Source organism: Gossypium raimondii, chromosome 12 (genome assembly GCF_025698545.1).
Source record: "Gossypium raimondii isolate GPD5lz chromosome 12, ASM2569854v1, whole genome shotgun sequence".
In the NCBI taxonomy this organism is placed as follows: Eukaryota; Viridiplantae; Streptophyta; class Magnoliopsida; order Malvales; family Malvaceae; genus Gossypium; species Gossypium raimondii.
Genome location: NC_068576.1, coordinates 33,816,088 through 33,888,176, shown reverse-complemented (window position 1 = coordinate 33,888,176; position 72,089 = coordinate 33,816,088). Strand labels below are relative to the sequence as shown.

The window sequence follows — 72,089 nt, the reverse complement described above, 5'->3', positions numbered from 1 at the left end:
GGATTGAATTTATTTATTATTTTCTTTGTTTTTTGATTTGATTTCCTTTTTTCTCTTTTTTTATTCAGAATGGGCCCCGGGCAAATTGGGCCTATTACAGCTGCCCCTCTTTGCTCATTGTCGTGTAACGAGAATAGAGCAAAGACTAAAGATGACCAATTTTGCCCAGTCGTGCTTGGACCTCGGTGCTCTTTTTCTTCAAGTAGCTTCACTCCATCCTACTGCATCTTCAGAGGTATTGGAATTGGTGCTTCGATCCACTCCACTGCAACGTCGGGGAGATAGGATTTGTAACTCGTAAGAACAAAACTTGCTATCTCTAATCGGCAAGACTTGATGCGATCTGCTCTACTGCAACTTCAGAGAGATAAGATCCATTACGTTAACCCGCTCCAATACAACCTCAGGGAGATAGGATTATCGACTTCAATCTGCTCCACTACAACCTCAGAGAGATAAGATTTGGTTCCTCAGTCTGCCCCATTGTGACTTCAGGGGGGAGACTTGTTTTCTCATTCTGCTCCCCTGCAACTTCAGGGAGATAAGACCTGCTTACTCAATCTGCTCCGCTGCAACTTCAGGGAGATAAGATTATCGGTTTCAATCCGCTCCACTGCAACCTCATGGAGATGAGATTCGCCATCTTCGATTTGTCCCACTGCAACTTCAGGGGAATAAGATCTGCTTACTCGCTGATTTGTTCTCTAGGGAATATAACCTTTTGATAAACTTAATTATGCCTAAAGCTTAGGATGGAATGATCAAAATGAATCAAATGCTCCTAACTAGACATGTAAATGATGTTTGCATGAATGCAAGATGCTGCCGTATTACTCAAAATATATTAAGGCCTTTGTGACGACCGTGCTTTAACACATTCCTTCCTGGCTAGTACCTTCAATGAAACACTTGATTAAATTGCCCCCACTGTAAACTTTTAAGTTTAATCCTCCGGGATGCAAAAGTTGTATCTTCATTCTTCAGATGTGACTCAAAAATGAGGAGATCTGGCTTTTCAACTCTTTCCCGTCGCCATTTGAAGGATACCAAACGTGTAAATCTTGGTTTTCTTTGTACCACTCTCTAAATGCCATATCAAATGCTTGTGCACGAAGAATTTTCCTCCAAGGAGATCTCTATTGTCTAACTCATGATTATTGTTGACACTTCGTTCAATTGATGCTTCTGTCAACGAAATCTGAAGGGATTGTTTAAAATCAGACTTTTTCTTAGATTTCTGACCTTTAAACCTGGTTCATTCTAAACAATAGTCCTGTTTCAAATTACTGTATTGTTTAGAAATTTTTCAGAGTAATGTGCAAAACTTACTTTGTGAAAGTTTTAGTAGTCCATTAATCATTATTCCAATGCAACATGTTTGCTGAAAGATTATGATTATGGATAAATGTTGGTTCTGAGCATAGCTCGAAAGAGATAAAATATCGACAATAGCAAAAGAAGAATAACAAAGAAGTTGATTGAGAATGTGTATATTAACAAGAAAGGAAAAAGGTATTAACACAATCAACACAATAAGAACTAGGTGCCCCAGTTATCGTAGCCTGAATTTCTCTGTACAAACTTCTGAAAACTATTCTGAGTTTGGCATGTGTTTAGGGGATTTGCAGTACTCTGTCGATGCTCCAAGATGTCGTATGCCCTTTCTCGTTGGTTCAGGTATAGCAAGATCATCGTATGTCCCTATCAAAATTTGAACAGTTCCAATCTTCACATGCCCCACTCTGACCAATATTTGAACCGCCCTTTTCAGGTTTTCGACTCAAATCTCCTTCGATCTCAAGGCGCCCTTTGCGGGTTTTCACCTTGGCCTCTCCAAATTTTTTTTAAGAAGCAAAGCGCCCATTGCGGGTTTTCACTTTGGTCCCCTTCTTTCAAGTGAAATATTTCTTGACAGAATCTGCGTTTACGGGGTTTGGCAAACTTTTACCATCCATCTCACTTAGGATCAAAGCTCCACCAGAAAAGGCCTTCTTTACAACATAAGGACCCTCCCAATTTGGCATCCATTTTCCTCTAAAGTCCTTTAACATAGGAAGAATCTTTTTTAGCACCAAGTCTCCTTCGCGAAATTCTCTAGGGCGAACCTTTTTATCATAGGCTCGCATAATTCATTTATGGTACATTTGCCCATGGTGAATTGCTCTTAACCTCTTCTCTTCTATTAGGTTCAGCTGGTCATATCGAGATTGGACCCATTCGGCTTCGTCCAACTGGAGTTCAGATAATACTCGTAGAGAGGGGATCTCAACTTCAATGGGTAATACTACCTCCATTCTATAAACTAGAGCAAAATGTGTTGCCCCGGTAGAAGTTCTAACAGATGTTCAATAGGCAAGAAGAGCAAATGATAACTTCTCATGCCAATCTTTGTAAGTCTCAGTCATTTTCCCCACAATTCTTTTAATATTCTTATTGGCCGCCTATACTGCACCATTCATTTTTGGACGATACGGTGATGAGTTATGATGTTTGATCTTAAATTGGCTGCAAACCTCAACTATTGTGCTATTTTTCAAATTCAGCGCATTGTCAAATATGATTCTCTCAAGCATTCCATATCGACAAATGATCTCCTTTTTCAAGAATTTACTGACTGCTGACTTCGTGACATTTGCGTATAAAGCGACTTCTACCCACTTGGTGAAATAATCAATGACTATGAAGATGAAACGATGCCCATTAGAAGCTTTTGGCGATATCGGCCTAATGACATCCATACCCCATATGGAAAACGGCCATGGAGAGGTCATGACGTGAAGTGGCGAAGGGGATACATGCATCTTGTCTCCATAAATCTGACATTTATGGCATTTCTTAGCATAATTAATGCAATCCCCTTCCATAGTGGACCAATAGTATCCAAATCTCATGATCTGTCTGGCCATGGTGAAACCGTTGGCGTGCGTCCCACAGATACTCTTATGGACTTCCTCTAAAATTTTCTTAGCTTCCACAGCATCCACACATCTTAACAGTACTTGATCTTTCCTTTTTTTGTATAGCACTTCCCCGTCTAAGACATATTCGATGGCTATTCTTCTCAGAGTTCTCTTGTCGTTCTCCGTTGCTTGACTAGGGTACTTCCGATTCTTTATATACTGTAGGATACTCTGATACCAAGGGTGATCGTCTGTTCCCTCCTCCTCAATACTGTAGTAATGAGCTGGGGTTTCATATATACTCATCTGAATAGGCCTCATTACTTCAAGCCTGTTCACCTGAATCATCGAAGCTAGAGTAGCCAATGCATCAGCCATTTGGTTTTCCTCTCGTGGGAGATAACAGAAGGTGATATCGTCAAACTCATCGACCAACTCGAGGACCAGCCTTCTATAACTGATTAACTTAGGGTCTCTAGTTTCTCATTCCCCTTTAAGTTGGTATATCACCAATGTGGAGTCTCCATATACTCTTAGCACTTTGATGTTCCACTCGATGGCTGCATGAATGCCCATAATACATGCTTCGTATTCTGCCATATTATTTGTGCAATCAAAGTCCAACTTACTAGCCACAGGGTAATGATCTCCACTCGGGGATACCAAGAGTGCCCCAATTCCATTACCTATAGCATTCGATGCTCCGTCGAAATTTAACCTCCACTCATGATCCCTTTGAGGATTTTCTTCAGTGCTTGCCACACACATCAAGTCTTCGTTTGGAAAATCGAATTTTAAGGGCTCATAATCCTCCAAGGCTCTACTAGCCAGGAAATCAGCTATTGCACTCCCTTTTATGGCCTTCTGACTTACATATACTACGTCAAATTCAGAGAGCAGGATCTATCATCTAGCCATTCTCCCTTTTAAAGCAGTTGATTCCATCATGTATTTTAAAGGATCCAACTTTGAAATCAGCCAAGTCGTATGATACAACATATACTGCCTTAGTCTTCGTGTTGCCCAGAGTAAAGCACAACACAATTTCTCGATTGACGAGTATCTCATTTCACAGCCAGTGAATTTCTTGCTAAGATAATCTATTGCCCTTTCTTTCTTTACCGTTTCATCGTGTTGGCCCAATACACATCCTATAGAATTCTCAAACACCGTTAGATACAATATCAATGGCCTATCCGGACTTGGCGGTGATAGTACGGGAGTATTAGCCAAATATTGCTTTATCCTGTCAAAAGCCTGCTGACATTGCTCATCACAATCACCCGGATTATGCTTCTTTAAAAGACGGAATACTGGATCACATTTATCAGTCAATTGTGAAATGAATTGAACAATGTAATTCAATATTCCTAGGAAACTTCGGACTTCCTTTTGAGTGCGCGGAGGAGGCAGGTCTCGGATTGCCTTTACTTTGTCCGGGTCCACCTCAAGCCCCTTCTTACTAACTATGAAGCCTAACAACTTTCCTGATCTGGCTCCAAACGTGCATTTTGCGGGATTACGCTTGAGCTGAAATTTCCTCAATCTCAAAAATAATCTTTTCAAGGCTTGAACATGCTCTTCTTCAGTTCTAGATTTTGCAATCATATCATCAACATAGACTTTGACCTCCTTGTGCATTATGTCATGAAACAAGGTCACCATAGCCCTTTGATATGTTGCTCTCGCATTCTTCAATCCGAAAGGCATTACTTTGTAACAAAATGTTCCCCATAAGGTAATGAATGTTGTTTTTCCCATATCTTTAGGGTGCATCTTTATTTGATTGTATCCAGAAAAGCCATCCATGAAAGAGAATAATGAGTAGCCCGCCGTATTGTCTACCAAAGTATCAATGTGAGGCAACGAAAAATTGTCCTTTGGACTAGCCTTATTGAAGTCCCTGTAATCTACGCACATTCGTACCTTTCCATCTTTCTTGGGAACGGGGACGATGTTAGCTACCCAATTCGAATATTTGATCTCCTGTAAGAACCCAGCATTGAACTGCCTTTTGACCTCTTCTTTTATTTTTAGCACCACATCAGGTCTCATCCTCCTAAGCTTCTGCTGAACTGGTTTACAATCTTCTTTTATAGGTAGACGATGTACCACAATGCTAGTACTTAGCCCGGGCATATCTTGGTATGACCACACGAAAACATCTTTGAATTCTCGGAGTAATTCAATGAGGTCTTGTTTTGTCTTTGCGGCGATTTCAGTTCCAATTTTCACCTCCTTTCCTTCCTTTAGGCTCACGATTTCTAATGATTCCCTATAAGGTAGGATCTGCTCATCCTCTTGTTCTACCATTCTCGACAAGTCTGGAGATATACCACAGTCTTCGTCATTTTCAAAGTCGTGAGATCCCTCTAAACACATGTCTTGCTCAAAAAGAAGCTCCGTGTCTGAAACAGCGTCGCTCGTGTCATTGATATCTGAGGACCTATGAGGGCATATCAAATAAGATACCAAGAATATATAAATTTATGAATAATTATTTGTATAATAAGGTTACAAATGAAAAAAAAATATTTGCAGGACAATCAATTAACTAGAAAATATTTACTTGTATGAAAAGAAATAGAATAATTGCTCGAAATGAATGTAAAGATGTATTTCATTAGAATAATGATATTCAGGCTCAAGCCTTTTTCACAAAGGATTTTCCTATCATTTCTAGGATAAAACAACAAGAATGTTCTGAGCATTACTCTGAAAAAGCCCTAAAGACTACAGGGATTTCTTCCGCAGTCCAGTTGTTTAGCTCGCTTCCAGGTTCGTAAGGGCAGATCTCCAACAAGGCCCTTTTCTCAGATGTTTCTATAACATTGATATGAATATTTTCTAACATTTCTTCAATGTCTTCGCTTCTGGACACCCCACGCTCAGGATGAATAAATCCACCCGATACAAAAGATGTAAATATGTGGGGAAAGGACATAGGCTCCCACTTGTCCTCTTTTCCACTCAAACGTGCCCTTCTTCTCTCTTATCTTTTCTCTACTTCTTTCTTTTTCTGCTTCATGTCTGGCTTGTATCCTAAGCCATAACTGTCAAACTTTTCCTTCGGCATCGGTGCTTCAATCTTTCCTTGAAGATACTTTTCCAATCCTTTCTCGGGTGAAGCTCATCTTCCAATCATCAATTGCATTTCCATCTCTGCTCTCGGATATTTTGATCAAATTCGCTTCCTTCAAAGAATAAACATCGCGTTCACAAATTCTAATGATCAAAAAGAGCATTCCACAGCCTCATCATTAATCTCCACATAAGGTGCATCACCAATTACTGTTGTGATGATATCTTCCTCCGCATTTATTGTTATCACCCGAACCTCTGATACTATCTTCACCTTCTGGTGTAGCGATGAAGGTACTGCTCCGGCTGAGTGTATCCATGGTCTTCCCAGTAGACAATTGTAGGAAGGCTTAATATCCATCACCAAGAAGTCCACCTCATAAGAAATTGGGTCAATCCTTAATGGTACCTCAATTCTTCCCATAGCCCTCTTTTCCGTTCCATCAAATGCCCTTACTATGCTCTAGCACGCTTTCATGTGTGAGCTGTCCACCGGTAACCGACTAAGAGTAGATAAAGGCAATACGTTCAGTACAGATCCGTTATCAACCAGGACCTCCGGGAGTGTGTACCCTTTGCATCGGGCAGTAACGTGCAGTGCTTTAGTAGAACCCCTTCCTCTAGATGGTATTTCGTCATCACTGAAGAAGATAAAATTTTCAGCACTTATATTGTTGGTCAATTGATCCAGCTTGTTCACCGAAATATCATCCACCATATATGTTTCATTTAGTACTTTCAATAGTGCATTTCATGTGCTTTTGAACTTAAAAGCAAAGCTAATATAGAAATGCGGGCCGACTGTTTGTGTAGTTGTTCCACAATCCTATATTCGCTGTGTTTCAAAAACTTCAAAAATTCCCTTGCCTTCTCCTCTTTTACTGGTTTATTAACCAATGGCTCAACTTCCACGGCCTTCCCTTTCTTCTGCTCTTTCTCCTAATTTTTTTCTCTTGACGATTCTGCCTGAGCGTCATATCGGTTCCCATTGCGTGTGTAAGAATCTATTTCCTGATTTATCTCTGCTTCTTTTCCCAAAATTGTCACGTTACATCCATAATTTCACGGCACCATTTTGTTATCCTTGTATGGGAAATTTGATGGTTTCTGGATTACAATTTTTGGTGTTATCTAGACCCTAGACTCATTGCTCCGAGGTCATGAAATGATGGCCATAGGATGATTCGTTTCTGTAGTCTTCATTGCCAACTCTGATGTGCAAATATTTCTTTTATCCTCTACCTCTTCATAAAACCTCATCTCCTTATTATCCATCATGCTTTGGACCAGAGCTTTAAATCCCTCACATTCTTGAATCTCATGTCCTACCTCACGGTGGAATTCACAATAGCTTTCAGCCTCATACCTTTATTCAAAACCTGAAATAATTAGTCCCCTCTTCGCCATCTCTCTCTAAACCTATTTCAACAGGGTTTTTACTTCAGCAATGTTGTTCTTGACTTCTTCTCCTCTACTTTCGCTCATCATATTCACCCCCTTATCAGCATGATTAGGCAACAAATTTTCTATGTTAGGTGAGTCGTCAAATTTGACAACACCCATGCTGATGAGCCTCTCAACTACCTTCTTGAAAGCCGTGTAATTCTCTATTGAATGCCTTGTAATTCCCACATGGTAATCACATTGTGCATTCGTATCATACCATTTGGGATACGGGGGTTGCAAAGGGCTTAAGTAAAAGGGAGAGACAACGTGTGCATTGAACAACTTCTGATACAGCTCAGTGTATGACATTGGAATTGATGTGAACTGGGGCTTCTCAATACCCTGTCTTGCGCCAGATTCTTGTCTTGCTGAACCTTGTTGATTAGCAGCCACCTTTCTTGGCTGATTCATTGTAATTGACTTGTTGTATGCATTCACGTTGTTTACTTTATTTTCCTTTCTTCTCGGGGCCGACCTTTTGTTACCCTCTTCTGCTTCTATTTTCCTGTTTCTTATGGCATTCTCAATCATTTCGCCATTCATTACTATATCTGAGAAAATTTTTGTTGCACTTCCCATCATGTGTGTGATGAACGGGGCTTTTACGGTATTGATAAAGAGCATCGTAGTTTCTCTTTCTAGAAGCGGTGGTTGGACTTGAATAGCAACTTCCCTCCATCTTTGTGCGTACTGCCTGAAACTCTCACTTGGTTTCTTGTCCATGTTTTGTAACGTAATTCTATCGGGGGTCATATCCATTACATGGCTGTACTGCTTCATGAATGCCTGTGCTAGGTCCCTCCACGAACCAATTTTGGTGCGACTCAATTGATTGTACCATTTAGATGCTGCCCCTACCAAACTGTTTTAGAAACAGTGGATTAACAACTGATCGTTATTAACATAGCCAGTTATCCTTCTACAGAACATAGTGATGTGGGCTTCGGGGCAGCTAGTTCCATTATATTTCTCGAATTCAGGCATCTTGAATTTGGGAGGGAGTACTAAATCTGGGACTAAGCTTAGATCTTTTGCGTCGATTCCCTGATTACCATCAGCACTTTCCAATTCTTTGAATTTTTCCTCCAACCACTTATACCTGTCTTCCCATTGTTTCGGCAATTCACGTTTGTCTTTCCTTCTTTAGTTGCTTCATCAAAATCAGGAATGATGGGGTTAATTGGGTTTCTCCCGAGTTTAAACTCGATCGTCCTTGAAAAATTGTGGCACCAGTTTGTAATTGTTGCGGCCTAATTGTGACAGACGGTCCTCTTGGGTACATTTCAGTTTGGGTTCGTACATTTGGTGGCGTGAAACCCGGAAGATATAATGGATCCTCACTACCCTCTCCATGATCAGCCATAGGGCCCTTTCCTTTATCTACTCATCCCATCAATAGATGGGTCAATTCAGCCATGGCATCCTTTTGAGCTTTGATCAATTTTTCCATCATGTCCTCTTGAATTTTATCTAGTCGCTCTTGCATTTGTGCTTGTAACCATTCTTGCATATCCTTTTGCATTTGCTTTAGTTTTTCTAATCTTTGGTCCATTTCCTTAGTGTTCCGTCGAGTACCATATTGATGCTTAATTGGTGAGCTTTTGTTGGTTTCCAGGTTAACTGTAATAATTTTAACCAATTAGGGTCTTTTTGTGGACTTTAATGCATATGATGCAGTGTAATGCAATGCATGAATGCAAAAAGGCGTCGATTCTAATTCAATTTCATTTAGGAAACTTTACTAGAAAACAAAATTCTTTACATAAAGCAGGTTACATATATGCTCTTGTCCTAATGCTCAGAACTTTAATTTTCCTAAGTAATGAGGCTAATTCCTCTCCCCGACTTGATTCCAGCTCATATTTTATGCTCAGTGCATCGGCTTGTACCGCCAAAGTCTGCAGGTGATCAGCTACCCACCGAATTTGAACCACGGCTTCTCCCATGATACGATCTCTATTTTCAACTTGACTCTGAAGATGATAAAGCTGCTCACTCTGACGACTTTCGTTGGTTTCCAAGTACTCAGTCCGGATCTCACAACTTCGCAATGCCGATTCCAACTCTTCTATTCTTCCTTTCATTTTTTCGATCTTGCTTAAGCTCGCCCTCAATTCCATTGCCGAATTTTGACTTTGATACTGATGAAGAGATCTTTCTAACTCAACCACCCTATCTTTTAGTTCGCATTTTTCCTTTTGGTTTTCTGATAAACTCTTTTCTAAAGCTCCGTTTCATATTTGGACCTCTCGGAATTTCTTTTCCCATCCATCAGCCTTGACCTTTTCTTCCCGAATCTCTTGACGCCATTGTTCTGAAGTTTTCCCTAACCCAGCAGTTCTTATTGACAACCTCAACTTCTTATAGTCCGTCTTCAAACTGTCCAGGTCCTCCCCAGCCTTGTTCTTACCTTTTCTTAATTTCTCAGTCTCTAACTTTTGAACATCCACGTCTAATCCCAAGTGCATCTTTTCTTCTTCCAACTGTTCAATCTTCTTTTCAAGCTCTGTATTCCTCTTTTCAAAATCTTGTTTCATAATTTCCAATTCGGAGGGAACAACCCGCAAATGTTCCTCTATCGATTGACTATCTCATTGACTTGACTTTGGGATGTTATCATTGATCCTTCTAACCCACCATTCATTATATTCAGGAGTCGTGGTCGGGCCTACGACTAATCTCTTCATCTGTCGAGTTTGGTCTCATGCCCTAGTTATCTCTCGAATCTTCTTTTTATAGCCATCGTCTTTATATGAGAATTCAAACTCAGCTAGGCCTTGGGTTACAGGTAAAAACTGCCTTGACCTGTACTACCTTAACACCATCAATGGAGCATAACCAACAGCTCCCCAGATTCCAAGTAATGGGACCCAATCAAAATTACCACATCGATACAAGATCTGATCCGGAAGCAACCACCGGGCCCTCCACTCAATGTCCTCCTCCTGAAGATTCTGAAGAATGGCCAACCATTTCTCTTCCGAGATGTCATCTCTCATTGGTGTAGCTGCTATCTCTTTTAATGGCGAATAGTTTTCAGAGAAGACTCGATACGAAACCTTATCAACCTTCCAAAAATGGCTGTGGAACCATGCAAGCAGAAGCTGCACACATCCGATGAATTGGCCTTCACCTGTCCTTCTACACATATTTAGTGACCTGAAGGTTTCTGCCAGAATGGTCGGGACTGGTGTAACCATCTTTTCAAGTCGGTCAAAGAGATCTGAGGCGGCTTCATCTACGTGCCCTAGTGCCTTAGGAAAAATTACTAGCCCATAAATGCTTAGAGCAAAAACGTAGACCTTTTTCCTTGTATCAGGGTGTGCCAAAATCAGTTCTTGCAGGCTTTTCTAAGGGATGCATCTACTTTCTCCCTTCTACTTGATACGTGCCGTGACCCACTGCTCACCCATTCCGATGATGTTCATTAACTTCTTCACAAAGGTTGGGATATTAACGGCTCTAGAGTAGACTTTATCAACTTGGATCTTCGGGCAACGAAGCAAAGCTGTATATTCTTCTATAGTGAGTACTAAATCAACCCTTCCAAAGGTAAAGAAACTATATGCGGGGTTCCAATACTGAGTGAAAGCCCGAAACAAATACTCATCTACCTTAATGTCGAGTAGATACGGCAAATCCCCGTAACTAGAGTTGAACAGCTGCTTAGTTTCGTCACTCCAATAATCTCATATTGCCTTTAATTCCTGAAGGCCATTTTGTGTTACGCTGATACGGGTGTAGTCCCACAATTTCGATGTGTATCCCCCGGCTAGACTATCTCCTCTCTCTAATTGTGTTTTTACGGACAGCAGCATTGTCCTCTACTTTATTAAGAAATCCGTTCCCCATGCCAAGCTTTCTAATTTAGTAATCGAATTTGAATCGATGCTCTTTTGAACATGAAATGAAATGTAAACAAAGCAAAAAAAACCATACGTTAGCGCAACATAGAAACACAACTTCGAGTAAAAAGCATTAAACACCTATCTGGGTAACCGCTAGGGTTTCTGCAATATAATCAAAGGTGGGCTCCTAAGGTCTTCTATATGCGGTTTGGTTCTAGAGTTGAGTTACCCGAACCAGTAGATTCCTCGATCTTCACCCATTATAGGCTCATACGAACCGAGTTCGGTTCAGGGGAACACATTTCCCTATGGTTGCATGGAGATGAAAATCTCACGAAGACATAGGTACGGATGTATCCCGGAAGCGATCCACTATCCTGCACGGAGGTGAAAACCTCACGAAGGACTAGTTTCTCACTCTCACTTAAGAGGGCAAGACTAACAGTCTTATGCAATATGATGCCAGGATATAAAACTTAATTTACAGTAATCGTACCACACACAAATGCAATGAGAGGATCGTAATTTTTCAAATCAAATTTTCAGTTTTCGACAATAAGACAGAAAACAATCAATTTTATGGCTTGACTCTCTACGTGTCCCCAGTGGAGTCGCCAAACTATCGAAACCACTTTTTTGAAAAAAATCAAAAACTTAGTTATCGACTTATTAAAAACGAAAATTTAGGAGTCGCCACTTATCTTTTATTGAGGTGGGATCGGATCACCTTGAAAATAATTTTAGGTCTGCAAATTTTGAGAAGACAGGTTCAGGAATCGGTTACACACGAGGAAGGGTTAGCACCCTCGTGGCGTCCAAAATTGGTACCGACTTGATTGTTGATGTCTTAGTGTCGAGAATTTTGGAGAGATATTGAAATGTGATTCCCCTTTTTTAATGTTAACTTTATAAAAGATGCGTGGATAAGTCGATGGGAATACCAAAGACCTCCTTGTCTCAGAGTAATGAAATGACACACCCAATACGTTAGGGTACGACATTTTAGTCCTCGAGAATAAGTTTGTCTTTTGATTTTCAAAATTCGTGTGGTGAAGTTTAAAAAGAATATTCAATTGCCTTAAGTCAGATGAAAAATCGAAGCCTAATACGTTAGGGAACGATTCCTCAAAATTCCTAGCATTGAATACGACCCCTATTTTTTTTAATGTTCATTTTGGGGAAAACGGCATGTCACATCCAATACATTAGGACGTGACGTGTCGAATTCCCGAGAATGAATTTTAACTTACGTGTTTTGGTTTACAAAAATTTTTGATCAATTAGATTCAATGAGGAAAATTGGAACCCAATACATTAGGGCTCCAATTTCTCGATGATTCCAAATTTCGAGTATGGCGCTAATCCGAAAATATTTTGCATGAAATAACTTTGACTTTTTGTAAACTTTTGAATGAATAAAATGATGGAATAATAAACAACATAAAGAGTGATACACTAAAGAAATACAAATAATCAATAGGCAAACACAAACAAAGCATAGTAACAATGATCTCAATCATACATTATATCAATACCAATAATATCGACATTCAAAGAATAGATGAATTATCAATTCCAAAATATATGTAACATTTTAGAATAAACAACAAACATATAAGTTTAAAATAAGCAATCTTGAAGAAAAAAATATCAAAATAGCATTTTAAGTGAATATTACATATGAAGATAACCCAAAATACATGAAATAATATATACAAAAAAATATTACACATGGATTGGAAAATTCTTTTGATACGTATGTATAGCAAGATGTATAAAAGGTAGATATGAATGAAGTATAATAAAATAAAGTTTTAAATGAAATAAGTCATGTATATAATGAGTAGAGAAACGTAAATATGAAATCAATGACACACTCGGTATATTCGTATAATAACACTTAATACAAGTTATATATACAAAGTAATATGATATAAAGATGTTATTGATTTTTTTTGCCCAAAAGTGTATATGAAAAGAAAAATTTAAGAAAAATGTATTATTATTTTTTAAAACAGACTCATTAAAACGTATAAATAATAATTAACACAAAATATGTACTAATGTATTAGAAATAAAAAATTAAAGCAACTGTATATTACAATATAAAGTCATGTATAGATATATATATGAATAAATGAATATATAAACTAAGGTGATAGTAATACCAATAACAACCATGGTAAAGGTAATAAACAAGCCCAGCAATAATAAAACGGAGGACGAAATCGGAGTCAAAACAGTATTTTAGGGACAAAATGTAACATAAATGAAAAGAAAGGCCCAAATTATAAGGTGCGAACGACATGGGGGACTGAAAGCGGAATATTCCCCACCCTCCAAAACGCGGCACTTCAAAAATGGACCAAACCGAAACAAAAACAGAATGCAAGGTTAAAATCTAAAGAAATGAAAAGGATCAATTTGCATCACCCCATAAAGTTACGAGGGTCATTTGTGTAATTTCCCCAAGCTAAATGAAATGCGCAGATCCTTCCCCGGGTCGGGTCACCGCTAGGTTCGGCCATCAAACGACGCCGTTTTAAATCCAGCAGTCAAAAGTTAAAAAAAAAAACTTCAACCTACCACTTTGCCTTTTCCCCTTTTTTAAAAAAAAAAGCTCTCTCACTCTTTCAGCACCGCTCGACAGTTCATCGCCTCCTTCCGAGGCTCTCCGAACCACCCCAGTCTCCCACGACAACGGAGAAGGAGCAACAGGTCCGGTCGAGAGGTACGCCTTCCTTTCCTTTTACTTTTCTTTACTTCGTTAGTAAAGACGTAACAAAAGAAATAAAAATAACATGAACTGGGAGGAAGAAAAATGAGAGGGTGGACCCAGAAATCACCTTTTTTTGGTGTTTTTGTATTTTGATTGCTAAAAAAGGTAAAGGTTACAGCCTATTCCTGTCTTTTATAGCCTCTATTTACAAAATATAATGACAAAATAAAAAATATCACCCCGTTCTGTCCCTTTTCATTTTCTCTCTCTGCTCCTTTTTGTATCTTTGTTGGAGTCTCATTGCGTTCTTTGGTTTGTGCGTCTTTTGCAGGTACGGAGTACAGGGTCTGGGCCATGGCATGTACGGATGGGCGCGGCCGCGTGCGAGTGGTGCTACGTGCGTAGGGAGTGGCTCGGGGAAAGCGGCGGCTGAAGACCCCAGAAACCCTAGGGTTTCTACTTGTTTCAATTCTGGGCTAGGGGTATCAGGCCACTGTAATTAGGCCACTTGGATTTAGGCCGGTTGGGCTATCAGGCGTTTAGACTAGGATTTGGGCTTGTACTGGGCCATTTATTTTTTTGGTAAACTGATATTGGCCAATTGTAAATGGACTGTTTTTTTTGGACTGAATTTATTTATTATTTTCTTTGTTTTTTGATTTGATTTCCTTTTTTCTCCTTTTTTATTCAGAATGGGCCCCGGGCAAATTGGGCCTATTACAGTAAACACGAGTGAACCTATAGCATGAACATTTGCTATGAAGAATTAGAAAAAAAAAAGGTAATAGAATTTAGAAGTTCCATTTTTGAATGGTTAAAATATGCTTCAAGTCGCTATACTCTTCGCACATTTGTAACTTAGTCTCATACTTTTATTTTTAAAAATTTAGTCCCTCTACTTTTCTGATTTGAAAATGCAAATCCCTTTTTAATTCCATTAAAACTCTTTTGTTTTATTCAAGTCCATTACAATGTCATTTTTTAGTTACATTGCTGCCAAGTGAGGTTTATTTTTTTTTCATTTCAAAATTTCACATTAACAAATTTAACAGAATAATTTTAATGATGATAACAAATAGACCTAAATTTTAAAATCTAAAAAGTAAAGGTTCTGAATTCCTAGAAATAAAAATAGAGGGATATATTTCTAAATGTGCAAAGAGTATACTGGCTTCACGAATATTTTTAATCTTGTGTAATACATCAAAATCCAAGTTGTCCATACAATACGTGTACAGTAGAGGCATAGCCAAGGTAGGCAGAGAAATTTAGCTTTCCAAAATTGGTAAATTTGCGGTTAGATGTCTTTAGAAATTGTGAATTGTTAGCTAATGTAATATTAAAATTGCACTTTGGCCCCTTCCAAAAAATTATAAATAAATTTTGATCCCTCTAAAATTTTTCGCTTCACCTCTATGTCGAAGTATTTACAATTTGATCCATATGTTTTAAATATGTTAAATCAACGAGATTGAGCCTTAGCTCAATTAGAACCGTTATTACAACAACTAGAAGGATGTGGATTCACATGCGCTTAAATGTGTTTTATCCTCTAATTATTTAAGAAAAATGCTTAATCACTGATGGTCACAAAACTAACTATAAATACAACAAAGGCAAACGCACCTATTGAACAATAGTATAGCTATGGTGAGTAGGGAATATCGTATCCACGAGGACTAAAAGTACTAGTAATTACTGTCTTCTTATTATCTACCCGACAAATTGGGGTGATGTGTTTGAATCTAAAATTACTAAACTAATTTATCTAAGAACGCAACAGAGAATGAATCGAGGAAATAATCGAATATGAACCAACGAGATAGACAATACCCAAGAAAGAATCCACCTAGACTTCACCTTTTATTATGAATCTGAATTAAACGATTTATTCACTTGTGTCTTAATCTGTAGAAATCCCTAAATTATGTTTATATCTCTTTCGAAAGTAAGAATAACTGACTCTAGGTTGATTAATTGAAATCTCTTTCTAATTAAAACCGCTATCGTCGAATTAACTCGATCTATGGATTCCCTTATTAGATTTGACTCTAATCCAGTAGATTTATGTTGTCCTATTTCTAGGATTGCATGCAACTCCACTCAATTATGCTAGATCTATTCTTAAACATGGACTTTTCCTCCACTGAAACAAGCACATTAAACATGAATTAATATCCTGGAAATATTAAAACAATGAATAAGCATACATAATTGAGAACAAGAATCAAGTATTTACCGCGTAAAAACAGAAATTAGATAAAAGGATTCACCATAGATTTCATCTTCCCTAGGTATCTAGGGAATTTAGTTCATAATCTTAAATAGAAACATCTCAAAGTCAGAATAACCACAAGACATAAAGAAACTCAATAAAACTTCGAAAGAAATTAAAAGGAGATCTTCGATCTTGATGGAGATCTACTTCCGAGTTTATTCTGATGGTGTTCTTCGAGTGTTTTCTTCGATCTTCTCTAGTTGCTCCATTATGGCTTCTTCTAATGGATATTTATAAACTTTAAAATGACCAAAAACCCTAAAAATTGGGTTTTTCGCGTATTTGGGAAGTAGGGTGTGAAATCGACACGGGCTGGCACATGGGCGTGTGGCCAGCCCATGTGGCTCACACGGGCATATGTCCAGCCCGTGTTGTAACGATCCTATAGTCAAGAGTGTCGGAAAGTGCATTCCCAAGACTCCGTTCCTGTAAATCGGACTCGTAAATATTTTTAATAAATATTTACGAAACTAGTTGTGTAGTTAATTAGGTTTCAGTTAAGTGAATTTGCATGAATTAAGAGTTATTATAGTATAAGGACTAAATCACGTATAGGATAAAATTTGAATTATAGATTAAAAATCAATTGAGGGTTTAAAGTAGTAATTTAACAATTTCTTAATATGGTGGACGACATATGTTATATATATGTGTGTGTTATAATGTTAAGTAAATTTAAAAGAAACTAAATATATATGTATTATATAATAATGATAATAGTTATATAATATAATAATTAATGTATAATAAAATGAGATAATAAGAGAAAGTGGATGCATGCAATTAAAAAGAAAGAAAGAAAAAATAAGAGAGAAAAGGGAGAAGAAGTTGCGGCAACCTAAGGGTTTTAAGGTTCAAAATCAAAATTGATTAGTCATTTTAGTCCATTTTCTTGTATTTTTTATATTTTTGGAATCCCGGTGTTAAGTACTACCCGACCCTTGTTGAAATTTTAGCAATTATTAAGATTTTAAATGTTGTTAATGTTGAATAGTTTTAGTATTAGGGATTAAATTGATAGATTTTAAGCTAGAAATGAAAATGATTAAATTGTAGAACAAATTGTGAATTTTGAGTAATAGGAACTAATTTGTGAAAAATTTGAAATTTAGGGTTTAATTAAAAATAGGGAGTTAAATTTAGCTTAAAGTGAAATTAATATAAAAATATATGATTAAACGTGAAGAATAAAAATAGGGACATTTGTTAAACAAATGAAATATGACAGCATGTGTAAATTGAATATAGTATGAAATAATATGCTATTATGTATGAATTCAAAAGGTTGGCATATGGTAGTTGTGATCTTAGACATTAATATGTGTTTATAATTCAATTGTGAATTTTGTATTCTCTTGTCTTTAAATGTTCGGATTATAGAAATATCATTGAGTTTTACTCAGCGTACGGTTTTGTTTTTCCCGTGCGCAGGTTAGGTACTTCTCTTTTGACCGTCGATTCAGCATCCAGCAACGACCCCGATCTCAAATGTGGTGATGTTTATCTTTTTGTGTTGGCATGTACCTAGGATGTCTAGTTGATAGTTATTTTGTGGATGGATTGTAAATGACGTTATAAGTTTAATGTTGGTTGGAGTATATACATGTATGTTTGTGTTTAGCCATAATTTGGCATGTTGTTCTAAACCAATGCTTGTTATGTGTATGTAAAAATAAGTTGATGTTTTAGGTAGATATGAGCTAGGCCAAATTGATGGATTTTGGCATGTTTAAAATTTTGATTTGAATGATGCATTGATGATATGTTTTGATGATATAAATGTGGTACCAATGAGGGTACCTTGGTTAGGCACCTAGGATAATTGTTTTGGCATGTTGTGAGTGTATTTGATTGTGTTTTGAATATATTAAATGAATGGTTTTTGAGTTGCTTAATGCCCAAGCAAGTAGGAAATTGTAATCTTGTGGTTTAAGGCACATTTTAGGTCCACACGGCCAAACACACAGCTAGACACAGTCGTGTGAGGCCATTTCGAGGGTTACACGGCCTGGCACATGGGCGTGTGGCTTGGCCGTGTGACCCAAGTTAGTGAGTTACACGGGTACAGACAAAGGTTGGGACATGGCCGTGTGTCCCTACTTCCAATGCCCGCACGGCCAAGTGACCTCTGCAGTTGAATTTTTTTAACTTTTTCCTAAATTTTTCAAATGTTTTCAATTCAGTCTAAAATCATTTCTAAAGTGATTTTTAGGCCTCGAAGGCTTGAATAAAAGACACTATGCATGTTAATGATGAATTATATTATGATTTTTGGAAATGTTTTGAAATCAATGATTTAGATTATGTTTACTCAGTAATGCTCCGAATCCCTATTCTGATGACGGATACGGGTTAAGGGTGTTACACGTGTGGATCTTGAAAACAGCTCTTTTTGGCTGATTTTAGCTCGTTTTTTGCTCCTTTCACTTCCAAATTCTCTCCTAAGTATAGAAACATAAATTTAAAGGATTAGGAGCATCAAATTTACTAATTTGCATAATTAATCATCCAAAAACGCATTAAGAATAAGATTAAAATATGTTACTTTTATAATTTATCAAATATCCCCACACTTAAGCATTTGCTTGTCCTTAAGCAAAATCCTCAACTCACATTAAAATTAATCTTTCTCAACTTATAATTCTCATCAATAATGTTTCGAAATAATTCGCAAATAATCAGACATTGACAATTCAACTAAAAAAGCACTAAAGATTCAAACAATCCAAGTCGAAGATTTTTAAAGCACAGAAACATAGGTATTTCCCCTTATCTAAGGAATTACCTTTAATTCAAAAGCGACAAGAATCAATATCCTCACTAAAGATTCACTCAAATGACTCAAAGTGTTTAAGGTTCAAGAATAAGCACTTAATAGTCAAACAAGAAAAGTCATTACCATAGGCTTGCATGAAAATCAAATCTCCACCACTATAAAATGATATGATACACAAATCAAAAGGTCTTTAAGAGGTTGTAATGGGGCTTAGGTTAAGGGTGTGGAGAAATGCCAGAAAATTTAGTTATAATCAAAATTTAATTGATAAATTACCAAACTAGAAAAAATAAACAAGTGTTTAATTAAAAACAATTACGTCAATCGAGAACTATTCAAGAATAAAAACGAGCTTCTTCTCAAAATATGAATTTAACTGTTCAAGCCCAATCAACATAGAACTAAATAATAATCAATATATTTTTTTCAATTTTTTTATTTTCTTTCTCACTTTTTTTTTCTAGAATAATAAGAAATAATTCAGCAAATCAAACAGAAGAACATAGTTAAGCAACTAACCTAATCAAATCTCGACAAAAAGGGAGTCAATAAAACGGGAAGAATTCTCAATGAACAAAAAATGAGTTATGGGTTAACATTAATGGGTAAATTAAGAAATGGTGTGTTAGGCTCAACGAGGTTCACTAAGGGTTAATTACGAAGGTAGGTTTTTTTATGGGATAAGTGGGTTAAAACCTAAGTGTCTTTATTATCTCAGTATATCAAATCAAAGGTGTGGTCTCGATATGTATCGAAGCAAGTTCTAGAATAACAAATCACATTGACACACTCATAGCCAATAATCAAATGAGTAAGAAAAATGTATACTCTAAAGGCTCAAAATCTCACAAAAAAATCATGGTTTTTGATGTCAATCTTGCAAATCTCAAACTTTAAGATAATACTTCAATTTAGGGAAACAACCTAAAATTTTTAATTTCTGGAAAAATAACTTATCATACTTGATTCTCTCACGTCTTAAAGTTTAAATCGATCAATACATAAATAGCTACAAATTAATCCAAAACACATCAACAAAAATCTCAAATCGATAAAAATTCATTCTAACGAAAATATGAGAAAATTACTTAAACACAAGACATAATTCGAGATTTTCTAATAATTATATAAATAACCTCCCACACTTAAGATGTATATTGTTCTCAATGTACAAACATATATAATCACAGTATAAGTAGAATATCATAAGAGAGGGAAAAAACTGAAACTGCCTTGAATATTGGATGAAATCGCCAGAATGGTAAAAAGCATAATTGTAGGCAATTGAAAGTGAAGTGCATGATTCTGTGCAAACTAAGAAGAAAATAAACAAAAATAATGAAGAAGATTAAAAGGTTACAACTCAATTAGAAACAACCATAAAAATAAAAACATAGTTCAAAAGATAATAAATAAAATAAGTCTAAGAAAATAAAAATAAAGCAACTACAAACAAAAATAAAGATGAAAATAAAAATAAAACGAAAAAGAAAAGAAATAAACTTAATGATACTAATAAAATTAAAGGTAATTGTAAGAATAATAGTAAAAAACAATACTAAAAATAATAGAAATAACAGAAATATTAAATTTAAAATCTAAGTATAAGAGTAATAAAATAATAAAAAAATATATTAGTAAAATAAAAATAAATAATATAACAAATAATAAATAAAATAAAGAAAAGGGTAAAAGGGGAAGACCGACGGAAGAATGGAGAGGAGCTGGGTGATTGGGGGAAGGGGGAAAGCAGTTGGCTTGTTTGGGGAAGAAGAAAAAGACAAGTTGAAGAAGAAATTTTACGGTTTGGGCCACACGGCCATGTGGGGTGTTTTCAGCCCATGTGTAATTAAAAATTAAGTTCAGTCTTCACAAAGCCTCGGACATGCCCGTGTGTCCAGGCTATGTGTGTTTTCCTTCGCTTTTCTCCGACGCCTATGTGACTACATCTAAGTTGAAAATACTGGTTGTTTTCACTAGCTTCGTCCTCATGACTTGCCACTAATAATTATTTAGTGTCATCTCCTCAATAAATTCATAAGCCGCTTTGGGTGTTTTATTATTCAGAGTACCATCAGCTGTTGCATCGATCAATTGTCTAGTTGAGGGATTCAAACCATTGTAGAAGGTTTGAACTTTTAGCCACAGAGGTAACCCATGGTGAGGGCACCTTCTTAATAAATCCTTGTACATCTCCCATGCATCATATAAAGTCTCTAAATTGATCTGCACAAAGGAAGAGATGTCATTCCTCAACTTGGTTGTCTTAGCCGGTGGGAAGTACTTTAGCAAAAACTGTTAGGTCATTTAAGCCCATGTGGTGATGGAACCTCGTGGTAAAGAGTTTAACCACTACTTAGCTTTGTTCCTCAACGAGAAAGGGAATAACAGTAAGCGAATGGCGTCGTCAATGACGCAATTAATCTTGAAAGTATCGTAGATTTTCAAGAAATTAGCCAAATGAGTATTTGGATCTTCGTCTTGCAAACTATCGAACTAAACAAACTGTTGTATCATCTGAATAGTGTTCGGCTTCAGTTTAAAATTATTTGCAGCAATAGTGGGTCACACAATACTCGATTCAGCACCAATTAGAGTGGGTTTGGCATAAGCGTACATAGTACGAGGAACATGATCTAAATTTGCAATAATTGCAGGAGGTAGCTGATTATTTTGATTATCACCCATTTCCTCAGTAATAATAATGTCATCTTGTTCGCCTACTATATTCTGTCGACTTTGCCTTGCTTCCCTACGGTTTCTACGAGCAGTACTTTCAATTTCACTGTCAAATAACAATGGTCCCGACGAGTGTCTTCTTGTCATAAATTAAAAGAAGCAAATAAAATAAAATAAACTAGAATGTAAAAATTAAAGTAAAAAAAAAGATGTAATAAAAATAAATGACTAAATTAATAAAAATCAAATGTTCCTAATATTTTAGTCCCCGGCAACAGCGCCAAAAACTTTATGGTCACAAAATTAACTATAAATACAACAAAGGCAAGCACAACTATCGAATAATAGTATAGTTATGGTGAGTAGGGAATATCGTATCCACGAGGACTAAAAGTACTAGTAATTACCGTCTGCTTATTATCTACCCGATAAATTGGGATTATGTGTTTTAGCCTAAAATTACTAAACTAATTTATTTAAGAACGCAACAGAGAATGAATCGAGGAAATAATCGAATATTAACCAACGAGATAGACAATACCCTAGAAAGAATTCACCTAGACTTCACCTTTTATTATGAATTTGAATTAAACGATTTATTCACTTGTGTCTTGATTCGTAGAAATCCCTAAATTATGTTAATATTCTTTCTAATTAAAACCCCTATCATCACATTAACTCGATCTATAGATTCTCTTATCAGATTTGACTCTAATCCGGTAGATTTATGTCATCTTATTTCTAGGATTGTATGAACTCCACTCAATTATGCTAGATTTATTCTTAAACACGAATTAATATCCCGAAAATATTAAAACAAGGAATAAGCATACATAATTGAGAATAAGAATTAAGTATTTATCGCGTAAAAGCAGAAATTAGATAAAAGGATTCACCATAGATTTCATCTTCCCTAGGTATCTAGGGAATTTAGTTCATAATCCTGAATAGAAACATCTCAAAGTCAAAATAACCACAAGACATAAAGAAACTCAATAAAACTTTGAAAGAAATTAAAAAGAGATATTCGATCTTGATGGAGATCCGCTTTCGAGTTGATTCTGATGGTGTTCTTCGAGTGTTTTCTTCGATCTTCTCTGATTGCTCCATTATGACTTCTTCTAACGGATATTTATAGACTTTAGAATGCTCAGAAACCCTAAAAATTGAGTTTTTCTGCGTATTTGGGAAGTAGGGCGCGAAATCAACACGGGCTAGCACATGGGCATCTGGCTAGCCCGTGTGGCTCACACGGGCATGTGTCCAGCCTGTGTGGATCCTGAAAACAGCTCTTTTTGTTCGATTTTGGCTCGTTTTTCACTCATTTCGCTCCCAAATGCTCTCCTAAATATAGAAACATAAATTTAAAGGATTAAGAGCATCAAATTCACTAATTTGCATAATTAATCATCCAAAAACTCATTAAGAATGAGATTAAAATATGTTACTTTTATATCTTATCAATCACCTGCACATCATATTTGAGTAGGCATTTAATGTCTAAGCTAACATGTATAGATATTAATACTTTATGATTTAATATACTTTTAAAAAAATTGATAGTGATTAGTTGTTGGTTAGTTGTATAGTGAGTTGCCACTAATAATACAACAAAAACTAGAAATGAAAAACAACGAATACACGAGTTACACAATTTAGACCCATTTCCTACGCCTGTAGAGACCTCACCGAGAGAATAATTCACTATAATTCAACAATACAAGGCATAATTTAAGCTCAAGTCATTCACCATGTTGCAATCCCAATACTAATACTTTGTGATAATTTAAAATAAAATCTATCTACTAGAATATTTTTTCCAATATAAAAGTGTTGAAAATAATAGGTAGATAAGAGCTACTTATCACTTAATGAAGAATACATTAAGGTGTTGCTTGATAAACTGAAAAATTAAATGCTGAAAAATAAGTGTTGAAAAATTAAGCATTGAAAACTTAAATACTTGAATTGAAGTTATAAAATTTGTTTGATATATTATATAAAATTAATTACAGAAAATAATTAGATTGTTTAATAAATATAGATTTTAAATTATAAAAATTATTTTATACATTTGATCCTTAATTTTAAACATTTCACATTATTCTAAACAAAATTAAAATTTTAAATGTAAAATTTTATATAATGATATAACATTAAAATAAATAAAGTAAAATTAAAATAATTGAAAAGATTCTCCATTAAGTGATAAGTAACTCTTATTTACTTATTATTATCCACACTTTTTGTAGAAAAGTTCTATCGAATTGCTTTAATTTTGAATTACAAATATTAGTTTTCAATAGATTTAATTTTTTCAATGATTTATCAAACGGCCTAAGTTGATTTATTTTATTTATTTTGAAGACTTTTAACTATTTTACACTACTGACATACTTTTTCATTCTCTTCTTTGTTTTTTTTTTTAACATGAAATTCAAATTGGAAGACCAAAATTTTATGATTAATTTAAGATATGAAATAACAAATCAATTATATGATCATTTGAAGTTGTTACTCGAATTTCATATTGTTCTTAATTTAATATTTATTTTTAGATTTTTAATATTTATATTTATTAAGAATATAATTTATTTCAATTTTTATGTATAAAATGTTATTTAATAATAGAATTTTGTTTAAAATAACATTAAATGTTCAAAATATAAGGATACAAATGTAAAATAAAAGCTTTCATAATTTAAATTTTAAATATATAAAACAGTCTAAGCATATTCAATGTTTAATTTTAAGTTATATACGAAACAAATTTCATAATTCAAATTTAACATTTAACTTTTCAACACTTAATTTATCGGTACGTAATTTTCAGTTTATTAAACAACACCTAAGTCTTTTTCTTGAAAAAACTTAATCACAAATTGATAAAAATAGTTTGTTTACAATACAATTTGCACTCAAGTAAGTTTTTCTTATGAACAGTTTTTTTTGAACAATTTCATTATAAGTTCTAATCATATCAGCTTTTTTTTTACACAATGTCTAGAACTACCTATGGCCCCTCCCCAACCCATAAATAGGAGAATAATGTGCTTAAGGGCACTAAAATCAACATACTCCTACATTAACAACAATACTCATGCCAATTAAGCTAAAATTCAATCGACTTCTTGTGAACAGTTTAATACTCTCTCCAACTCGTATATAAAATTATAAACAAGTCTTCAATATATGATTTTTGTAAATTCATGTATCTATATTAGTACAACGGAATCGAATTAAAATTTTGTCCAATCAAACACAATAACATAAAATAAAAAGAAATATCCTCCAAAAAAAATCCCTTTCAATAGCAAATCTCTTTTTAAAAAAATCCTTAATTGACTGAAAATCTCCACTAATTATTATGACATAAAAGCCGCCCTCCTTCATTTGCCCTCTTCTGTTCAAAGTCCTTACCAAACGCTGCTTCTTCATCATTCAAAATCCACTTTGTTTGTAGTTTTCTTTTATGAGTTGAATAGCTAATCCTTCACATTTTATAGGTCTATTAAAAGATAAATACTAATTTTAAAGCTACTCTTTTTCATACAATACTTAGAAATACCCATATAGCCTTTCCTCAACCCTTAAATAGAAGAATAATGCATTTTAACGCACTCGAACTCGTATCCTCCTATACTGACAATAATATCGATACCAATCGAGCTAAGCTTTAACCTTATTTTCATTTCATATGTCATGAAATTTTGTTTAACTCTTTCCAGAGATAAAAGCATTGAAATTGGCGTGATTGCCGCTAGCTTGCTTGCGTGCCTTGTTTAAATGCCGCCTTTGGTGTCATGTGTTTACCTTTCTTATGGTGTTTGCTAATTTAGGTGTTTGATTTGGATATTCAAAAGACACCAAGTGCATGAACTTGAAGAATAATCTCTTTGGCAACTGTTATAGATTATAGAAACCAACATATTTGAATTCAACTTAATGGTCAATACCCTTTAAACACTACTTGAAAGTTTAATTAGGTCGCCTATGTAGAATGTTGTTAGACTTGTCAATTCTGAAGTCCCTTAAATTAAATTTGATCATAAAGATTTAAAAACCCAAATCCAAATTATCTTAAACCAAATTAATTTGAATTTGAAACTAACCAAAATTCGAAATGATTTGAACAAATAATCTTAAATGATACGAATATGAACTAATCATAATCTGAAAGATCTGAACACATAGTGACCTGAATCAAGATATCTAAAAATTTAAAAATCCATATTGATCCATTACAAATGAAGGCAAAATTACCTAGTATGTCCCTATATTATTACATCTGTGTCAATGAAAATTGACCCAAATCGAGATTATCTACAAATTAAAAACACTCAAATTGATCCATTACAAGTTAATTGATGAAATTACCTAGTAGGTCCCTATATTATAAGGACCTTGCCCATTTAGTCACTATACTATGAAAAAGAGTTCCCAAATTTTAATAGGGTAGAGAGCGCGATACAATGGAGAGTTGTATGATGCGTTTGAGAAGGATGAATCGCTCCGGAAAAGGAATCTATTGATTCTCTCCTAATTGGTTGGACCATAGGGGCGATGATTTACTTCACGGGCGAGGCATCTGACTCTTTCACGCATGCTCCACTTGGCTCGGGGGATATAGCTCAATTGGTAGAGTTCCGCTCTTGCAATTGGGTTGTTGCGATTACGGGGTGGGTGTTTAATTGTCCAAGCGGTAATGATAATATCTTGTACCTGAACCTATGGCTCACTTTTCCTTGAAGTTAATATCTTCAAAGTTTTTATGGTTCTGCAAATGAAATTTTTTTGGTCTTATTTGATTTTTTTTGAACAGTCTCATTATAGGTTACGATCATATCTATTTTTTTACACAATGCCTAGACTACCCCATAGCCCCTCCCCAACTCATAAATAGAATGATAATGCACTTCAATGCATTCGACCTTATGTTCTCCTACACTGACAACAATGTTCATGCCAATTGAGCTAAGACCCAATCGGCGACTTTATTTGATACTTTTTAATGATATAGAGACTAATATAATTTATTTAGTAGTAAAAAATCTAATTTAATCCAATCTCTATAATAGAAATACCTGCCAAATACTTTTATCCAAATTAATCTCACCTACAATCAACTCAAACCGCGCAATTGAAATGTGAAGGTCCTGGATTTCATATGAAGCATTAATAATTTGTCGCAATTTTGTTGATAAACTTGGTGCAAAATCTAGGAATTATCAAATGTGTTGTCTTAATTGTTTTTGGCCACCACCAACATTGCACGATGAAGTAAACAAAAAAGTCCAACACATTCACTTACATTTGTCTCTCCTTGTGCAAATTACAACCATTTGAGTCCAAGGAATCCAACACCTTTTATCACTAACTTTAACTGCCAATACCTAACGAAAACCACATTTTGACAAACCCCAAAACCCATAAGTTTTCATTGGGATTTCCCCCGAAAAAAAGCTATAGTAGTTTCTTCATTTTGGCTTTGGATAAAGCAATATGTAGTTTTTAAATTTGATAACATTTTTCAATTTAATCTTTTTTCTTCTTTTTTCCACGTTAGTCATGGAGCTTAGCAGCTTTTCCTGGTTTTTTTTTCAACTTAGTCCCTCTTTTTCAACTTGTCATATCATTACATGGATTAAAATTGGAAAAAATTAAGTTGGGAAATTTTGTCAAGTTGAAAGATTAAGCGTTGTCTTATCCCTTTGTATTCTAATGGCAAGCACATAAAGTAATTGTTAGAATACTGGGTAATTCAAAAGAACTTATCCAACATTATTTAGATAAATCTCTTGGATAAGTTATTCTTTATAAGAACAGATAGAAAGGAAGAGTTTGCATGCACGAAAATTGGGGCTTTGTACAGATCAATAGATTTCCCTTGCCGCCATTGTTAATGACTAGAAGAGCTTTGTACTTAGAGACAGAGATAATGGGGTAGACAGTTACCTCCCCACGACGTGATAAAATTATATTTTTAATCCCTTTAAAATTTATACAATTACAGATTGATATAATTCTAAATTTATATTTTAACCCCAAAAATATACATTCATTTTTTACCCATACTTTATTTAATAATTTAAAACTCAATAAACCTTAATCAAATTAAATCACTTTTAATTTGGGCTAACCTATCATGATAGTAAATAATAATATGTAGTTACCCTTATTATATATGTGACATAGCTTTCAAAACACACCAAAATAATCTTACAACCTTCACCTTTAACTGAGTATTGCTTTTGCTTTTGTTCTTCGTATTTAATGCCTTGGCCTGTGATGTAACCATAGAATAGCTTCTCATTCAAATGTGAACCCGATAAGGACATATTATCATCCAACCCCCCCCCCCTTTTTGTGGGATTCAATCTTTCCACAGATTGATATTTGTAATTCAGAAACTATGTGTATATGCATATACATGTTAGCGTTACTTGCAATATATATTTTATTGGTTACAAAACATTAGAACTGTTCCTTTTTGGACAAATTATCTTTGGTTCACGTTACAAACACCATCATTTCTTTGCCCCTTCCCATAAGTCATATACACTCTAAGGTAGTACTTGTGTCTCACATGTGATTTTTTTTTTTTTAATAAACCCATTAGAGAAGATGCTGAATTTGACTGAAATTTGCCCTTTTTTTTTCCTTTTGAATTCACTTATATATTCCCCATATGGTCCCATGAAATCCATTAACCCTAGATCAAGCAAAGGCACATGTTGGGTGGGTCGTTCGACACGAGAAATGGGAAACCTGTGAGCAGTACATAGTAACTTATATCTTGCTGTCGTGTCTAACCTAGCTAGAGAGTCTCCTAGCCCTCGGGACTTGCTTTCTTGGCGGCTGGTTTCAAGTGGAATTTGATTAGAGTTAATATAACTTTTAGCCCCTGAACTTTTTTGTTTTTTTTCTTAGTATTTTTCATGTCAGTTTTATAGTTCATGTTATACTCTTTCTAATAATATTATCTCTAAGGTTCAAACCTGCATCTTCCTTTAGAAATTTAATTGAACTTTATAACTAAGTCTATTTTAGTCTCCAAACTTGAATTCCATCAAAATTTGATAACGTGACACTCAGTGGCGAATCTAGGGGGCTGACAGGGGCCCCGGTCTCCCTTAAATGTAAAATTACTATTTAGGCCCTTGAGATTTTTTAAAAATTTTAAATTAGCAAAGGTAAAACTACACTTTGCCCCCCCTAAAATTATAAAAATTTAATTTAATCCTTTAAAAATTATAAAGATATAGATTATAAAAAAAATTAAAATTCCATCCGCCCCCCTAAAAAATTATTATGGCTTCGCCCCTGGTGACACTCTAAGATTGTGCCATATCATCACCTACTTCAGGGATCAAATTGGACCAAGTTTTGACAATGGTAGCACTTAAAAGTTTCATGTCATCAAACTTTTACATTTGTCAAGTTCAAATATCAAAACAGACCTAATTACCAAGTTAGGCACCAAAGTGGACCTAATGGCCAAGTTTAGATACTATAAAGTTATATTACCCTTTTGATTACTGTGTAAAAATTCTGCTTGTTTCCCGGGAATATATTTAAGATACCAAAGAAAACTGATAATCCCATAGGGTCAAGCATGTATTTTCAATTAACCCCCCCCCAAAAAAAAAAAAAAAGAAGAACAAGAAGGGTGTTTGGACCACAAATGAAAATTGTAGATGATTTGAGGTCAAATGTACAAATTAAAGATGGATTAATTTACTTGTTACCCTACTAATGCTTCCTCATAAAATCATGGAAATGAAGGCAAAAAGCATATACGTATCGTTTCCTGCATATTAGGTTAAATTACAAAGCAAACCCTTAGCTCATCCTTTTTATGTTTCAACCCCCCTTAATGATTGCTTTTACATATATATCACCACCCTTGAAATTGATTGGAAATTTGACTTTTGGACATGATTTGAGTAAGAAAATCCTTTGACAGCTGACTTTTCTAAACCATGTAACCATGTCTGAAAATTAGTAACATTTAAAGGGGGTATTTTTTTTTAAATCAACTATTATTGTTAAAAACAGAAATAAGGTGACTGTAGCCATTTGATTAAGCCAACTTAGAAATTAAAAAATTATGTTGACGGCCTGAAATCTATTAAATTGGTTATCGAATATGTTATTTTTCTTTGGAAATCTGCTTTTTTCCTTTAATGTTGAAAACCGATTGAATTGGCTAAAAGGTAGACTCACATTTCTAAATATAAATCCTATGTGACATGATCCATGGTTAATTAATATTTTTTTTCTCCCTTTTTATTTCAATTTACTCTAAAAATTACAAATTGATTAATCTTAGAGTTGCTTTGCTTGAGTTTCACCAAAGGGGCTAATTAACAACAAGTCTCTTAGAAATTGTCAATTGATAAGACCCCGTGTAATTTCTAGGTGAAGAAGATCAAATCTTTTTGGTCTTTTTTTCAAACTCTTGGTGCTGTAAACCAAAAATCATGTATTTTTCTTCGTAATGAGAAATTTCCTCTTTTAAAAAGGGTCGAATTGCACTAAGTAGTGGGTCTGAATGGTGGGTTCTAGTGGGGGACTTTTGTGAATCTTTGAAAAGGTCGGCACAACAATTAGTTCCCATATTTTTTTTCTTAGGGATAAACTATCATTTAGTCCTTGAACCTGATAGTTTTTATCATCTTGGTCTCTAAACTTTTTTTTAGTCCGCAATAATCCCGAAACTTTGTAGTTCTTTTTCTAATTTGATCCTTGAATTTGGATTTTCTTAAGGTAGCACTTGAGAACTAGGATTTTAGAATTTGGATTTTAAAAATAATATAAATTGAGTAGTAAACCATTTAAAATATAACATTTATGATAATTTCTCAAATCCATTATTTGTTAGATGCCTATTTAGTAATAAATTTGAAATTCTTAAAATATTTTTGGATTTAACAAATCTGTGTTTTATATTTTTAATATATATTATATTGAATCTCATCTAATTTGTCCATAATATATGCATTTCATTATTACCATTTACGTAATAAATGAAATCCAAATCAAATTGTCAAACCCATGTCATCTACATGTCAAACAAGAACTTTAATCACTTCTCCAAGTAAATATTAATTTTATTTAATTTACTTTTTTGTATTATATATGAGGTGAAGCCAAAACAATTTTTAGGCGCGATAAAATTTTAATTTTTATAGTGTATATCTTTATAACTTTTAAAAGATTAAATCAAATTTTTATAATTTTAAGAGAGGCCAAAGTACAATTTTACCTTTATTAATTTAAAATTTAAAAAATTAGGAGACTAAATAGTAATTTTACATTTTAGGGGGGTCGGGGCCCCTGCCAGCCCCCTAGATTCGCCTCTAATTATATATATATTTTAAAATTTTCAAATAATAACATCACAATCTCAAAATATCACATCATCACATATTAACGAAATCTAAGTTCATGTATCAAATTACAAAATTTATCAAATTTCGAGACTAGTGTGAACAAAAAAAATTAGAGACCAAATTAAAAGAAAACACCAAATTCTAGGACTAAATCTTGCTTCTTAATATTCTTAGGCATTGCTAATTTGCTAGATCACACCTACTCATTACGCAATGGACTTTGACAAGTTAAGCTTTCCAATTTGGTGATCCAATTAAACCAAGGGCCTTAATTTAGGGTGCATTTTTTCTTGGATCTCTCAATTAGCTATGAACTTGATTAAGACAAAGAATAATAATGGACCAACTTTCATTAAGAAAAGTTGCTTATTATCTACCATTTAGGTAGTTTTTTTGGTGAAATGAAATTTTATGTGATTCATTCATACAAGTTAGTGCTGAGAAGCATATTATGAGTATTATATTCCAAAGTATGATTGATTTTAAAGATAGTCCTATAGTCATATATGGTTGATAGAGTATTAGCTCGATTGATATGGGTATTACTGTTAATACAGAAAGATGTGGGTTCGAGTGTGTTGAAGTGCATTATCCTTGTTGACACCATTTTTTTGATTGAAAACAGGGTCGTCTTGGGTTTTGAAAATGAAAACGAAAACGGGAGTCGCCACCGATCCTTTTTGATGAGGTGTGATTGGATCACCTCGAAAAATGGTTGTTTTAATAAAATGATTTGATTTTATTAAAACAACAAGTTTGGTCCACGAAATTCAGAAAAACGGGTTTGGGAGTCGGTTTCGCACGAGGAAGGATTAGCACCCTCGATACGCCCAAAATTGGTATCTAGTTGATTACTTAATGTCTTAATGTCGAAAACTTTGGAGAACTTTAAAAATACGATCCTTATATTAAAATGAAAATTTTTGGGAAAAGTAGCATATTTCACGTTAATCGAGAAAGAGAATCATATCCAGTAAGTTAGGACACAATGTCTCAAATTCCCGACACGCGAATGAAAAATGCTTATTTAAAAGATATTTTAGCCATCTCGGATTTAAAAATGAGATCACGACCAGTAAGTTAGGACGCGATTTTTTAATCCCAAGATCATTTAAAATTTGAGTTTAAAAAGATTCATGCATTTAGATTTATCGTGAAAATCGAAACTCAGTAAGTTAGGATACGATCCTCTCGAATCTAAAGACGAAATATTATTTATTCAAAACAAATTATGTTATGTCGAGTAAAATAAAACACTAATAAAATGATAATGAATACAAAAGTATAAAATGATATGAGCAATAGCAACAATAATAAATAAAAGTTAATCCTACAATCATATAAATTAACAATGTATATAAACAAATAAATTAAAACTTTCATTCAAAATAATAATAAAATGAAATAAATAGTGAACACAAATAAAATGTAAAGGGATATATATATGGATAGAAATGTAAATTAAAATATGTGTGTATACGTAAATTACAAAATATATGAAATATATATAAAGTATATTTTAAAATATAAAGAAAAAATAAATATGTATGAAGTGTATGTAAGTATATAAATGTGTATATATAATAAAGGTGTATGAAAATATATTTTATATACATGTATTTATAAAAATGCATATAGATATATATAGATGGTTTTAAGCTATAAAGTATGAAAAATATGTACATGTATGAATTATAAAATATATAAAATATGTACATATATATATGTAAAATATGTATAAATATATTTATAAAGGTTAGAAATATGTACGTGTATTATAAATATATATGCATGTATAAATAAATTATAAAATAGGTATGTTTATATGTATATATATATATTACAAAAAAAAATGTGTATAACTATATATAAAAATATATGTATATATCTATAAAAGCAATTATAATAATAATAATAATAATGCAATAACAATAATAATATAAAATTTGTAAAGAAAATAAACAAAATAACTAAAGGATTAGATTAAACATTAAACAAGATTCGGGGGGTTCAAAACGCAAATAAACGAAAGGGGAGGGATTGCTCTGAACACGCATGTAACATGGAGGGACCATCAAAGAAAATTACCCTTCCTTTAAAACGGCGTAGTTCGAGTAAGGACTAAGTTGAAAATACGAAAAATTTATGGGTAAATTTTAAAGATCAAAAGAACCTAATTTAAAAAGCATTAAAAAAGCGGAAGGGCTAAAGGTGCAATTAGCCCTTCCGTCAAAAACACGCGGATCCCTAGATCTGACGGGTCGGGTCGCGGGTCGAATCTCGGTTTAGACGCAAAACGGCGTCGTTTGAGGCCGAACGAAACAGGCCAAAACGACACCGTTTCATTTAGGTATTTAAACCAATTTTTGTTAAAAAAAATCATTCAGCCCCATTCCTTTTTTTTTTAAAAAAACTAAAACTTCTCGCCTCTCTCCTCTTCCCTTTCTTGATCTCGGGTCCGCCGAGGGCCACCGTGTCGGCGTCGGATCGCGGGCCAACACGCCAGACACGGTGGCCGGCGAGTGGAGAAAGGCGTGCCCTTAGAGATCCCGACCTCCTAAACCCGAATCCGGCCTCAAAATGACCAAAAACGAAGGGGAAAAGGCTGTTAGGCTTCTCTACAGTCGGTTTCCTCACCGGAGAAGGAGTCTCCGACGAGGAGGAAACCAGCGACCCGCGGTGAGTCTCTCCTTTTTCTTTATTTTATTTTTTTTATTTCGTTTAAGAAATCAAAATAAAATAAAATAAAATAAATACAACTAAAAAAAAGAAAAAGTAAAGATTGCAATCGAAAATCCAGGAAATCACCTTGAAGCTTGATATTTTTTATTATTCTGTTGAAATTTTTTTTCTTGGTTACAAATCGAAAAAAAGAAAAAGAAGCCCCCCCTTTTTGATTTTTTCAATCGGCCTTATATAGCCAAAATACAAAATAAAAAATCTCCTTTTGCTATCCGTATTTGCTGTTGCTTGTTGGTGTTTGTTGCAGGTCTTGGCGGAGCAGCTTGGAGCAAGTGAGTCGGTGGCAATTAGGCGTGGTGGCTGCTCTGAGCAGGAGGCGGTGAGGAGGCCGGAGCAAAGTGCACAACAGGGGGCTAGGGTTTCTACTAGGTGTTTAAGTTTTGGGCTGTTATGGTTTTTATTTTTTTGGGCTTTGTTTGGTTGTAATGGGTAGAGGTTTAGGTTTGTATTTGGGTTGTTGGGTCAATTTGGGCTGGTTCTGTTTGGTGCTTTAGGTGTTGTGGGTTAATTAGGGCTCTGCTGGTTGGGCCATCTGATTTGGGTTTATTGGTTTTATTTTCTCTGGTGGGCCGGGCAAATTTGGGCTTCTACAATCCTCCTATTTACGGATTGGGGAGGGACTATAGGTAGTAGCTCTAGGCATTGTATCAAAAAGAACAGATATGATCAGAACATGTAATGAGATTATTCACAAAAAAAGAAGAAGAAGCCATAAATGGCTTGTCAAAATAAGTTTTTTTGTTGTGAGCGCGTTGTCAATTGAAATTTCTCATACATATGAAAATTTTAAGTAATAAGAATTAAGTTTGATACAAATGAACAAAAAGTAAAGCTTTCAAATAAGACAAAACTTCTAACAAAAATATTCACTTGGTAGTCATGTGATTAAAAATGACGTTGTAATAAATCTAAATTTAACAAAATAATTTTAACTGTGTTAACAAATTGGATTTAAATATCGATAGTAGAGACTAAATTCTAGAAAAAAAAGTATAAAGACTAAATTTCAAATTTATGAAGAGTACAAAAAGGAGAATCTATAAAATTTCGATCTAAACATATTTTAATAGATCATGTTTTTAACACATATAAAAACTTTTAATTTTACAAGTAAAATTCTAGTAATTAATAGTCATTAGTTGCTCACTTTCGAAATTCACAGTTTAAATTACTTAATTTTTTTTTGAAAGGGATCAACTTGCTTAATATCAAAATTGAGAAGGACTTGAAAGGTGTTTTTATCTTTCTACCCTCTCCAAGGCTTAGTAGGAGGGCAGCGTCCACGCCAAAAGCCCAAGTGGTATTGATAAATAACCCGGTTAAAGAGATGGCCAACCCGACGTCAATGGAGCCCATTGGTTCTAATATGGAAAGCAAGGAAGCCCACCTTAATTGGGTGAATTTGCATGAATTTAACATAATTTTGGGTGAATATACCTGAGAGGTCCCTATATTATAGCGATCTAATCAAATTAATCCTTCTGCTATTAAATGGATCAATTTAGTCCCTCTATTATTAAAAAGAATCAAATAAGGCTAAATTGGAATATAGTTACATAAAAATGTCATTTACTATTTCACAAAGTTAATATTTTTAAAGTTTTTATGGTTCTATAAATGAAATTTTGTGTTTGGATTTGAACTGCAATTGGAAAAAGAAATAATTTTCAAGATATTTTTATGTAGTAAATGTTAACTCATTTACAATTTGGACTTATTTAATCCTTTCGGATAGTACATAAACTAAATTGATCCATTTAATAATAAAATATTTAATTTGATTCAGTCCTATAATACGTAAACCTCTTGAATACTTTAACTCATAATTTTGTCATATATTTTCGGTGAAAATATATGTTAAGTCTCTTTTCTATTTTAAAATGGCACAAAAATTATTAATTTTTCATTTGTATTTCAATTTTAAACAAAATGTTTCATTTATAAAACCATAAAAATTTTATAAAAATTAAAACAATAAATTATTTTTAAAAATTATAAATGTTAATTATGTTGAAATTCGATCATATTTTATTATTTTTAATAATACATGAACTAAATTAATCTATTTAATAATATATGAGCTAATTTGATTTTATTCTTATAATAAAAGACCTACTCGGTACTTTTATCTCTAATTTTACAATAACATTAGTTAGTTCAAGTAGTTAGCATTTCTACTAACTAATGATATTATGTATAGGAACCAAATTATGTCAAATTATTGGGTAAAAATGCCATGGAGGCCCCTATATTGTGTGTCAAATTGCATTTTGCCTCTTTTACTAAAAAATGGACAAATTAATTCATATACATTAGATCAAAGAGTAATTTGGTCATTTCTGTTAAAAAAAGTATTCAATACTACTATTAAAAACTGGCATGACTAAAAAAATAACAAAATAATAACACATGACGTGTCACATGTACCTCATACTGATGTACATGAATAAATTTTTAACAATCGTAATGGACGAAATTTTTAAAAGAATAACCAATTTACTCTTTGATCTAACCTAGAAGGACTACTTTATTCAATTTTTAGCAGAAGAGACAAAAATACAATTCGACTCTAGTACAACAACTAAAGTATAAATAGTAAATCTTAAATTTACACATTATAGAGGATCATGTTTTAAAATCCCCAACAATTTTCTTCTTGGATTGGGAAACTAGGGGACTTAGTGTATGACACTCGATCTCCAATGTCTTCACCGCAATTGCAATCACATCCATTTTTCAATCCATCTAAAACTAACCCTAACCTAATCTTCTCAAAATCCCCATTGTTTCTTCCTTATTTCTCAACCCCAATCCGTAATTACAATCCAAAACCCAATGCCTTATCGTTGTCTCTCCAAGAATTCCCCCCAAATGCCCTTCGCCGTAAAACCAATCCACAATGTACAGTAGGGTTCAGCCTAGGCGTGGATTTGGGTTCATCACGTACCGGTCTTGCCCTTAGCAAAGGTTTCTCCGTTCGTCCACTCACGGTACTAATAACATCATTCAATTTGGTTTTCAGTTTACTACCTGTTCGATGTTTTCCCTGTTTTTGTATCTTTATAGGTTTTGAAATTGAGAGGACAAAAACTTGAGCTACAACTGCTTGACATGGCTGAAAGAGAGGTTAAAAAATTTACTTACTCTCTTTTAATTCGAAGCTTTTTAAATGCAAATTTTGGGTATAATGGTAGAGGTATATATATATTGTAGGAGGTTGATGAATTTATAATTGGAATCCCTAAATCTTGGGATGGAAAGGAGACCCCTCAATCGAACAAAGTTCGTAGTATTGCCGGACGGCTAGCGGTTCGAGCTGCCGAGAGGTAATGTTTTTTTATGTTTCTCGCTTGAAGTCCAAATTGTTTGTGTATTTGCTTCAACCATTTGGGTTAGTCTTAATTTGCATAAAAAATCACTTTTTTTTTGTGTGTGTCAATTGCTTTACTCAAACTCAGGGGTTGGAGAGTGTATCTACAAGATGAACATGGGACATCATCAGAAGCTGCTTACAGGATGATTAACTTGTACAAATAAGTTTCCCCAATTTGATATTTCCTGTCCTAGTCACGACTCTGATGGCTGTGTCTCCGAAATTGTCCCTTTTGGATACACATAGATCCTTTGCATGCCAAAGAATGCACTCCACTATACTAATTGAGTGTTGGTCATATTGCAGAGTGCACTCATTTGTGTGTAAGGCCAGGCGCATCTGTTTGTGCCTCACAAGGTGGACTAGTGTCCTAGGTCGGGTCCTTATATTGAAGATTTGTGATTATGAGAAGAGGACAATTGCAGATTGTGCCTCACGACCCAGCCTAGCATGTCGAAATTGTCCTTTTTGGATATACATAGATCCTTTGCATGCAAAAGAGTGCACTCCACTATACTAATTGATTGACTGTCGTATTGCTCATTTGTGTGTAAGGCCACGAGTTTAAATCTGTGAAGACGCACCTGTTTGTGCCTCGCAACATGGCCTAGCATGTTAGGTTTGTTGATGCCTACGACTTGTTATGAAAAGAGGACAATTGCAAAGGCATAACGTGCTGGGTCATGATCGTTCTGTATCTTTGAATTTTTTTGTTCTTGATGTCTGAACTGGAACATAATTCTTTCACTTGTATTTCAGGGGTCTCAACAAGTCTGCACGCCAAAAAACCTCCGATGCATATGCTGCTGTGGTCTGTAGCATTGTTCTCTTTTTTATGATTGAAAAAAGATAATAGTATACTTCTTCAACGGTGATTCATGGTTGTAGTAAACTTTTGGTTTAATTTGTAAAGAAGACCATGGATTTCAATTTTGATGTCGTTCATTTTCTTCTTATACCTCTTTGGTTTTTTTTTCTCACTGCAGATATTACTAGAGAGATACTTTGCCATGTCCGGTGAGGACATTGAGATTGTTTTGCCGAAACAGATCGATTTGCAAGAAAAACTTAGAAAGGGTACACCACTGGACATCGACTTTTCACCCGAAGAATTTGTTGATTGATAATACCTTGTAAGGATAACCAAATCCTTGTGTTTTATGTAGAGTTTAGGGAATATGAATTTGAGAGTGCATATGAAGTAGTGCTTTACACTTGCAACTCCTAGTCTACCTAAGTGATTTTGCTGCAAAATTTTCCATTAAACCAAGCAGGAAAGAACCAAGAACAGAAAATGTAAAAATCTTGCACTTGGGGGTGACATGAACAATTAGGATCCCAGATTTCCTTTTAGTTCTCTTATATTTATGAAAAATAATACCATTTAACTCAAAGAGTTGAATATGTAGGTGTTGACTACAAATTTAAGAGGCTTATGATACGATAAAAAGAAAAGAGTATATTATTAATGCTAAATGCTCAAATTAGTGCTTTGCTGAACCATTTAGAGGTTTGCTTACAATTACATAAAATATTTAATCTTTCAAAATAATCGTAATTATAGTGTTCAAATAAGGGTCAAATTTGTAATTAAAATTAGGGAATATGATGCGTTTAAATCAAATAATTTAAAACTCAAAATATGACATTTGAAAAGTCTCTATTTGAGCATTTTTGGAGAGTTTTAGTCCGTAATTGATCATTTTGAAAGATTTAGCTTTTACTTGAACAATATTGTTATATAATCATTTTGAAAGATTTGCCTTTATATATATCAATCCCTGAAAGATTAAGTCTTAATGTAACCTTCAAGCAAGCTGCAAAAGATTACCGACTTTAGCGAAAGTGTCATGAAAGCTTTTGTACTAAAATTTAAATTACATTTTGTCAAGTAATGAGTAAATTAATCCTTATACGTTAGATCAAAAGGAATCTAATCATTCTATTAAAATTTCATTTATTTTTACTATTAAAATTACTCATTATACATCAGCATGAGGTCTATATAACATGCTATGTGTTATTGTTCAATTATTTTATTGACCAAACCAGTTTTTAACAATATAAATGGGGAAATTTTTAATGTAAAAAGCTAAATTACTTTTCGATCAAACATATAGAAACTAATTAAATCTATTTTTTAAATTGAGAGAATAAAATACAATTTAACTGTTTTTGTTAAAAGAAGTATAAACTTTTCTTTGCCAATTGTTACAAGTAGAATAAAAGTACTTTCATTCGGAGGAGATTCCCCTCGAAATCATAATCTTCCCCTCTTCAAGTCTCTCTTTATTTTGCTTGCACTAAAGTCACAACCGTTCATTTTTATCTGTGTCACAGCCCCAACCAGAACAAAACACTTGCCACCACCCGTTTCTACCATATTCAAATTTTGTATTTAACCTCTATGTTTTAATTTAGTTTTTTTGGGTAAGGAAAATTTTATTGAAATAATTTTCTCTATCTATTTTTACTTTTATAATGTCTTTAGTTAATCTAAATAGTTAATATTTTTAATTAATGTGTAACTAGCATTTCCTTCTTTTTTTTTGGGGGGGGGGATATACAATTATAAAATTCTGAGGTGGCCAAAGCTAAAAATGTCGTGTTAGAAAGGTTTGAATTGAATTATTAATTTCTTTAAGGCACCAAAAATGTAATTTCCTATTAAACCAAGAACTAAAAAGACTTAATTTGAATGGTTTGATTTTTAGGTGGAGCTAAAAAATAATTTTTTTAATTTAACCAAGGGACCAATGTCGTTGCCCCTTGCTTTGCCCTCTATTGTTAACTACTCCGACTAAAATATTGGTGTGAATTTTATTCTTCAAAAAAACCATTCTAACTCATCATACTACATTATTTGGACTAATCAATGATATTATAAAAATAAATGATGAAATTATGCAAAATTCAAATATAAGTCAAAGGGACCAAAACCATAATTTTACCATATAATTCCCTCCACTTTAATAATTTCAAAACCAATAAAGTACCATGGAGGCCCTTTATACTAGGAGTCAAATTGTATTTTGTTCTTTTTATTAAAAAATTGGGCAAATTAGACAATGTACGTTAGATTAAAGAACAAACTGATCATTCTATTAAAAGTTCTATCCATTTTTAATGTTAGCATGTGATACTCGTGGCACGCCACATGTAACTGTTTAGTTATTCTATCAATGACGTCAATTTTTAATAGTAAAAACGGATGAAACTTTCAACAAAAAAGACCAATCTATTATTTAATCTGACGTACATGAATTAATTTATCCACAAGGTAAAGCGCACCTTTTGCCTATTTCAAGAATCTAGTTTTTTCTTTTACCTCCTCCATGCTCAAACCTAAAAGACAAAACTATTGAAATTATCTAAATTTCAAAATAACTCAAATTTAAAATATTTCTAACCCAAAAATGAATTGAATTTGACTTTGACTCAAATCGAAATGATTAATATTTTTATAACCAGACTAGTGATCGACTCACTCATACTATTGATTTTCAGTCTAACTGATTGGTCCAGTTTGATTAAACAAATTTTTAAAAAAAAATTTTAAAAAATAAAAATCTCGATTCAAATGATTTTTCAGCCCGGTTCAACTGGTTCATACTAGTTCGCAAGTTAACTGGTGCAACCTCTTTCTCTGGAGCAATGTATTTTCTGGTTCCCAATCCAATCGGTCTGATATCCAATTCAAACAACCTTGGACAGGGGTGAAGAGAGGGGGGAGGTAGGGCAAAATTTATAAAATCCTAAGTTAATATGGTAAAATTATAGTATGCCCCCAAAAATACTAAAATTTCAATTTAATCCTTTTGAAAACCAAAAAATATAATCAATATAAGGGTAAAATTATATTTTAACTCTTACAAAAACATATACTTTAATCTAGGCATCTCCTAAATGAAATTCTGACTTTGCCCCTACTTTAGAACCCGAATTGGCTCAACCCTAAACCAGTTAAACCAAAGCCCAAATAGTTAACCATTTTCATTTGATTAACAATGGTTGGGAATTTGTAGGGTTGGCAAAGATATTGAAGAAATATGACAAGCGAACAGGTGGGTTATTACGGTTGCCCTTCATCCAAAAAGTGCTGAAGCAACCATTTTTCACGACCGATCTCGTTTCAAATCTGGTTAAAGAATGCGAAAACACCATTGATGAAGTATTATTCCCCATTGAAGAAGATAAAGAAGAAACAAAGGAACAAAAAGGAGCAATAATGGTAGCAACAGAGCCAGTGAAAGGGATATTTAGAAACACTGTTGCAGCACTATTAACCATGGAAGAAATTAGAAGAGTGAGCTCTACTAAAGACCATTTCTCTTTGCCTCCTCTTAACTTGTCCCACAGTCATCTCATTCACTCCTTCCAACTCAACTCACCAATCCCCATTCTTTGAGAAACTATGGATTTTGGGTTTTATTTGTAAATTGGTCCCTATATTATACCCTAATTTTCAGAATTGGTCCTTATAGTTTTCTTGTCGGAAAGTGGTCATTAAACTATTAGTTGCATTTTACCCCTCTATTCAAAAAATGGGCAAATTAATTCATGTATGTTAGCTCAAAGAGTAAACTGGTCATTTTATTAAAATTTTTATCAATTTCTACTGTTAAAAGCTAGTCCTTGTACATCAGTATAAGGTACACGTGGCACGCCACGTCTCACTGTTTGGTTATTCTGCCAGTTGCGCCAATTTTTAATAATACAAATAGATGAGTTTTTAACAAAAAATACCAATTTACTCTTTGATCTAATGTATAGGGACCAATTTATACGTTTTTTGAGTAAAGGGAACAAAATACAATATGGTCTATATGATATTATTACCCAATTTTGTCTCATTTTATCTAAAAAGTTTACGAAATCTTGTAAGGATGTGATATGTCATGATTGACTGATATTTTGTTTTAGATAAATTGGGGCAAAATTAATAGTTTATAGTCCACTTTTGACAAAAATAAAAGCTAATCGAAAATTGAGATATAATTTAAGGGCCAAGTTTCAGATAATATATTTTATTTTTACAAATGAGATTGTAATATGATGCAGATTTGATTGAATGACGAAATTGTTAAAATTGATTTAGACTAGGTTCAAACATTGATGTTTCATTTCGCTTGCCCATTTAATGTTTTGTAATATAATTACTTATACCAAAAGTAAATTAAATTTTAATGTGATTTTTTTTTATACATGGCTCTTTTTGATACAATGTTTTACGCATAGTCTCTCCCTTACCCATATATAGAAAGATAATGTGTTTCAGCATACTTAAACCTACGTCTTTTTGTATTGATAACAATACCCGCACTAATCGAGTTAATACTTAATCGTCAATTTTAATGTGATTTCTTTAATGTAATAGAATGAAAAAAAGTTAGCATAAATATATCGATATGCTTATGATAATTAATCAAGGTTTTCTTATATCAATTTTCTCTCTTTGGGGTTAATTGCCATAGAGGTCCTCAAGCATAGTTAGAATTTTAAATTAGTGTTTAAACTTTAGAACCTTCAAGTTTTCAACTTATTGGTATTACATCGATTAGGTTATTTTATCGACCTAACTTTAGTTTGAATGTTAAATGCTAGTTTAGATATAAAGTAGAGTATATTTAAAATGCACTCTTCAAATCTCAAACACATCTATATATTGCATGAACAATTTAGATTTAACGTATTTAATTTAAATTATTCATGCAAACTGCACTAAATGTTTAAATTTTGATACATATATTTTAAAAAAATCTTTTAAATTTAACCTCGTTTTTGTTTCAAGCTTGTGCTTAATTTATTCTACATTTAGTCCATGTTTTCATTTGATCATTTTTGTCTCTATATTTTCTAAAATTTAAAATTTTAATCATTAAATTCATTAACTGGTTCTTTTATGAGTAATATACCGAATAATAGTACATATTTAAAATATATTAGATTATTTTACACAATGAAATGCCATTATAATAATATTTACTACTTGAATGAAATGTTTTATAGTAGTATCAATAGGCAATATGTTATTTTTGGTTCATAAACTTGATAAATAAGTTCACATATAATTTTCATAACCACAGTAATAAATAGAACCGGACACAACAAGTCAAACCTCACTGTCCCACGCTTCTTGCTTTTCACCTCTCTCTCGAAGACCGCTCACCGTTGTCTTAATCTCCACCTCTAATCCTCTCACGCCGTAGACCCAAACCCTCCGCCAATAGTTCATATCTCCGGCGACCCTCTCACTAAGATGACCACCGGCGAACTTCTCAGCATCGATCCTCAAGAGCTTCAATTTCCCTGTAAGCATCTTTCAAAGCTTTACAAAATTAACTTTTTTTGTTGCTTTACAGATCCATATCTTCATCGTTTCCACTGCTTTTTTCGAAAATTTTAACAATTTTTGTTCTTGAATTTAGTTGACTTGAAAAAGCAGATTTCATGTTCTTTAAATCTGTCCAACAAGACCAACAATTATGTGGCTTTTAAGGTAAAATTAAGCTATTTCTTAAATCTCCTGTGAGTAAATTAATATGGGATTTTGCTGTAAATAAGATTATCTGGTTTTATATTCGATTTATTAAACTTAATTTTTGATCATATATGTATTGTTTTTTGTTTATGTAAATACATAATTCTATATATAGATATATATATAAATTCTGGAGTTTGTGAATTATTTGTTTTACTCAATAATTTTATAATAAAGTAGGATTGCTAGTGTTATTTGTTTTGAAACATGCGTACCAATTCGAAAATTGCTAGTAAAAGTATTATAGAGTATATACTATGAGTCAGATCGAATTTTGCTTTCTTTACTCGGAAAATGGGCAAATTAGTTCTTGTACGACGTATAAAGAGCAAACTGGTCTTTCTATTCAAAATTTCATTCATTTCTATTGTTAAAAACATTGACGTGATTGATGGAATAACCATGCCACGTGTACCTCATGGTTATATACACAGTTCGGTTTTTAATAGTAAAAATGGATGGAACTTTTAATAGGAATAATTTGCTCTTTGATCTAAAGTACAAGGACTAATTTGCTCATTTTTTGAGTGAAGGGAGCAAAATGTAACCTGACTCCTAGTACAAGGGCCTCCATGAATCTTTTACCGAAAATCTCTATGGAGCTAGCGATTTATGGTAACAAAGCTTTTTTATGTATGTTGTTTTCCAGGTCAAAACGACAAACCCAAGGAAATACTGTGTAAAGCCTAACAATGGAGTTGTTCTGCCTTGGTCTACATGGAACGTTACAGGTCTCTCTCTCACAAAACTCGAACTTATATATAATTACTTGTTGTTAATCATGTATCATCTTCAAATCTTGAAATCATAGTTTAATTGGTTAATTTATGGAATCAGTTATGATGCAGGCTCAAAAGGAAGCACCCCCTGATATGCAATGCAAAGATAAGTTTTTACTCGACCAGATTTGATTTTAAGTTTGGGTTTTTTGTTTTCTAACTGTTTGCTTTTCGGTCTAGTTTAATAAAGAATCCGGACATCATGTTGAGGAGTGTAAATTGAGGGTTGCTTACGTAGCACCTCCTCGACCTCCTTCACCTGTTAAAGAAGGATCCGAAGAAGGCTCTTCACCTCGGGCTTCCGTTTCAGACAATGGTAGCTACAACAGTGCAGATTTGGCATCTGTGAGTATTCCTTGTCTCTATGTTTGACATCGAATCATGTTTTGAGCTTACTGATTCCGAGTGGCTGTTGTAAGTTGTAGTCTATTTGGTTGGCCATATCTTCTTTGGAGATAGATTAGGTGTCGCTTAGTCGCTTCTAATGAAAACTACTTCGTATTGGGCTTGTGTTTGCTGACTTTACATAGTGGTTTAAAGAGCAATTTTAACATACCCTGTTAATGCCATAACGACACTTTTGTCGTTGTTATAAACTTATATGTAGTGAGAGTGGTTCCGTATTAACAAGTGAATTATCTTCACGTATTAGCTTCCCTATAGCAAGGATGAACATGAATATCACTTAGATAGTGATATTACCCAGACCTTTTCTCATTCCATTTTCTTGTCGTGTGTTTAGATCGGTTCTTAGGACTATCTAGGAGCATAAAAATATGAACGCTGTCAAGAAGGATAGGAATGAACGTTGTCTCCTTTCTTTTCATACGAAGAGAAGTGTCCCACTATGCCGGACAATCCTTTAGTAGTCACTGAAATTTCTCATCTAAAAGGTGGTTCCGACTTCTATTACTTCCTTGCATGATTTAACCACGAGGTGGTACGATGTCAGGAGTACTAGACTCCTATATTAGGGTACACTCACGTAGGCAAACAACCTGCTCTGAAAACCTATAGAAGTTTGTTTCATTTAAGATGAACACTAATGTCAGGTACACGTTTAAGATTCAACCTTTGGTCTTTTCTTTTCGAATGCACTTGATGTGAGAAATAAGCATGGATCTAACATAGCCCTGCGTTAAACATGGCACTATCACCTTGTCGGATAACAAATGCTGGTATTCTTTTAGGATAAACTACACTAGTAGTCACCCAACAATTAGTAAATTTCTTTTCTGATCACCCAACTATAAAAAGTTACAAAATGGCCATTCAATTATTAGTTTCTTTTTTGGTCACCTAACTACTCAATTTTATCTTTTTTTAATCACCAGCTAGCAGCTTTTAAAATTGGCATAATAGCAACTTTAACTCTCAACATTTATAAATTATGTCAATTTAGTCTTGATTTTTGAAAAAAATTAATTCTTAACATTTACACATTTTGTATATATATATATATATTTGCAGTTTTGCTTTTCTTTTTGACATTGAGGGTTAATTTAAAAGAAAATAAAAGACAAAAATTCTGGATTTTTGGGTGTTATTATTGTTATTATTATTTGCATATTTTTAATTAAATTTAGTAATAAATTTTAGTTTTTTAGGTGAAAGGGGTCGTAAAGAAAAGTAAAATTGGAAAAAAGATCAAATTACTTGCCGTCGTTAGCTTGCTAGTGATTAAAAGAGACAAAATTGAATAGTTGGGTGATCAAAGAAGAAATTTAATAATACCTGGGTGATCATAACTTTTTATATAGTTGGGTAACCAAAAAAAATACTAATAGTTGAGTGACTATTGTTAGTATAGTTTACCCAAATTTTTTATTATTACTCACGTTAAAGGCTCTTTTGCATTATTTTTATATGAACATAATCAAATCGAAACATGTTAAAAAGAATTATCATCCGTGAAAAAAAAAAACACTTGAAAGATATGTTCCTTTTTCTCTATCACTGAAGCTATGTTTAGAATTTGCAATTTAACCCCAGCCCCCCCAAAAAATTATCATTCTGAAAGATACTTTTAATTGCAGAAAAGGGCTCTCATTTCCAAGCTAAATGAGGAGAAAAACGCCACCATTCTGGAAAATAACAAGCTCCAGCAAGAACTGGTAAGTTTAATCATTGGATCCTCAACTCATAACATAAAGATTTAAGAACACCAAATGCTAATATGTTAAGCTATATCAGTTGATAATATCATTCAATCATGGTCATTTTCTGCAAAGGGTCCTGTATTGTTCTGACATCGATATGAGCTTATCCCGACCTTACATCAGAACTTAAATTTGCAGGAACTCTTGGGACGCGAAGCGAAGAGAGATTACAGTGGTATGAAGTTTGTATACGTAATTCTTGTTGGTTTAGTCAGCATCATTTTGGGGTACCTCTTGAAACTAACATGACCACGGCACCAAGGTACTACTACTACTACTATTCTATTCTTCGATGCCGATGCTCATGCTCGAAAAAAATGTAGAGAACTGGAGAAAGACAAATACTTTGACTGATGAATTGTAGCTTTTGTTGAATGTATTTACTTACTATGGATGCTAGGAAAAAAAAAAAGCATGTCCAATGTGTGATGGGTAAAGCAAGGGTTTTTTACCTATATATTATAAAATAAAATAAAAATTACTAAAATGGCATGTTTAAAAAATTATGTACCAAAATGGTACATTCAAACAGCGGCACCACTCTAGAATTTTGACAAATTTGACTGAAAACAAAATAAAAAATAAAAAAAAATTGGTGAAAGTAACTTAATAGGTGGCACCTAAAGAAAATACGGGTCAAATACAACAAGTGGTGCTGCCTATCAATTTGGCTGGACAAAGTGGTGTAGCCCTGCCACTTTGGCACCACTATTAAAATATTATTATTATTATTATTTAACTGAAATGTGTCAGAATTTGTACCACCTTCCACCTCTTTGGATGTATCATTTTGGTACATAATTTCACCTTCCACCTCTTTGGATGTACTATTTTGATACATAATCTTTTTAACATACTATTTCAATATTTTTTTTAATTTTATAATATATAGGTAAAAAACCCGTAAAGCAACTATTCTTCATTGTATTGATAGTTTGATAGTTTTCCAGTGGGAAATTACCGGATTGCTTAATTTTGGTCTACTTCTTTTATGAACAATTCTTGAGCTTTTGATGAAACTATGGCTTAGGTTATAAACTGAATTATTAATTTTTTGGAGGGTAAAATACAAAATTTCCGTATTTAAGGGCCTAAAAGGCTTAATTGAATAAATAATTATTTGGGGGGCTAAAATTGATGTTATCCTTATTTAATCAAGGGACTAAGGCCAAAATAGTACAATAAGGTATCACAAAAAAAAAGAGAATAATAAGGTTATTTTTGTATTTTAGGTTTTTATATAATATATATTTTATATAAAATAACACTCTTTTGAATAATGTGGTTTTAGGGTTTAAATTTGGATTTTTCTCCTTAAGTATGCAACATATGACTTACTACATTATTCAATATTTGTTGATTGTTGAATTGATAATATCGAGATTTTAGAAATTATGATGGTTTACGTTTAGATCTCACCATAGATTGGTTTAAATGGATTTTTATAGTATATAAAAGGCAAAAATATACTAAAAATATTTATTACTTTGAAAAAAAGGAGGTTTAGTCAGTTTTCAATTGATTTTGTGCTAAAAATTACTTTTAAGGGTTAAAGATGAATTATAAAATTTTTGGGATTAAAGTGTAAATTTATCATTATACTAACTTGTATTCTTAAAATACTTGAAGGGTTATGGAGCAATTTTATTATTTTAAGAGGACAAGACCATCGCTTGCCCCTTGCCTGGATTAGAGATGAATTATAAATTTTTTAGAGTTAAAGTGCAAATTTATCATTATATTAACTCGTATTCTTAAAAAAAAAATTAAAGGAGTTACAGAGCAATTTTATCAATTTTGGGAGGCCAAAGTCATCGCCTACCTCTCTCTATGCTCTTGTGTTCGATTAACTCGTGATGTCAATTTAGTCAAGCATATCATACACAATAAAATAACATAACAAGTCCAATTCATATATTTAATGGACCCTCAATTAGGGACCAAAAGAATATTTAATTTTGATGGTAGCCAGGAACTATCATACGGTCCACATTCTTGGGTTTAATTAAGGACCCATGAATTATTCCATCCCATGCTCTATAGTATTTAAATGTATTTTTATTTTATTTCATTAAATAACTTTTTATTCAATTAAAATGTTGATTTATTTTAAGACTTTTTTAACTCTAAATTATATAAAAGGTTAAGAGTTTGTTTAGATATTATTGATATGGTTTATTAACAAGGAGGTTCGATGGAAGTGAGTGGTAGCTCAACCATGAAGTGCTGAGCCGTCATTCTACGGTAGTGAGGGAAATTATGGATGTTGGAAAGGAGTGGATAGAGAATGAGGGAATGGGTATAGTTCAAGAAGTGGGACAAAACTTCTTTTGTGAACCGTACACGGTTCTTCGTGAGGATTGGATGAAAAACTCTAATACGAGGAAAATACCTTCGATTGTTGAGGGTTCGGTCAATTTCCTGGCACAAGACACTTCGAAAACTTGTCCCAAAAGAGTTGACCCCCTCAACAGAAATAAACTTTGGGATGGGTCATTCGAATGCTGATAATCACGTGATTGTTTAGGGTCAGATCATATTAGAGAAGAAATGAGGAAAGGAATTTTGTAACACCCTATACCCACTTGCTTTACTAGATCCGGATATGGGATGTTACAATACATACATACTTAACGAAAATTTTACAACTGGCAAGAACCATACTGGATATACTTCTTATTTCTTTATATTCCTTTTAAGTTAAAAGATTTTAAAGGGGACAATTAAATACAACAAATTCTCAAAAGTAGTTTAAAACATCACAACTTAAATCTTTATTAAACCAAACTAAATCATGGCGTAGAGTACTAATTGCCACATTTCCAAGAGTGCCCCTCTGTATGCATAATATCGCTTTTCAAACTGTCATCCTGTTGCATTACTGGCTTGGTCCCTCTTGACGCACTAGTTCAATTCTAAGAACTTGCATTACAAATAAACGCCCATAAGTTCAATGGAACTTAGTGAGTCCCAACCATTATCACCTTTAAACGGTGCTGTTGAATTCCTCGACTCAAGGATTTTGGGCTTTCTTTCAAACCTTGGCGGATGCTTTTCTGATTCTTGGCGGATAATTTTACGCTAATCTATACACTTAACCACTTTATACACATTCTGCCGTATGCACAAATCATAAGCTTCACACCCTAATGCGGATCCTATTTCATAATCCATTTTGAAGATAAAATTTTATACATTTCTCGGAATAGAATTTTATACATTTCTCGGAATGATATACATACAGATGCTGCCTTTGGCGGATTCTTATACTGGTTTTGACGGTTGACCAAATTCCAATCACACAGTATATTTAAGTCAATCCCAACAACGAACCTATTCTGATGAATACAAGGTTTTAGATCATCCAATAGAATCACAGATGACTTCGATACATAATGTGAGAACTTCCAGGTTTGGCGGGCACTTACACCACCTAAAATTTTGGATATGCCAAGTTTTCTGTCCTAGTGGGTTATTATGGCGGGTTTATCCCTTGAATATATTGCCAAGAATTATTTTAGAAATGCTACAAGGGCATACCCAGATCTTTTCACAAAGGCGGGCTAACATCTCGCACTTAAGCGTTATAGAATTCACCATACTGACTTTCCAAATAACTCACCATAAGGGTTTCCTAAATAACTTTGTCATTAAGGCTTTCCGAATAATACACCATAAAAGCTTTTCAGATAATTCGTCACAAATGCTCAGTTTGGCTTGCCATCAAGGCATTACACAAACTGTCGTGTTTGACGATATGGATTTGCCTAAACTCAACATTGCCTAAGGTTTGTCCATCATCGCCCCTGGAACACGCAGAAACCCTAGTAGACAAATGTGGCTCATCCGCCATTTCCAATGTAACAACCCGTTTTTCAGTGGTGTCGGAAACAGTGGTTTCAGAACTACAAATTCGACAAGTAAGTTCATATAATTAGTATTTAAATTATACAAGTCAATAATAATTTTTATATTAAATTTTGATTTGATGAATTTTTAATTAATTGAATTAATGGTTAGTATAAGTGGTTGTCCCAGAAGTCGAGTGGTTTTGAAAAATGAGATATCGGGACCCATTTCTGTAACCTGAGCTCGTGACTATTTTTATTAAATATTTACAGAGTCGTATCATATGTGAATTGAAGTTTGGTCCAATAATTTTGATGATTTATTGTTTAATTAAGGTAAAAGGATTAAAGAGTAAAAAAGGTAAAAGTTAATCGTTTTAGATTTAAAATAGTAAAGGACCATAATGGTCATTAAAATAGTCAAAAATTCCAAGCGAAATAAAGTTTGTTTAGTTGGATTTTAATATAATTGAAGGACCAATTGTGTAATTGAACCTTCCTTAAATGACCCAACGAAGGGGATGATGTGGAATTCTCTAGATTGGGTAAATTGTAATTAAATCCTAATTAATTAAGGATATTCTAATTAGTCCATTTTTCAGTATTGTCAGAAATGGTAGTTTCGGGGCCACAACTCTGATGTGTCAGTTCGTAAATATTAATTATTTAACATTTATGAGGTTATTAGTGTCATGTTAAAATTTGGTTATGAAATTTTATCGTTTAGATACTTAATTAATTAAAAGGACTAATCGTAAAGATAAAAAAGATAGTTTTATTAGTTAAAAGGAAAATTTAAGGACTAGAATGGTAATTAAACCATCATGGTTAGTAGTGGACGATTTTAGACTTGAAAACATTAAGATTTGGGTGTAAATTAAAAGGGTATAATTGTAATTGTGTAAAAAGTAAATTATAACTAAAATAAAAGTCAAATGAAAGTGTTATCTTCTTGAATTGTAAAGATCGAAAAAGATAGTTTTATTAGTTAAAAAGGAAAATTTATGGACTAGAATGGTAATTAAACCATCATGGTTAGTAGTGGACGGTTTTAGACTTGAAAACGTTAAGATTTGAGTGTAAATTAAAAGGGTATAATTGTAATTATGTAAAAAGTAAATTATAACTAAAATAAAAGTCAAATGAAAGTGTTATCTTCTTGAATCTTCTTCCAAAAGGCCGAAACTTCATTGTTAATAGGAGAGCAAGCTTCGGCCAAGCTTGTCCTTCAAAATAGTTAAAGATTATGGATTATACCATTGATGAGTTTTGGATATTCTTGAATTTTTACGGTAGATTATTAAGCTTTGTTGATAAATAGGACTATTTTGCAAAGTAATTTTTGGTAATTTTAATGTTTAAGGGCTAGAATGTTAAAGTGATAAAATTACGAGGACCTGATGTGATATTACAGTAAATATGGGCTGTAATAGGGTCCCAAATAATTCGGCTAAGCTTGAATTTGGTTGAAATTCGTAAATTGCATGATTTTGACTTAGGGACTAAATTGCATAAAAGTGAAATATTAGGGGTAATTTTATAAAAATGTCAAAAAGGACTTAATTGCATAAAATGATTAATTTTGCTGTTGATTTAGTTGATTGATGAAATTATTATATATAGATCAAGAAATGGATCAATCGATAGACAAATGGGGAAAAGGAAAAATTGTTGATTAGCCTTTGGAGTCGTGTTTGTTGCAAAATTGATTTAGGTAAGTTCTTATAATAAAGTTATTGATTTAGTTGCAGTTTTGTGAATTATTAAATATTTAAGTATGTTGTATTTAATTTTTTATATAGTAAGTATTAAATTATGGAATTGAATCAAATTGAAATGAAATTATAATTGAGGTCATGATTGAAATGAAGAAAGGATATAATTGAATTCATGTAACAAAGAAATTCTTAATTAATTATATGATATGTTAGTTAATATTTATGTTATAATGAATTAAGTTGATTGATATATGGCAATTAGTAAATTGAACAAAATTGCATTATCAACTAAATCGATGTTATGTGTGATAAATAAGAACTATATGGATGTGTGCTCGTAATGGTATAATGTGAGGAAAGTTAATTGAAATGAACATGGTTTATGACTCGTATGAACCTCATGAATACTTAGGATACAAATGACATGTCATTACGGGTTATTACAGTTTCGGGTGCTGGTCGTGGATGTCCTACCGGTGGCAGAGGTCTTGCATTTGTTGTAGATTCTCCACAACTTGTATGAGTAGCATCGTGTAGCCTAGCATCATGACCCACAGCTCATGTGAGCAGACCCATTTCACAGCTTGTGTGAGCATTTATAGATATGGCTCATGAGAGCAGTTACAGTTACAGTTACAGTTATAGGCACACTTTGTGTGAGCATAGTTCTCATGTATTCGACGTTATTTCATTTGGTTCATTGAGTGTTAAATGTATAAAATGAAACAGAATATACGAAACAATTATATGGTATTAAACAATGAATGAAGAAATTTATATGAACTATTGGAACAAAATGTGTTGTACAGAAAGATTATGTGTTATATATGTAAATGAAATGGAAAAATGAAACGTTTAGATGAAACAATTATATGAATTGGTTATACGAAATGGTTATAGGGAATGCTTACATGAAATGGTTATGTGAATTGTGTCAAGACCTTTTTGGAAATCAACTTTTTATTTTAAAACGAAAATGGAGTCGCCACCAATCCTTTTATTAGGTGTGATTGGATCACCTCGTAATCTGATTATTTTAATAAAAGTTTTAGATTCACTAAAACGATGATTTTTAGTTTACAAAACCTAGGAAATAGGTTCGGGAGTTGGTTACGTACGAGGAAGGATTAGCACTCTCGTAACGCCCAAAATTGGTACCTAATTGATTAATTGATGTCTTAGTGTTGAGAATTGAAAGTTTAAAGAGAATTTAAAACACGATCCCACCTTGCTTAATGATATTTTTAATTAAAGTTACTGAAATGAATTAAAAAAATAAAAATGAAAGATGCATAATTACAAAGGTAAATATAAATTACGTGAAAATAATAAAAGAAATAATGAAATAACAAGAATAAAATAAAAATAAAATAATGACGAAAATAATAAATGGGTAAAAATGCACAAAAACAAGAAATGTAAACAATATAATTTTTAAATATATAAAAAGTAAAGAAATAATAAATATATAAATATATAAAAATAGTTTATAAAAGGTTGAAAATAAATAAATAAAGGACTAAATCAAAATTTAAATGACATTTAAGATACATATTAAAAAAGAAATAAATAAATGGGTAAATAAAGAAAAAGAAATAAAAGGCTAAATTGAAAATATAACAAAATTAAAGGTATATATAATAAAAAAAGCATAAAAGGATTAAATTAAAATAGGATAAAATATATAGGGCTCAAAAGGTAAATTTTTCCCCAAACTTTACAGTGCCTTTCCCTTAATGGGTCCACAGTAGTCGAGGGACCAAATTGCACAAAAACAAAATAAAATGGTGAAAATAAAAAAAATAACAAGCAGTAGGACGGAATTGAAAAATAGCAAAAAAGCGAAACGACCAAAGAAGCCATTAGACCTTCCCCTTTAAAAATGCGCAGATCCTAAGGGAATCCGGGTCGTGTCATTGGGTCGGCCCTAAACGGTGTCGTTTTGCCGTGTCTATATAAGTTACAAAAAAATAAAAAAATCATTTCAATCAGTTTCTTTAAAAAACAAAAAAGTTTCTTCCTTTCTCCTTTTTTTTCAAGTTATTTCCTAGTCTGGCTAAGGGCCGTCGGTGTTCTGCCGTGGCCACTGGTTATCGGAGACAGTTTCTGGAGTTGTAAAATGGGTCCCTTTTTTTATCTCTGTTATCGGGGACAGTTTCTGGAGTTGTAAAAGGGGTCCCTTTTTTTATCTCTGTTACGCGGGGAACCCAAATCTAGGGTCGAAATCCCTAAAATCCAGTTAAAGCTCAACAAAAAAGAAACTGTTCAGCTTTTATCTCTCTTCGGCACGGTCATAGGCGAATCCCGAGGGACTCGGCAGCCTTCGTGGCCAAAAGAACTACCGACAACAGTGGCGCAGGTGAAAGTTTGAATTTTTTTGGTATTTATATATATATGCTTCGAAATAAAAATGAAAATACCTTCTATTTTGAACACTGGTAATTTTTTGCTTTATTTGTTTCTATATTTTTTGATTCTCTGTTGTGTAAAAAAAATAAATATCAAATCTGGCTTTTATAGCCGATAATACATATTTTTCTTTTTCTTTTATTGTTTCTGCCATCTTTATCATATGTTTCAGTTTCTTTTTCTTTGTAGGCATTCATGGACGGTCAATGGCGACGATGGGAGTAACGTTTTAGCCACTTTGGTGAAACAATGACAGAGTGGCAGACATCGAGGCGCGGGTGTTTTCGGGCGAAGTGCTAGCTGACGTGGCAAGGCGCAGAGTTGTATGGTACATCATGTATTGTCTCAGTCTCTGGGTTGTCCAGATTAAGGCGCAACACAACTTCTCAATTGGTGAGTATGTTGTCTCACATTCAGTGAACTTCTTACTGAGGTAATATATCGCTATTTCTTTCTTTCTTGACTCATCATGTTGGCCAAGCACGCATCCCATAGAATCCCAAATACTGCCAAGTTCAGTATCAGTGGCTTATCTTGACTAGGTGGCATCAACATTGGGGCATTGGATAGGTAATGTTTGACATTGTCAAAGGTTTTTTGGTATTCTTCATCCCATACACCTAGATTATGTTTCTTAAGGAGATGGAATATGGGGTCACATTTCTTAGTTAGTTGTGAAATGAACCGGGTGATGTAATTTAGTCTCCCTAAGAAACCCTGAACCCCTTTTTGAGTGCGTGATGGAGGCAACTCCTGTATAGCCCTGACTTTGTCCGGGTTGATCTCGATCCCCTTTTCGCTGATTACGAATCCTAGCAATTTTCCCAACCTAGCCCTGAAAGTACATTTTGCTGGATTGAGTTTTAGCTAGAATTTTTTTAACCTCAAAAATAGTTTCTTGAAGACCTGCACATGCTCATTTTCTATTACGGATTTTGCAATCATATCATCGACATAAACCTCGATTTCTTTGTGCATCATATCATGAAACAAAGTTAACATGACTCTTTGATACGTTGCTCCTGCATTCTTCAGTCAGAATGGCATCACTGTATAGTAAAATGTTTTCAACATGGTTACAAATGTGGTCTTTTCCATGTCTTTAGGATGCATCTTAATCTGGTTGTATCCGGAAAAGCCATCCATGAAAGAGAACAGTGAGTAACCTGCCGTTTTGTCTACTAAGGTGTCGATGTGAGGCAACGGGAAATTATCCTTCGGGCTGGCTTTATTTAAATCCTTATAGTCTACACACATTCGTACTTTCCTATCTTTTTTAGGGACAGGGACTATATTAGCTACCCACTCCAAGTATTTAACCACTTGTAGGAAATCGGCGTTGAATTGTTTCTTGACCTCTTCTTTTATTTTCAACAGGACGTCGGGCCTCATCTTTCAAAGTTTCTGTTGAATCAACTTGTATTCTTCCTTTATGGGGACCCGGTGTACCATGATATCAGTACGTAGACCAGGCATGTCTTGATACGACCATATGAAGACATCCTTGAATTCTTGGAGTAACTCAATGAGGTCTCGCTTTGTCTCTGTAGTGATGCAAGCTCCAATCTTCACCTCTTTCTTTTCTTGTTTGTTTTCCAAGCTCACAATTTCTACGGAATCTTTGTAAGGCAGGATTTGTTTCTCATCTTGTTTTACCATCCTTAACAAATCAAGAGATAAGATCCAATCTCGATCATTTTCAAAGTCCTGAGGTTCCTCTAGACACATATCCTACTCAAAAGGAGATTCTAAGTCAACAGTAGTGTCGCTCGTATCATTGATATCTAGAGACCTGTTATGGGAATAAAGGAAGACCCAAAGAACAAACGAATCTAAGAATAATTATCCGTGTGGTATGAGTATGAATGAAATGAAAAAATAGAAGAATATTTTCCAAATGAGACACAAGGATGTATTTTATTGAAATAAATATATCTGATATATATATTTATAACAAAAGGATTCTTATTGCTCATAGGCTTAGTGCAGTAAGTGTGTTTTAAACATTACTCTGAATTAGTTCTAAAAGATACAGGGATCTCTTCCACAGTCCAATTGTTCATAACACTTCCGGGGATATAAGGACAAATGCCTGATAGGTTCTCCCCAATTCCTTCTTCAGATATGCCATTGATGCTCAAATTTCCCAACATTCCTTCGGGACTTTCTTTTTCTGGCATCTTTCGTTCAGGATAAATGATTTCTCCTGACATGAACGTTTTAGATATATGGGGAAATATCATCGGTTCCCATGATCTCTCCCCCACTTAGTCGCGTTCTTCTTCCTTCTTGCTTCTTTTTCAGCTCTTTATTTTTTTTATTCGCATCTGGCTTGTACCCTAAGCCAAAGCAGTCTTGTTTGTCCATCAGTATTGGTGCATCAACTCTTCCTTAAAGGTATTTTTCGAGTCCTCTTCCAAGCAAAGCTACTTTCTCAACCGTCAACTGCAGGCTCATCCTCGTGGTTTTGGATATTTTTGGCACTGGGATCTTATTTCCTTCAACGATGAAAGTTGTATTAACAAATTCCAGAGATCGAAAGGAACATTCCATTGCCTCGTCATCCACTCCTATGTATGGTGCGTCACTAGTTACGGATGCAATGATATCCTCTTCAGCATTTATCGTTACCAGTCGACCCTCCGTTACCAACTTCAATTATTGGTGTAGTGACGATGACACTGCCCCAGCTGAATGAATCCAAAGTCTACCCAACAATCAATTAGAAGAGGGTTTGATATCCATCACCAAAAAGTCTACCTTATATGTGTTCGAACCAATTAAGAGAGGTATTTCAATCCTTCCCATCACCTTCATTTCCGTATCATCGAATGCTCTCACTATATTTTGACACGTCTTCATATGAGAGCTATCCACTAGCAACCTATTTAGTGTGGATAGAGGCAAAACGTTCAGCGCAAATCCATTGTCGATTAACACTCTTGGCAATGTATATCCTTTTCAGTGGGTAGTGATGTGTAGAGCCTTCATGGATCTCATGCCCCTTGGATTTATTTCATCATCATTGAAAAATATGAAATTATCGGCACTCAGATTGTTACGCAAACGGTCTAGCTTGTTTACAGAGATATCATCAGAGGCAAAAGTTTTATTTAGCACATTCATCAATGCGTTATGATGTGTCTCTGAGCTCAATAAGAAAGCTAGTACTGATATGCAAGCTAATTGTTTATGTAGCTGTTCTACAACACTATACTCGCTATGCTTCAAGAACTTTAAGAATTCTTTAGCCTCATTCTCAGTTACTGACTCATTAACAGGTGATTCACGTCTAGCCATTTTTTCTATCGTGTGCTCAACTGCTAGGGTTTTTTCTTTAATGGGCTTAGTTCTTGCACTTGCAGGATCATAGTGTCTCCCATTGCGAGTGAAGAAACCAATATCCTGGCCCTTTTCTAAAGTGCCAACTGAGTTCTCTTCTCTTAGGATCATCACGTTACAATTATAATTCAATAGAACCCTTTTACTATCCTTGTAGGAAAAAGCCACGGGTTTCTAAATTATGACTCTTAGCGCAGTTTATGTTCCTGCATCGTTATTTCTCGATCGTGAAATGATCACCACCGGGTGGTTGACCTTGTAGACGTTTTCCATTGATCCTTACTCTGAGGCACAAACATCTCCTCCTTCCAAGCCCTTGGCAACTTCAAAGAATTTGATTTCTTTGTTTTCCATCAAACTTTGCACTAGAGCCCTAAACTCAACGCACTCTTGGATCTCATGACCTTCTTCAGCGTGGAACTCATAGTAGCTCCTCACCCCTTTAGGGATCTCCTTTGAATCTTGAAGGATTAAGCCTACGCCTATCATCTTTTGCCAAACCCATTTTAGTGGGTTTTTACTTTCGCAACATTGATTTTGGTCCTCTTTCCTCCACTCTCAATTATTGCGTTTACCCCTTGGTCTAAATGACTGGGTAACAGATTTCCTGCCACATTAGGTCCTGATGGATCATCGAACCGTACAATCCCCATCTTGATGAACCTCTCAAAATTAAGTTTTTGAATGCAGTGCAGTTCTTAATTGAGTGTCCCGTTATTCCTGCATGATACTCGCATTGAGCATTCGCATCATACCATTTTGGGAACGGAGGTTGCATTAGTTTTAAGTAAACCAGGGATAGCACATGCTCGTCAAACAAATTTTAATATAACTCTCTATATGTTATCGGGATGGGTGTAAATTAGAGTTTTTTCGTGTTTGGCCTTGAGTTAGATTCTTGCCTCGAAGTGCCTTGGTGGCTGGTTGTCACGGTCTTTAGTTGGCCTACAGTGATCGGTTTTGAATAGCTTTTATTATACACATTTGCGATGTTCACTTCATTTTCTTTATTTCTCAGGGTTTACCTTTTAGCGTTTTCCCCCGCGTTTATTTTCTCACTCCTTACTGCATTTTCAATCATTTCTCCGGACATTACTATATTTGAGAAGCTCTTGGTAGCACTTCCCAACATATGGTTAATGAATGGGGATTTCAGAGTGTTTATGAAAAGCATTATTGTCTTATTCTCTAGAAGAGGTGACTGAACCTGAGTTGATTTTGGTACGGCTTAGTTGCGTCCGACCCAATGAGACTATCCTGGAAGCAATGAAATAACAATTGGTCGTTATTTATGTATCCCGTCATTTTTCGGCAGAACATTTGATATGGGCTTCAGGACAACTAGTCCAATTATATTTTTTGAATTCTGGAGTTTTGAATTTTGGTGGGAGCACTAGATCTGGGACTAAACTCAATTCCTTGGCATTGACCCCGTAAAGCTAATCAACAATCTCCATAGCTCTAAATTTCTCCTCTAACCACTTGCATTGGTCTTCTAGCTGTTTTAGCAATTCTATTCTTACTCTATCCATTTTTGTCATGTCATCCAAATCTGAAAAAATAGGGTTGGCCGAATTATCTCCGGGATTGGAACCTAAAGCTATTGGGTAATTCACCGGTGGTGAGGTGCCGGCTTGATATTGTTGAGTTCTTATGGAAACGGGTACCCTTCGTGGATATGTATCTGGTTGGGCTTGGGCATTCACCGGGGTAAAGCCTAAAGGGTATGTAGGGTCTTCATTACCATTCCCAGAGTTAATCACAGTACTTTTCCCTTTTTCAATCCCTTTGGCCAGCAACTGGGTCAACTGGCTTATCATACTTTGTTGGGATTCCTGTATTTGATCCATCATGTCTTGCTGTACCTTAGCTAATTGTTCCTGTAGTTGCGCTTAAAACTAATCTTATATGTCTTTCTGAATTTGTTCCAGTCTCTCTAATCTTTGATCCATGGCTTTGGTTTTACCGCGGGTACCGTAATGATATTCGATTGGCAAATTCTTGTTGGTTTCCAGGGTAACTGTCATAATTTCGATTAATTAGGGTCTTTTTATGAAATTTAATGCATATGATGAAATGTAATGCTGATGAATGAATTGAATGCAAAAAGAGGCATTGATTCTGATTCAATTCTATTAGAACAACTTTACTACAAAACAAATCTCTTTACATAAAACATATATATTTCACATACACAGCATTCCCTAATACTCAAAGCCTTGACATTCCTAAGAAGCTAAGCTAATTCTCGACCCCGATCTGATTCTGATTTTGATTCGTATTTTAAGCTATGCATGTCGACTTGAATCTCTAGGGTTCGCAAATGGTGTAACACCCCTTACCCGAGACCGTTGCCGGAGTTGAGCATGGGGCGTTACTTGAATTAATTTATTAGTTCGGGGCACAAAAATTTGCTTTTAAAATTTATTTCACTATTCACCATAATGTTGTGCACTTGCGCAACAGTCACTAATTTAACTATAACTCGAGTTACAAAACTCAAAATTTAGATCCGTAAATTTTCCCCAAAACTAAACTCATATATTATCTTACCATAAAATTTTTAGAATTTTTGGTTTAGCTAATTGGTATAGTTTATTCATTAAATTCTCCCCTATTTCACTGCCTGACGGTTCTAACCTTTATTCACTAAAAATCAATTTTCTCATTGTATGATTTTCATATGGTGTTCTCACTTGTTTCTACAGAAAATAGACTCTCTAAGGAATCTAGAAATATAAATTATAACTCATAATTATTTTTTACAAGTTTTAATGATTTTCTAAAGCTAGAATAGAGGACTCCAAAAACCATTCTGACCCTGTCTAACCAAAATTCAAATATCTCAGAGTTTAAAATTCCTTTATGCACACCATTATTTTTCTATGAAAATAGACTCGATAAGATTTAATTCTATATTCATTCACTCTCTAATTCATATTATACTATCCTTGGTGATTTTTCAAAATTACATCAATGCTGCTGTCCCAAAACTGTTTCATTGCAAATTTTTACTCTTTCATTTTTTCTAGGTATAAACTATCACCTAGGCATTCATAACACCACACATGTTCTTAATTAGCCATTGAAATAGCTAACCATTAGCCATATCATATAAACACACTCAAAATGACTAAGTCTCTATACATGCCATAGCTTTACACGTTTCGAAATCACATAATACCGAGATATCTGTAGATAGTGTGAGACGAACTCCGACGTCCTTGTGATCCTCGAACTAACTTGGCGATACTATAAAAATAATGAAAATAAAGAAAGTAAGCATAAAGCTTAGTAAGTTTACAAGTAAATAAATAACAACATTTATCATAAATAATCATACTCAAAAATTTCATCAAACATTAGAATCTTTACTCGCTTCTTTACTTACTCACTTACTTGTTCACTTACTTTCTTACTTAAATAACTCATGATTATAACTTACTCCTCCCTTGCTTATATTTCTTTCTCAACTGATAACTGAGATATTCTCAATCCTTATAACTCACCTGAATTTATTATTATGCTTTTATCTGAACTTTCATGTAACATGGTCTATTTACTAGCCCGTTGAATCACTTGGAATACTAAGTATACTCGGGTCTCTTGTCTGATAATACATGCCAAAGCTATGTCCCAGACATAGTCTTACATGGGATGTTTTCTGTACTACCAATGCCATATCCCAGATATGGTCTTACATGGGAGTTCTCATATCGGTGCCCATGCCATGTCCCGACATGGTCTTATGGGAGACCTTTCATCTGAGTGCCAATGCCATGTCCTAGACATGGTCTTACACGGGACCTCTCATAATCCCAATGATGCCAATTCCTTGTCCCAGACATGGTCTTACATGCGATCTCATTCTCTTAATGTCATGACATTTGTATTTGATACATTCCCAATGTCTCAACGGGGCTTTTATCACTGATTCTCTATCATCTCATACTTAAGTCAACATTAGATATTTTCATGAAATAAATACATAATTGCTGAAAAATAATAGCATTAATAATAATTATCAAAATATTGCATTTATTTACTGTAAACTTACCTCGGTACAAAATATGGCCAAATCTATCAACTTAATCTTCAACAATTTTCTTTCCTCGGTCTAACTCCGGATTTCATTCTTCTTGATCTATAATAGCAAATTTATCTTATTTAATACTCACATTCATCAAAACAATCCTTGACTCGAACTCTAGAAAAATTACGATTCTGCCCCTAAACATTTGCATAATTACACTTTTGCCCCAAAGCTCGAAAATTAAAATTCATCCCTTATTCTTATGTTTTATGACATGCTGAACATTTTTCCCTTCTATGGAAACATCAAATTCCCACACTAACACTTACTTATGAACATTAGGTATTTTTACCGATTATGTCGTTTTACTCGTTTTCACTTAAAATCGCTTAGCAAAAGTTGTTTAACATAATTCCAAGCTTTATATTCTACCATAAAAAATCAAAATAAATACATTTCACCTATGGATATTTTTCCAAATAAATTATTGCTAAAATAAGCTAAATCAAGTTACCGGGGCTTCAAAAACGTAAAAAACATTAAAAGCGGGGCTTGGAATCACTTACTATGGAGCTTGGAAGCTTGAAAACCCTAACTTTGGCTTCCCCCTTACTAATTTCGGCCAAATGAAGAAGATGACCACAATTTGCCACATTTTTCCCTTTTAATTCATTTGAATTACCAAATTACTAAAATGCCCCTAACTTAGAAATTTCCTATTTCACTTATCTCATGTCCATTTTTTTTCCATAACTAAACCAATGGTCTAATTACCATATAAAGACCTCCAATTTAAAGTTTCATAACAATTGGACACCTCTAACATGTAGAACTCAACTTTTGCACTTTTTACAATTTAGTGATTTTGATTAAATTGAGTGCCCAAACGTTGAAATTTTTTAACGAAATTTTCACGAAATTATTCCATGAAATTGTAGGCCATAAAAACTTAGTAAAAATAAATTTTTTCTCATCGAATTTATGGTCCTGAAACCACTTTTCCGACTAGGCCCAAAATCGGGATGTTACATTTCTCCCCCGTTTAGGGATTTTCGTCCCCGAAAATCTTACCTATGAAGAGATTTGGGCACTGTTTTCACATATCCTCTTCGGGCTCCCATGTAGCCTCATCAACCCCATGCCTATTCCATAACACTTTTACAAGTGCAATACTCTTGTTCTTTAGTTGCTTAATCTCTCTATCTAGAATTTTTACCGGTTCTTCAACATAAGTCATGTCTGGTTGAATCTCAACCTCTGTCAGTGAGATCACATATGACAGATCGGAACGGTAACAACGTAACATAGACACATGGAATACATTATGAATATTCTCTAACTCAGTTGGCAAAGCTAATCGATATGCTAAGGGCCCAATTCTTTCAGTCACCTTGAACGGTCCAATGAAACGTGGACTTAGTTTGCCTTTCTTGCCAAATCTGAAAATTTTCTTCCACGGGGATACTTTCAAAAGCACTTTGTCACCAACTTGATACTCGATCTCTTTTCTTTTTAAATCTACATAAGAATTCTGTCTGTCTGAAGCTGCTTTTAAACAATCTCTGATAACTTTTACTTTCTCTTCCATTTCTTTGACTAAATCAACCCCGTAAATCTGATTTTCCTTAAGCTCTGTCCAATACAAAGGCGTACGGCACTTACGTCCGTATAAAGCTTCATAAGGAGTCATCTTCAAACTCGACTGATAACTATTATTATAGGCAAACTCTACCAACGGCAAATATTTCTCCCAACTACCTTGAAATTCTAAAACACAACATCTAAGCATATCTTCAAGTAACTGAATAACTCTGTCTGACTGACCATCGGTCTGAGGATGAAAAGTTGTACTGAAGTTCAACTTTGTACCCAAAGCTTCCTGCAATTTCCTCCAAAACCGCGAAGTAAACCTCAGATCTCTGTTTGAGATAATCGATAACGGTACCCCATGTAGTTTGAATATCTCTGAAACACACAATTCAGCCAACTTGTCAAGTGAATAATCCATATGAACCGGAATAAAATGAGCTGACTTTGTTAACTTATCAATCACAACCCATACTGCATCTTTCTTTTTCGGTGTCAACGGTAACCCTGCTACAAAATCCACGGTAACTCGGTCCCATTTCCACTCAAGAACTAACACAAGCTGTAATAAACCTGAAGGTACCTGATGTTCAGCCTTTACCTTTTGACAGATCAAGCATCTAGAAACAAATTCTAAAATATCTCTTTACATTCTTGCCCACCAGTACATTTTCTTCAAATCATTATACATCTTTGTACTACTTGGATGAATAGACAAATAACTACTATGTGCTTCCTGTAAGATTTTCCGAAGAAGCTCATCATTCTTTGATACACATACTCTATCTCTGAACATCAAACAACCATCAGAACCGATCTGAAAATCAGACTCTATTCCCGACTCACATTGAGCTCTTTTAGCTTGCAACTCACTGTCATTTTTCTGAGCTTCATAGATTTCTTCGAAAAACATCGGTTTAGCGATTAACTCAACTAAAATGGAACCATCATCAGATAAAACCAAACTGATATTCAAAGCTCTCAATGCAAATAAAGATTTTCTACTCAAGGCATTAGCAACAACATTTGCCTTACCCAGGTGGTAATCGGTCACTAACTCATAATCTTTAATCAACTCTAGCTATCTTCTTTGCCTCAAGTTCAAATCTTTCTAAGTCATCAAGTACTTCAAGCTTTTATGGTCAGTAAATATTCGGCACTTTTCACCGTACAAGTAATTTCTCCAGATCTTCAACGCAAATACAATGGCAGCCAGCTCTAAGTTGTGCGTTGGATAGTTTTTCTCATATGGCTTTAACTGTCTGGAAGCATATGCGATGAATTTATCTTCTTGCATAAGTACACAACCCAATCGGTTCAAGGATGCATCACTGTAAATCACAAAATCTTTACCCGGTTCTGGTTGTACTAAAATAGGAGCTTCAGTCAACAATGCCTTTAACTTGTCAAAACTCTACTAACACTTTTCAGTCCATTCAAACTTGATATCTTTCTGCAACAACCTTGTCAACGGTGCCAACGCCATGTTCCAGACATGGTCTTACATGAGACCTGTCATAATCTCAATGATGCCAATGGCATGTCCCAAGCATGGTCTTACATGGGATCTCATTCCCTTAATGTCATGACATTTGTATCCGATACATTCCCAATGTTTCAACGGGGCTTTTACCACTGATTCTCTATCATCTCATACTTAAGTCAACATTAGATATTTTCATGAAATAAATATATAATTGCTGAAAAATAGTAGCATTAATAATAATTATCAAAATATTGCATTTATTTACCGTAAACTTACCTCTGTACAAAATATGGCCAAATCTATCAACTTAGTCTTCAACCTTTTTCTTTCTTCGGTCTAACTCTTGATCTTATTCTTCTTGATCTATAATAGCAAATTTATCTTATTTAATACTCACATTCATCAAAACAATCATTGACTCGAACTTTGGAAAAATTACAATTTTGCCCTTAAACTTTTGCCCTAAAGCTCGGAAATTAAACTTCATCCCTTATTCTTATGTTTTATGACATGCTGAACTTTTTTCCCTTCTATGGCAACATCAAATTCCCACACTAACACTTACTTATGAACATTAGGTATTTTTACCGATTATGTCGTTTTACTCGTTTTCACTTAAAATCGCTTAGCAAAAGTTGTTTAACATAATTCCAAGCTTTATATTCTACCATAAAAAAATCAAAATAAATACATTTCACCTATGGGTATTTTTCCAAATCAGAACCCTAGGTTAAATTATTGTTAGAATAAGCTAAATCAAGTTACTATGGCTTCAAAAACATAAAGAACATTAAAAACGGGGCTTGGAATCACTTACTATGGCGCTTGGAAGCTTGAAAACCCTAACTATGGCTTCCCCCTTGCTAATTTTGGCCAAATGAAGAAGATGACCACAATTTGCCATCTTTTTCCCTTTTAATTCATTTTAATTACCAAATTATTAAAATGCCCCTAATTTAAAAATTTCCTATTTCACTTATCTCATGTCCATTTTTGTCCATAACTTATCCAATGGTCTAATTACCATATAAAGACCTCCAATTTAAAATTTCATAACAATTGGACACCTCTAACATGTAGAACTCAACTTTTGCACTTTTTACAATTTAGTCCTTTTGACTAAATTGAGTGCCCAAACGTCGAAATTTTTGAACGAAATTTTCACGAAATCATTCCATGAAATTGTAGGCCATAAAAATTTAGTAAAAATAAATTTTTCCTCATCAGATTTGTGGTCCCAAAATCACTGTTTCGACTAGGCCCAAAATCGGGATGTTACAAATGGTCAGCTACTTCCCGTACTTGAGTTACAACTTTGCCCATAATGTGATCTCTACCCCTAATTTGACCTTGAGAGCATTGGAATTGCTCTTTCCACTGTTCATTTTTCGTTTCAAGAAGCTTAACTCGAAGTCCACAATTTTGCAATGCGGCCTCGAGCTCTTCTATCTTTCCCTTCAACTCTTCAATCTTATTTAGGCTTGCTTTCAACTCAATTGCGGAGTTGCGACTATGATATTGATGCAGTGACCTTTCTAATTTTGCTACCTGGGCTCTCAATCCAACTTTTTCATTTCGACTTTCTAACAAATCCCTTTCTAGAGCATCTTCTCGACTTCGAGCATCTTGGAATTTCTTTTCCCATTGATCAGCTCTAATCTTTTCTTCTTTGATTTCTTGCCGCCATTATTCCGATGTTTTACCCAACCCAACAGCCCTCATCGACAAACGCAGATTCTTATAATATGTTTTTAGACTGTCCAACTCTTCCTCAGCCTTGTTCTTTCCTTTTCTCATTTTCTCGGCTTCTAACTTCTAGACGCCAACATCTAATCCTAGCTGAATCTTTTCCTCTTCCAACTATTCTATTTTTTTCCCCAGCTTCGAACTCCTCTTTTCAAAGTCTTGCCTTACGATCTCTAACTTAAGCGGGATCACTTGCAAGTGTTCTTCTATCGGCTGGGTACTTTCTTGGCTTGATGAAGAGACATTGTTATTGACTCTTTTACCCTACCACCAATCATATTTAGGGGTCGTCATGGTATTTGCAGTAAATCTTTTAATTTTGTGAGTTTGGTTCCAAGCGTTTGATATTTCATGAACCTTCTTTTTTTAATTATCACATTTGTACGCAAATGCACAATGAGCCAACCCTTGCGTTACAGGTATAAACTTCCTCGACCTATAGTGCCTCAATACAAGTAGAGGGGCACATCAACAACTCCCCATATCCCGAGCAGAGGGACCCAGTCGAAGTCTCCACATCGGTACAAAATTTCAACAGGGATCATCCAAGGGGCCCTCAATTCAACGTCTTTGTCTTGGAGACTCTGAAGAATTTCCATCCATTTTTCTTTAAAAATGTTGTCTCATTTTGGTGGTAGCCACAAATTCTTTCAGCGGAGAGTAGTCTCGGAGAATACTCAATAAGAGACCTTTTCTACCTTCCAAAAGTGGCTATTGAACCATGCTAACAAGAGTAGTGCACACTCGATAAATCTTCCTTCACCTGCTCTCTGGCACGCACTTAAAGATCTGAAAGTTTCAGCCAAAATTGCCAGTACGGGCGTGACCCTTTTGTCAAGCCAGTCAAATAGATCTGAAACTGCATCATTTATATGCCCTAGTGCTTTGAGGAAGATGACCAACCCGCAAATACTCAAGGCAAAGTCGTTGACTCCTTTCTTCGTATCTGGATGTGCCAAGATCAAATCCGTAAAATTTTCCAAGGGATGCATTTGCTATCTCCTTTGTGTTTAATCTGGGCCGTGACCCATTGCTTGCTCATCCCGTTTATGCTCATTAGTTTCTTTAAGAAAGTCAGGACGTTAGTGGCTCATTAGTTGTGTACTCTTCTACAGTGGGCACTAAGTGTACCTTTCCAAAAGTGAAGCAACTATAGGCGGGATTCCAATACTGGGTAAAAGCTTGGAAGAAGTGCTTATCCACTTTAACATCGAGTAAATAATGCAAATCACCATAGTCAGGGTAGAATAACTGCTTGGTTTCGTCATCCCATTGGTCCTATATCTCTTTCAACTCTTGGAGATTATCCTGAGTCACACTGATGAGAGTGAAATCCCATAATTCTGACATGTACCCCTCCGTCAGGCTGTCACCCTTCTCTTGTTGTGTCTTTTCAGATCATATTCGTACGGCTGCATTGTCTTCCACTTTATCAAGAAATCTCTTTTCCATGACAAGCTCTCTATTTAGCAACTGAACGTGAATCAACACCCTTTTGTATGATGAAAATGCAATGCAATAATAGCCAAAACAAAACGAAACAAGTTAGTACATTTCATACCAACCTAGAATAAAAAGCAAGAAATAATAAATAGAACATCTATTCGGGTGACCACTAGAGGTTTGGTATGGTTCTACCTAGGGTAGGTTCTTAGGGCTCATTATATGCGGTTCGGTTCTAATGTAAGGGTACCTGAACCAACAGATTCCTTGATCCTCACCCATTATAGGCTCATACGGACCGAGTTCAGTTCAGGGGAATACATTTCCCTATGGCTATAAGGAGATGAAGATCTAATAAAGACATAGGTACGGAGGTATCCCGAAAGTGATCCATCATCCTATATGAAGGTGAAGACCTCACGAAGGAATAGTTTCTCACTCCCACTTAAGAAACGCAAAATAGAACGATTGTGCAATACAATATACGTGAAAATATACAAAGAGAAACTTTCAAACCAATAAAATAGATATACAAGATCGCTATATAACTCGAGATATCAAAGACGAAACATGAAGGATGAAATACAATGAAAGGATCTCTAATTTAAACCAAATCATCCACTTTCGACAAAAAGACCAAAAAGTAATCAACTCGCGACTTGACTCTCTTATTTTCTCCCTAGTGGAGTTGCCAAGCTGTCGAAACCTTTTTGGAAATCAACTTTTTATTTTAAAACGAAAATGGAGTCATCACCAATCCTTTTATTAGGTGTGATCGGATCACCTTGTAATTTGATCATTTTAATAAAAGTTTTATATTCACTGAAATGATGATTTTTAGTTTACAAAACCTAGGAAGTGGGTTTGGGTGTCGGTTATGTACAAGGAAGGATTAGCACTCTCGTAACGCCCAAAATTGGTACCTAGTTGATTAATTGATGTCTTAGTGTCGAGAATTGAAAGTTTGAAGAGAATTTAAAACATGATCCCACCATGCATAATGATATTTTTAGTTAAAGTTACTTAAATGAATTAAAAAATATGTAAAAAAGCTCATTATCTCGAGGTAACCAAAATGAAAAGATCACGTCTCGTAATTTAGGACACGACATCTCGAATCTTCAGAAATAAGCTTGCTCGTTATTTAGTTACTATTTAAATTTCACACGTTTTAGTTTAAAAAAAGATGTTCGATTATCTAGGTTCAAAGAGAAAGTCAAACCCCGTAAGTTAGGGCACGACTTCTCGAATCTCCAAATACAGAACATTGTCTTGATTTTAAAATTTTCCTTTTTATGCATCGAGTAAAAACGAATGTAACATTTAAAGTAATGTGCATTTAACTTATCCGGACATAGTATAAAAATGGATAAATATATTTAAACACGGTTCGTGGCAAGGTTGTAGCAAAAATAAAATAAAATGGAAGTATAATGGAAGTTAGGCTTGTTTTGGGACATTTTTGGGCACACACGGCCGTGTGTCACACACAGGCAATCCACACGGGTGTTGTAATAGCCCATTTTCAATGAAATCGGAAAAGTGGTTTCGGGACCACAAATTCGAGTCTATAAGGAAATTTTTTAATATTATTTCATGATCTGTAAAAAAATTTTAAATTAAACATATAAAGTACGATATGAAATTTTACCGATTATATGTTTAATTTAAAAGAAAGGACCAAATTACATAAAGTATAAAAGTTGAGTTCTAGTAGCTATAAGTATCAAATAGCTATGAAATTCAAAATTTGAGGTCCTTATATGGCAAATAGACCATTAAGTGGAGTTAGTAGATAAGTATGATGATTCATCCATGGGAAATTAAATAAAGAAAAAGGACTAAATTGGAAAATAAATAAATAAAAGGTGGTAAATAAAATAAATATCTAATATCATCATTTTATATCATCTTTCCCGGATAAACTACACGAAACGCTAACCATTAAAATATAAGCTCAAGCCAACTTATTTTGCTTAATTAGGTAAGCATTCTTGTCCCGTTTTTATTGATTTTTATATTTTCGAGATCGTAATAGCTTAATCTAGCTATCTCGGAGATTAAGTTGTAAAGTTATCAAAGTACTAAGGTTTTTCCATGGATGAATATGTAAAAATTATGAAGTTTTATGGTAGAAAATGAAAGGTTGTTGATAGATAAACAACTTTTGTAAAGTGAATTTTGATGAAATAGTTATTTAGGGACTAAATGGTAAAGATGAAAAATTCATGGAAAAATTCATGGAAAAATTCTAAATTTTATGAAATACATGGGCTGTTAATCTTATGTGTAAAAATCGGTTAGGTTTGGAATAAGGATTAAATTGCATGAATTTCATTTTTCGAGCCAAGGGACAAAATCAGAATTAATTAAAAGTAAAGGGGCAAAATGGTAATTTTGCCTAAAATGTGAATTTGATTGTATTGAATATGAGTTGTATTAAATTGATGTTAAATTCATTCGTATAGATCCGAATAACTCAAATACGAAGTTAGATCGTGGAAAAGAAAAAGTATCGGATTAGTAGATTACAATTCACGAACACTTGTCAATGTAAGTTCGTGTAACTAAATTGTGTATATTTATGTATTTGAATTGAATGTTGTATATGTGAGTTGTGAAATTGCTATTTATATGAAATTGATTACATATTCGACAAAGCCCGATAAATGTTAAGTTTCGTTTGAATAGATGAAATTTCGATGGATACAAGGTTCCCAAATTGGTTGTGGTCCTGCATATGTTGCGGACACACCATAGCTCAAAAGAGCATCTTGTTATTAGCCCTCCTGAGCTTTCCGTTATATGGTTCTTGCGAGCTTCTCGATTATGTGTTCTAAAGAGCACTCCCGAATATGAATTGACGGATTATAGAATAGTACACTTCGTGTGTACTACCCGTGTGTCCATCAATATTTCAAATAAATTCAACGGGCAAAGTTTCAACATAGGATAATCTGAATTTGAGATGAATTATTATGGAAATGTACATGTTATATGAATATATGATGTGGAAAGTATATGTATATGAAAATTTTACATGATGAGCTTATCCTTATTTCTTGATATTCATATGAGGTACATGACTAACATGTTTCTCGAGGTTATATGTTTTTAGGCAAATTGCCAAATTTTTTGGATGAATTTTTGTATGCTTACCTTAAATGTAAATGAATGGTAAGTTAATTTCCCGTTATACGAACCTACTAAGCATTAAATGCTTACTCTGTTTTATTTCTCTTGTTTTATAGTACTTCAGAAGCTCGTTGGGTTGGAAGCTTGGCGGAGATATCTCACACTATCAATCTATCCATCAGCTCATTTCACTATAAATAGTAAATTAAATTTTAGGTTATAATGGCATGTATAAGCTAATTTTGGCCAATGATGGCATGTAAATGTATGGTTTGAACAAGCCATTGGTATGGCTTGTAATTTATATGTGTTTTGGTATGTTTAAATGATAGTTGACTAATAGGTATGGTTTGATTTGGTATAGTTAATACAAATAAGTTATATATTATTGATCAATTTAGTAAGATTGAAAACTTGGATGTGTGAGGAAATATGACATGTTTAAGACATGTATTTGGCTTGTTTTGGTTGTTTGGTTATGGCTTATAAATGTGTTATTTGATGTGTTTAGGTTGAAGCTAAAAAAGGGTGAGAAATATGGCTTGAAAATGACTTTATTTCGTCCACACGGGTAGAGACACGGACGTGTGGCTCAGCACACGGCCTAGCACATGGGCGTGTGTTTT

At 34.0% G+C, this 72,089-nt stretch overlaps 3 protein-coding genes and 1 non-coding gene across 11 annotated transcripts; all 4 read left to right on the top strand.

The window, feature by feature from the left end:
• The first annotated feature begins 21,200 nt into the window (after window positions 1–21,200).
• On the top strand, window positions 21,201–21,307 carry LOC128035829 (small nucleolar RNA R71). Its single transcript, XR_008192376.1, has one exon. It is a non-coding gene; the product is annotated as a small nucleolar RNA R71 (small nucleolar RNA).
• A 15,183-nt stretch (window positions 21,308–36,490) lies between these two features.
• Window positions 36,491–38,631, top strand: LOC105763726 (uncharacterized). Of its 8 annotated transcripts, none has more exons than XR_008192020.1 (6): window positions 36,491–36,854; window positions 36,931–36,990; window positions 37,078–37,190; window positions 37,323–37,391; window positions 37,544–38,108; window positions 38,224–38,458. XR_008192020.1 is itself a non-coding variant. In XM_012582052.2 (6 exons), exons 1-6 carry the CDS (start codon window positions 36,567–36,569, stop codon window positions 38,359–38,361), a joined length of 720 nt encoding a protein of 239 aa, XP_012437506.1. In that variant the 5' UTR covers window positions 36,491–36,566; the 3' UTR covers window positions 38,362–38,631. The 8 variants fall into 8 exon arrangements, 5 of the variants coding, with proteins under 5 accessions (XP_012437506.1, XP_052481597.1, XP_012437508.1 ...); XR_008192019.1 differs by having other exon boundaries at window positions 37,544–38,118; XR_008192021.1 differs by having other exon boundaries at window positions 37,544–38,048; window positions 38,224–38,322.
• A 2,260-nt stretch (window positions 38,632–40,891) lies between these two features.
• Window positions 40,892–41,645, top strand: LOC105762129 (SPX domain-containing protein 3-like). Its single transcript, XM_012580037.1, has 2 exons — window positions 40,892–40,919; window positions 41,263–41,645. Exons 1-2 carry the CDS (start codon window positions 40,892–40,894, stop codon window positions 41,643–41,645), a joined length of 411 nt encoding a protein of 136 aa, XP_012435491.1.
• A 1,684-nt stretch (window positions 41,646–43,329) lies between these two features.
• On the top strand, window positions 43,330–47,689 carry LOC105763725 (vesicle-associated protein 1-2). Its single transcript, XM_012582051.2, is given in 6 exon segments — window positions 43,330–43,548; window positions 43,666–43,736; window positions 44,428–44,509; window positions 44,616–44,902; window positions 46,594–46,671; window positions 46,855–47,689. Coding segments are annotated over 6 exon segments (681 nt in total). The 5' UTR covers window positions 43,330–43,496; the 3' UTR covers window positions 46,966–47,689.
• The last annotated feature ends 24,400 nt before the right edge of the window (window positions 47,690–72,089 follow it).

What these genes read in the sequence shown, in the direction of transcription:
- LOC105762129 (XM_012580037.1), top strand. Translation starts at nt 40,892, where the DNA reads ATGTATTTTCTGGTTCCCAATCCAATCG. An exon ending in TCTGGTTCCCAATCCAATCG is followed by an intron (nt 40,920 to 41,262) that starts GTCTGATATCCA and finishes GGGAATTTGTAG; the next exon opens with GGTTGGCAAAGATATTGAAG.
- LOC105763726 (XM_052625636.1), top strand. Translation starts at nt 36,567, where the DNA reads ATGTCTTCACCGCAATTGCAATCACATCCATTTTTCAATCCATCTAAA. An exon ending in TCTCCGTTCGTCCACTCACG is followed by an intron (nt 36,855 to 36,930) that starts GTACTAATAACA and finishes GTATCTTTATAG; the next exon opens with GTTTTGAAATTGAGAGGACA. An exon ending in TTGACATGGCTGAAAGAGAG is followed by an intron (nt 36,991 to 37,077) that starts GTTAAAAAATTT and finishes TATATATTGTAG; the next exon opens with GAGGTTGATGAATTTATAAT.